Here is a 72,089-nt window from a genome sequence, read left to right as displayed (position 1 = left end):
ATCCATTAACAGCCACGTGTTGAGTTCTGTCTGCAAGAAAGTCGAATCCAGTCGCAAATCTGGTCGGATCGATACTTGGTAAGCTCGTTTTTCTTCTTTTTTTCACTAAATATCATTGAAGGACGGTGTCAAATGCCTTCCTGAAGTCGAGATATATGCTAAGTAAAATTATTTTCCCACGTTTCTTAACATTCCTTGTAAAGCCCGTAGCCTAGATGCTATCACATAGCCTTATGATCACTGATACTCTACTTGATGTTCACTGTCTGCTCGAAGTAATTTTTGGAAAAGACTTTCAGAATAATGTCACACGAATACCCGTCTCTAACATCTGTCATGATAGCATCACTCTCTCAATCTATACCTGGATAGAAGAAGTCGCCACTTATTACAATAGCATGATCGGGAAACTTATTCACGAAATTCTGCAAGTTCTCTGTGAAGCGCTCTACCAATACAGCTTCTTACGCAGGTGGTCTGAAAACGCATCCGACTACCATTTTAGACCGACCTTCTATGCTTAACTTCATCCATATTATTTCACATTCGGAATCCGTGACAACCTCACCAGATATTGTCGAATTCCTTACTGCAATTAATACGCCGCCATCACTGGCAAGTAACATGTCCCTACGATAAATATTCCAATCTGAAATTAGGATTTCGTTGCTTTTTGCTCCCGGTTTCAACCAACTTTCTGTTCCTAATATCATCTGGGCTCTATAGCCTCCAATAAGTGGTAAAATTCTAGGACCTTACCATGAATGCTCCTGCTGTTTACTAATATCATATTAACATTTTCTATTTTCGATCAGATCCGATACTACGGGAAGGGCGTTCTCTGAGACAAATGTGGCAGATGTAGCTTCGATTCAGACACGAAAATTATCTCTGGTGGACGGAATGGTTTGGGGGGGGGGGGGAGGTGTTCCTCCAAATACCACCGATTTTTATAATTTCCTTTTCACTATTTTTAATGTTTGCCGTACTGCGGAAGTGTAAACCGACGACTCGGGTTAGTCATTACTAAGTTATCAGAGTCGTATCATGACATACATTATATGACGCTGATGGGATTTCTTAGTGTTTTATCTGTGAATTATTACGCCACGTGTTTAATGCATCCATTTCCATCGTGACAACTTCTTGAGATAATCAGCTTACGTAATACTTGCAGTGGCTGTCACGTTGTGATGTCAACGCCATCATGTCGGCTTTTTTTCCAGAGCAAACACCATGTAGTAGCCCTCTGCAGCGAAGTAGGTCTTTTAGTGAAAGAATATGAAAGTAAAATACACTACTGGCCATTAAAATTGCTACACCTCGGAGATGACGTGCTACAGACGCGAAATTTAACCAACAGGAAGAAGATGCTGTGATATGCAAATGATTAGCTTTTCAGAGCATTCACACAAGGTTGGCGCCGGTGGCGACACCTACAACGGGCTGGCATGAGGAAAGTTTTCAACCGATTTCTCATACACAAACAGCAGTTGACCGGCGGTGACTGGTGAAACGTTGTTGTGATGCATCGTGTAAGGAGGAGAAATGCGTACCATTACGTTTCCGACTTTGATAGAGGACGGATTGTAGCCTATCGCGATTGCGGTTTATCGTATCGCGACATTACTGCTCGCGTTGGTCGAGATCCAGTGACTGTTAGCAGAATATGGAATCGGTGGGTTCAGGAGGGTAATACGGAACGCCGTGGTGGCTCCCAAAGGCCTCGTATCACTAGCAGTCGAGATGACAGGCATCTTATCCGCATGGCTGTAACGGATTGTGCGACCACGTCTCGATCCCTGAGTCAACAGATGGTGACGTTTGCAAGACAACAACCATCTGCACGAACAGTTCGACGATGTTTTGCAGCAGCATGGACTGTCAGCTCGGAGACCATGGCTGCGGTTACCCTTGACGCTGCATCACAGACAGGAGCGCCTGCAATGGTGTATTCAACGACGGACCTGGGTGCACGAATGGCAAAACGTCATTTTTTCGGATGAATCCAGGTTCTGTTTAGCGCATCATGATGGTCGCATCCGTGTTTGGCGACATCGCGGTGAACGCATATTGAAAGCGTGTATTCGTCATCGCCATACTGGCGTATCACCGGGCGTGATGGTATGGGGTACCATTGGTTACACGTCTCGGTCACCTCTTGTTCGCATTCACGGCACTTTGGACAGTGGACGTTACATTTCAGATGTGTAACGACCCGTGGCTCCACCCTTCATTCGATCCCTGCGAAACCCTACATTTCAGCAGTATAAAGCACGACCGCATGTTGCAGGTCCTGTACGGGCCTTTCTGGATACAGAAAATGTTAGACTGCTGCCCTGGCCAGCACATTCTCCAGATCTCTCACCAATTGAAAACGTCAGGTCAATGGTGGCCGAGCAACTGGCTCGTCACAATACGCCAGTCACTACTCTTGATGAACTGTGGTATCGCGTTGAAGCTGCATGGGCAGCTGTATCTGTATACGCCATCCAAACTCTGTTTGACTCAGTACTCAGGTGTATCACGGCCGTTATTACGGCCAGAGGTGTTTGTTCTGGGTACTGATTTCTCAAGATCTATGCAGCCAAACTGCGTGGAAATGTAATCACATGTCAGTTCTAGTATAATATATTCGTCCACTGAATACCCGTTTATCATCTGCATTTCTTTTTGGTGTAGCAATTTTAATGGCCAGTAGTGTAGCTGAATCATATCTGGCTCCGTAGTCATCTCTGGAGGACGAATAAATTGTTGTGCCACCGCACTGCTCGTGTATTTTTTAGTCCCAGTTACAAAACATTTCTTTATCTACATGTGAGACATCGTTTATTCAGCCATCTCTAGTCTCTGAATGTATGCCGGCGACAATGACCTTCTTTGAAAAAGTTTTACGTGAGTGTGAAACACACTCAAGGAAAGATACGGCTGAAAGCGCCGAAGTTTTACATAGCCCCCATATTCTCACGAACATGGAAAAGTGTATCTGAAAATGCGAAAATCCCTATATGAGAATGATTTACAGGTTGGGGCAATTAAAAGTGGCCCGCACGAAACATTTTGTGGTAGTGTTAACGGAGGAGGATCCAACAGGAAGGAGCAAATGCCCATACAACCAGCCGGACCTTGGAGCATATTTACACTACCTTCATGCCTGACAGTGTTGTTAGAGGAGGTCAGTCTGGTCGCAGCCCTAGCTGGCCACCCAGGTTACCTGAACTGTCAGTGTGCGATTGCTGTGGGTGGGGAGTTCTCAAGTCTAACGTGCATCTTCAAGAACTGCAGCAGAACATTTCGGATGATATTGCAGCAATTCCAGCAGTCCAGCTTCGATTCACCTTCAGAAACTTTCTCAAAAGTTCCAAGAGATGAATGGTGGTCACTTTCTACATCTGATATTGTCAGGTTTGTACTGTATTTCGTTTGCTCTGCTGTGTTTCTTTGTACTCTGGAACTCCGTTCTCCGGGCCAATTTTATTTACCCCACCGTGTATTTCCCAATCACATTCTTGTATAAAATATTCTATTTTCAAGCCGAAAGAATACGAGAAATTTTAAACAAGTGCACTTAGTACGTGTCCATGAGATCGTCTACCTGTTGCTTCGACAGTGAAAATGAAATGATCGTATGGCATTGTTCGCCGAGATGTACCAGTCGGGTTCGGCTGCCAAGTGCAAGTCTTATTTCAGTCGGTGCCATATTGTGAGATTTGCGGGCGATGATGAGGACAACATAACGCCCATTCCCCGAGCAGAGAAAACTTCCAACCGGAGAGGAATCGAACCCGGACCAAGTGCATGGGAGGCAAGCACGTTACCACGCATCTAGGCAGGCGGACCCTTCGACAGTGATAAACTGCTACACACTCAGATAGTAACCTTACTTATTTCTGGCAGATACTGCGTTATCCCACGAACAAAATAAAAGCAGTATTATTGCACCGATTTAGACCAAGAATTTCTGCTGCTTTACCTTGGCTTTTATGCTGCCTTTTATTACTAACTGGCAGCACCTACCTGCCCCATTGAAAGTTCACTGTTATTCGGATCAAGAGATCCGAGCTGTACAACCTGTAACGTCTCCTGGCAAAACACATATTATATGTGGTAAAAAAGGAGAAAAGAATAATTGAACTGGATGATTGTAATTACGTGGACAATGATTGTGTGAACTTTATGTAATAAAGAGAAACCATTATGTGTCATGTTTTATACTTGTATAGAATTAAGTACCGATTTTTTTTAAGATAATATCTGTGCCGGCGAGTACTGAAACCGCCACAGACGATACTTATTAAATTTCAAACAAGGATGAGAATATGTCACAACGAGTATAAATAGTAGTGACCGAGCATTAATTTCTCTGTCGTCGTCTTGGAGTTACGTGAGTAGGAATAGTCTGTGACGCTATGTTGTACGCTTGTGTAGCATTCTTTTGTTAAGATTGAGAGGAGGGCGCCATTAGGTACTGATTTGTAAAGGTGTGTAAGAATTTAATCTGTCTAAATGTTTTGAATAGAGTTACTTAGTTAAAACTTGCACCATAATTTGTAATAAGCTTTCCTGTTATTTTATCCCATCCTTTTAAGACATTTTCGTGGTGCAGAGTTGCGCTACGAACGAACGAGCCGCTGCCGCGGCGGATTCAAACTGCATTAAATGAAACCAATCATACCGCAAAGAAGCGGACAGGCAATAGTGAACTAAAATCAAATCTTTCAGCTTTCGGAATTGCAGGGCAGAGCAGCAGATTTTATGAAGTGTTTTACAGGTGGACGCGGGCTGCGGCTGATATACGTATTATTAACAGTGCAAAAAGATAATTTACCTTCATAACATAAAAGAAATCTTGCTGTGCGTAGTTCTGGTCTGGCAAACATTATTGTAAAAACATCTTTTTCTCTGATAATAGTCTCATGTTCTCGTGTTAGTCGTGGTACTTATTGGTGTTTTACTGTTAACAAAAATCGACTGCAAAATTTTGATGTTGAACAAACATTGCGTACTGTAACATCAGTATTGATAACGATATAATTTTCAGCAACCTTTTCAATAACTATAAAGTAAGGAAGATATGTTGAACTTTATAGCGAGTTACAGTAACGAAACAATGTTCCTTTAATAGAAAGCCAGATCCAGAGTAATAAGAACATAATATATTTTGTTTTGTTGAAAATTAATGATCGAAAGAAAGTTACAGCACAGCATCCCTAAAAAGTATTTCAGGGCTCTTTTCGTAGCAACATATTTTATCTCATATATTAGTTGCTACGCGAGCAATAACAAAGCAGAGAGCCAGCGAAAAACCGTACGGCTTCTCAAACAGCCCGTCTTGCTTATTACGGAAAGGAGTAAACGGTGAAACTAGAATATAAATCTATGTTTGGACTAACCATAACAATAGGTTTACTGATGAAACAAGAATATAAAGCTATGTTTGGACTAACCATGACGGTTGGTTTACTGTGTATGTTAGTAGCCATAGACACCGGAGAATGTGTTGCAGCGTTGAAGTGCAAATCTCTGTAATTGCTGCTAGCCGTCTATCAGCGTGACTACGCAGGAAACGTGCAGTACATGTTATAAGGATGACCTCATCGAAAGTCTATCGCAGGTTATAGCTAACTTCCACCGCACCTTGCAGCTATAGTCCAATCAACGAAGACCAAAACGGTCGAATAGGGGGAAAAATAGCAGAGTCGAAAATTTTTTTATACTGGTAAGAGGGAGTGTTATGAACAACATACAAAAAATCTCCACGAGTAGGGTGTGAGCAGCGGATCTGGGGGGGGGGGGGGGGGGATGAATTTTAAAGTCACTTTTTTATGTTTTTCTTAAATAACTCGAAAACCACGACTTCTAAAGATAATGTTTATCCATACGGAATTAAACTTCAATTATATCTAAAAATATCTCATATATTTTTTTCTTTGATGGTACAAAATTAATGTTTATTGTTAAATGAAGTGGGTTTAGACCAAACGTTAACTAAGTGCAGTAGACCTGTATTAAGGGATTGTGTTCTGGTGGTGTAACAGGGTGGAGGGTAAAAGCGTGAAGAAAGGTAGGTCACTGGATTGTGGTCATGCACGTCTCTCCTTCATAGGTCTGCAAAGTAAAGACCGAGCAGTTGACTCCGCACGTCTACCCCACTAAGCCACGAGAAGCAACTAGAGGATGTTTCACGAAGTGAAACCAACCTTTGTGCCACGAGCACTTCCCACAACGTGCATTAACACTGCATGGATAGCAAAATTAATACTATCAGGAGAAACGCATATGGACAGAATCTACGTAAATCTCTGCACACTGCTCTACAGTGCCATAATAGAAAGAAAATTGATTCTTAGCCGTCCTGTACGGAGTCTGTAGCTTTCTTCCTGGAAAGTCAGCTTCCCTCAGCACGAGCGCTGCGCATTTTTCATTTTGCACACAGACGATCCCACCCTAGCCTTTCCTGTCCAGTTCTTTCATGTGAGTAGACAAAATAAATTTACAGAGCTCGTGTTTATATAGTGGAGCTATTTTCAGTATAGTAAATGAGTATTTATTTGCAGTTGTGAAGTGAGCTATTGTGTAACAATATTCTACAGCAGTAGCTGTCACCCGTCCAACACAGTGAAGAGCCTGCCCCACGTGTAACATGCTGCCAATACGTATTCGACAATGTCGACTTCAGTGTCTCCACTATCACTGACTGGAATGCTTCTCGCAGCATGGTGGGTATCAAATGCATCATCACAGCCTCAGTTCTCCCACCATCTGAAGAGGCTCAAAGGCTTAAACTGTCTCCGTCTGCAACAGCAGTAAATCACCTAGGTGTTATGGAACTTACGATAATACAACCTAAATCGAGCGATGCATTACAGAAGATTAGTGGTCTAGACTGGAACATGATCAGTCCCATTTCATTAGACATTTTCACACCCACCTTGAAAGATATACTGTGGATGTGCACTACGTGACTCCACTTAGTGCAGCCCACACTACAAATGCCAGTAGGTTCCTTAGTGGATGATATTTATGCAGTCTTCCAGTGACACAATTAATGGTTCCTGGTTATTCACTAATTCACCTCCGACTGACTACAGTACAATTGGATGGCTTTACAATATACTGTCAACGATAGACAGCAGCAGTGTGCCACATTACCAGTCATATCCCTTTTCTGCCAACACTACAGACGTTACTGACAGCATCACACATACCAATTGCAAGTGTTTGTGATATTTTACATAAAAGGTCACTTAACAGCTGCAAATAAGTCTCATTTACTACACTGAAAATAACTTTACTATATAAACACAAGCTCAGTGGAGTTATTTTGTCTATGGGCATAAGCGAAATGGACAGGAAAGGGTGGGAATGTCTATTTTGTGTGCAAAATGAAATGCGAACAGCACTCAAGGTGGAGGAATTGCGTTTCCCGGAAGAACATTACAGCTGCCGTACAGGAGAGTGAGAAACTGTTTCCCCTTTAACAGTGCAGAACAATGGGCAGAGATTTATGTAAATTCTGTGCCTTTCTTGTGTTAGTATTATTAACAACTCATATCTGTTTTTCTATGCATTTTTAACGCACTTTGTGGAAAGTGCACTCTGCAGAATGGTTGATTTAACTTTGCGAAATACCGTGCAGTTGCCTCCTGCGACGTAGTGGGGTAGCCAGAGTGGGGAATCAACTGGTCACTCTTCCCTTGGCATATATATGAAGGAGGGAAGTACATGACCACAATCCGGCGACATAACGTTTTTCGTGCTTCTACCACCACCCTCTCCCCACCCCTCCATTCTGTTACAGGCCTAGAACACAATTTGTCCCTTAATACGGCTCTACTACACTGAGGCGTGGTACATGCAGTTAATATTCAGCCATGAACCACTTCGTTTAACAATAAACATTAATTTTATGCTACAGAACATTACTTTTACCTATTACATAAAGTTGATGTTACCGACACATATCGAATCTCACCTTTACCTAAGATAATGATGTAGGCTGAAGCAACGAATTAAAATCCCTGAGCTGTGGTAACTGCAGTGCCAGTGTGGCGTAATTATTAGCGCGTCTGCCTAGTTAGCAGGAGACCCAGGTACGAATCGTGGCGTAGGTACAAATTTCAATTCATTGCTTCAGCCTACATCACTGTTTTTACTGTTTGCGAATTTTTATCTCCTGCAACACGGAAACTAGTAGTCCTAGAAAAAATACATTTGTTCTTTTTGTGGGAAATTTAATGTTTAATTTTGCACGAGGGAAGTAATTTCGCTAGATGTCATTCAAGAAAGTTCATAAGAAAGTAACTTTTAAACACTCCTTCCCTCCACCGCACACAACCGGGAATTTTTGGTATGTTGTTCATGTCGTAATTTTCCTTCGTTGACTGGACTACAGTGCATGATTAAATATTCTTTGTAATTACGTATTTCTACAAGGCAAGGAGGATGAAGTTGACAGAAGTAACAGTCCGTTCTGTCTATAATTAACGTTTTGCTGGTCTGTTGTCAGATGATCAGTGCACGTTAGAGTTTCACTTTACCCCATACAAAGGGCAGACAAATCGAATAAAAATTTATTATTTGTTGTCCCTCGTTAACAACCTGACTTGGGTAAGGCGAAGTGGCGTGAAGTGGCCACTCTGAATTGAAACTGAATTTTCCCCAAACCGTGGTTATCAGCAAATGTTGTCGCTAATACATTTTGCATCTACGTACTATGAGGTATGATAGGAAATAATTTTAAAGGGAAAAGAAAATAATATGTAAGAACTGCATGCATTTTTCTGTAATTTAGTGATCACCTTTCCCTACCTAAGGGGTTAATGTGCCCAGTGCCATCGCAACTGAATGCCATGTTTGTTGCTCTGCTTCCCCTGCGTATTTTCTAAACATCTTCGTGTCCTACTATCTGAAAGAATTCCAGGTAGCTGCAGCAGACAATTTGTAATCGGATTTTTGCATTAGACCAAATCGAACAGAGGCGGTTTGAGATAATATAAAATATTTAATTCGAATCCCGTCACCAGCGAATAGAATGAAAAATATTTTTGTATATAAAACGGTTGATAAGTCACTCTGATCTGCGGTATTACACATGACATACGAAAGCAACTAACTCTTGGCGTAAACAGCTTGGTCACTTTTCCCGACGAATGCTGTGGCCATTTTTCCCGATCTGATGCTATGTTGGCATTAGTGGTTCATAGATGAATCTATCGAATCGAAATAAACAACATTGTAGGCCAAAAGACGTTATTTACACATTGATATTGTAAAAAAGTTTTACTGTTTACGGAAGTAAGATGACAGGAAAATAGAAATGGCTTACCTATATCACACGACAGGAAATCAGAAAAGTTTTACTAAAAAAATAACGGAACAAGCGTCCTCTGTCAGACTCACTGACAACAATGAAGGTGTAAATCAGCGCTAGGCTGACAACTTCTCAGCAGGCAGCGGCACTGTTCAGCACAAATAGTTTACAAAACCACTTCTCCCACACTGACCACAAGTGTTACCATGTCGTCTTTTTAGAGCTAACTCTGGCTTCGTTTAATACCATTTAGGCGGCAAATGAGTGGCTTAGCTGGGATCCGGAAGCTCGGTTTTGGCACAATCACTTCGCTTTTTTCTTTCTTTTTTTTTTTTTTTTTTTTTTTTTTTTTACTGTGGGTAAGGATTGAGATCCATGTTGACTAAAGGAATGTTATTACACTGAACAAGGATTTCAAAACACGTTTTAATATCCCTTGAAAATTTGTCATTAATTGAATGAAAAAGCACAACAAAGAAAACTAAAGTTGTATTGGTGTGCATTCTGGGTTCGGCAGAATACGCATACACAAGAAAAAAAAACAGTTGACAGCGTTACTGGAAAAGCCATTGCAGCCTAGCTGACAGTAGCAAAGTATCGCAACATTACAATAATGAAGAAAGCTGTTCGAAGGAAAGCAGACTTCGATGTATGCAGGATGAGTCAGAAGTCATCCGCTTCGCAGTTGCAATAAATAATGTGTCAGCGAGTGAACTGAGAAGAGGACCAGCGAATTTCTGTCCAGTGCAGTAGTTTTCTAAGCTGTCAACCTCACTATAGTGCACAGAAGGTTTGGATGAAACAGTACTAAATATAGGTTTCATGGATACAAATTAATGTTTAAATTAACACGTATAATGACGCATATAATCCGTTTTGAACTTTTAGGAATTCAGGTCTGTTGTTTCCTTTCTGTCTAAGCTACGTAATTCAAATAATCTTGTTAATTCACAGTTAATTGTTTGTATTAGTATAATATCAAAATTAAATAAATAAATTTAAATTTATGCTGCTGTTACACAGAATAATTACTTCAAAAATAAAACTGCATGTGATGCACTTTGTTTTATTTCAACTTTTTTCTGGTTTCTTTTTGTAGACATATTTAACGTATTTCGTTTTGAAGAGTTTCAACACTGCTGGACACTTTACCTCACTTACTCTTACAGGTTTCAGTTCACCTAAAACCTCACAAAATCGATTACATTATCACCAGCATCGGCAGCCCGTCGTTTATTACTGGATAAAAGCCTCCTGAAGACAGTTCCACACCTTACCGTCTACAGCTATACGCGTTCATCTTGCTTCTGCTTATATTTTAATGTCAACCAATTTCAATGTCACCCTCCATTAGGTCGCTGACTCATGCTTTTCTTACCTCTTGGAATCCATCAACCTGGCCGATTTACCACGCATTCGCCTGCCTTAGTCCTGCCCACTTTCATTTCATTTGCATTATATCAGTAAGTACATCTCTCACTCCAGTCTGCCTCCAAGATCCGTTTGTTTGTTTTTCCAACATGCATCTCAAATTCTCGATGAGCAAACTCTGAGTTTTTGAGTGGTTTTCGTTAAAAGTTTAGAATGAGCACCGTAGAGCTTTACCGCGCTCGGTGTAAGTCACTTGTCTGATCAGACATTAAGTCACGCCTTGGCACGTTCTACTAGAGCAGGGCTTCCCAACCTTTTCAGCCGGCGGACCCCTTCTTCAGTCGAAAATCCATGGCGGATCCGTAGTCAGTCCAGAGCACAGTAACTTTAAATTTCAGAGCGAAACCCATGGGAACTGAAAGCTTCTTAATGCAAGTGCCATGCTCCCAATGAGCCCCCTCCCCCACCCCCCCCCCCCCCCCCTCCGAAGTATCAATAGTCTTTGGTTTAGAGATGAATGAAAACAACTTGAAATTAATGATCCAATTTGAATTCCCACAGTACCCAGACACTTACTAGTGGATTTACTCCCTTTGTTCAACACACTATAGCCTGATTAAAATTACTTCATAATTGAAATTTCACACGTTGGAGCTGCCTTCCTCCAAGATCAATCAACGTCACGTCCAAACTATTCGGTGTTGACAAGCTGCCGCTTATCATCTGTTCACTTCCACTGTTTGGCTACTGTTGTGTAAGGAGCATGCATATTTCGTAACAGTCGTCTGTGTGTGTGTGTGTGTGTGTGTGTGTGGTTTTTCGTGAAATCCGAAGAAAAATTTTAAAATGTATGTAAAGTCTTCCTTTGGTCGTCCTCCCTTCTCATTCATTTCAACTGGAAACTTCCCTAGTTGTGAAAGCGACAGAGAAACTGCACCCTTCTTCAGCCACCGATCCATGATAGAAGTAATAAACTGGTCAAAAATCGACTTATGAATCAGATAGCGCACTGACAAAGCAAGTTTAACATTTAATGATGGCTGGGGTCGCATACGTGCCAGCGAGCGCTGTGATTGGTCGACAAAGCTCGCTCCGCGCATGTGTAAAAGGTTTCAGCGCATCTAGCGCCGTGAGCCGGCGCACAAACGACCCCCGTATTGTTGCGAAACAGTCGATCAGAGAAGCCGCATTCTCCGGCACTAAACTGTGTATGCGTTCTCACTTCGGAACCGCATAGGCTGCTTGGGAATACGACCTGAAGTAAAGTACACATGTTTTTCACACGAAAAAAAAAATGGTGATGAATCAGATGTTCACATTTTTATTCAATAATTTTACTCATTATTTTACACGATTTGGTGAAAGGTGACCGCGGACCCCCTAGAAAGAGCCGGCGGACCTCTAAGGGGTCCGCGGACCACACGTTGGGAAGCCCCGTGCTAGAGCGTGGTATCCTTGCCAAAGCGAGAAAGCGCAAGCCTAAGAGCTTAGAAAGGCTTCGATCAACGAGAACACTAGGCGGCAGGTCTCGTTTCTGTTCTGTCACGTTTTTCTGGACATAGACACTTCTTTCTTGTCCGTCATTGTTAGCACCGTGATGGAGCAAATACTTTTGAAGGCCCTCGTCTATTGTGAATATGAACGCATTGAGTTGGCTACGGTTTTATGGAGAGACCGTAGCAAGCCGCAAACATGTCTTTAGCAGTCATATGATTAGGAACCAGGATGGTAGATTAGGCAAAGTCCTACAGCTTTCGTGTGTCTTTTTTCGTGCAGATTTTACAGGCAGAGTTTTGGGTATGCGGTTACATTTTCAATTTCTCTCTACTACAAAAGTGTAAACGCGAGTGACTTTTCCGCTCACGACGAAATTTTCAGGGAATCAGTAATATTATTATTATTATTTCCATTCCTTCCCCAGATGGGAGAAGGCGGGCACATGGAGAGCACTGGTAAATTATACCGTTTATTTCCTGCGTTACGACTGCGCGAATCACTTGTTCCTTGTATTACCGATTTCATCCACGTGTATCGTCTCCATGTTAGAAATTCTTATGTACTTTCATGGGATGGTGTTCTTCTCGCATTTGTGAAAGTCTTACATCGCACTTGCATTCCCCACTAGAAATTTTTTCTTTGCAAAATATTTTCAACAAACAAGGTTAATTTCCGCTGAGGTAATTACTTCGACTGTTCTTGTTGCTGAGACTACGTAACTGCAAATAACTGCCTTCATTATAAATTCTAAATATCTGTAATTCCATTTTATGTTAATGGAATACTGGACTGCGGCTAGTCGATGACTTGCAGAAAACAGATATCCAACAGCCGTAAATTTCTGGAATAATTTTATCGCGCTACCAGTTTCGGTGCGTCATTGACACCGTTTTCAGGAAAGGATCCAGTTGTTTGTGCTTATAACAAGAACCACTGTATCAAACTGGTTTCCGTAGATATCTTCACAATAGACCTGGACACGTCACACATTTATGTCGTTAGATTTGTGAAGTGCCCATGTCTGTTGTGAAGATATCTAGTGGAGAGATCGTTTTTCATTTTGTCATCTGGGCGCGAAGGTGGATTCGGACGAGAAAGGGGGATGGAGGCGTACTGGTCACCATATTCGAGATTTTTACGTAAATGTGGTAAGCTTTTCGCAGCACCGGCATTAGGAATCTTTACAGTGAATTTCACCACTGCAGCCGGCCCTTATAGCAGCAGCAGTCGCTGTCCGGTATAAGCAGATTGTAGTAGTTTTCGGTGTTAAAGTCAGACTTAGAGTCAGTTTGCCCCTCATCGTGTGTTCATCTTTGTCAACTGTATGTTAGTACAGTTCATTTTATGAAACACAAGCATGAATGTAATCGATGTGCTGTGTTGATGTGTGCTGCATGTTATTCACGTCTTTTGCAAATAAATATGTCGTGATACTGAATGCCATTTGTTGCTCAAATGGATAGCTTTCCTTTGATCACGTTATTAATTTCGTTTATTTATGGACGGTGGAGGGGGGGTAATAGTAGTGTATTGGAATAAATCAAGGAACATGCAAGTAATGTCAGAAATCAGTAAAATCAGTAAATCCGACAACATACTTTAAGCTATATATAGAATGTAACGAAACGAGACATGACATCCAGCCGCAGAACAGGATAACGTCACTACTGGAGTGACTGGAGGCAAATACATTTCATGATAATTTCTTAAATATAGTAGAAAGTATAGGGACGAACAGTTCAAAAGAATAATCACAGCCGTATGCTAAAAAAGTAACGCACACAAAATTTAATCATATTCATGCATTACCAACTTCTCATACTGAAATTAGAACATTCTTCAATTGATAGCAATACACCCTGAGGAAGACGTCTTGCATCCATATTAGGAGCATTTAAACTGGAGAAAAGTACATTTTGGGGCTCCCGAAACAACTTAGTTCAGCTAAATTTGTGGTTACAATTATTGCAGATCTTGGGGATGGGAAAAACTGACGTATTTTGCATGTTTTCGTTCAATAATTTCACACAGAATAATGTTCTGGGGTAACTCATCATTAAAAAAGAAAGTCTTCGGTGCTCAGAAAAGTGCTGTATGAATAATGTGTGGTGCGCACCTACGATCTTCTTGTAGACATCTGTTTAATGAGTTGTGCATCCTGACTACTGCTTCACAACATGTTTATTCCTTCATGAAGTTTTTTGTAAATTATCCACTACAGTTCAAGAGGAACAATGATGTACATAATTACAATATTAGGAGGAAAAATGAGATCCGTTACTCTATATTAACGTTGTCTTCCCCACAAAAAGGGGTGCACAATGCAGCAACAATTTTTTTTAAGACGTACCCCTGATATAAAGTATCTGACACACAGCAAAGTAAAATTTGAAAACAAACTAAAAAAGTTTCTCCTTAGCAATTTCTATTCCGTAGAAGACTTTCTATTGTTATCATGTGTAAAATGTGGTGGGTAGGAATTACTAAGTCATATCAGCCTGTAATTTTTTTTTTAAAGAAAAAAGAACCTTAAAAATGTACACCTTGTACCCATGTTTACAGTTTGCGATGTGAATGTAAAACGACTCGTTCCACATCATTACGATTTATCGTGCGAAATGATTCATGGAACAATTAACTAACTAATACATTATGACAACTTCAGTTTCACTACACGGGGCCAAATCGTTTGACATTTGCGTTTAGGTTCCACTGTGCACAAATTTTACAAACTAGTCAGTGGAGGGTGGTTCTGTGTCTTACAAGGGAACCTCCCCATCGCACCCCCCTCAGATTTAGTTATAAGTTGGCACAGTTGATAGGCCTTGAAAAACTGAACACAGATCAATCGAGAAAACAGGAAGAAGTTGTGTGGAACTAAGAAAAAAATAAGCAAAATATACAAACTGAGTAGTCCATGCGCAAGATAGGCAACATCAATGAGAGTGTGAGCTCAGGAGCGCCGTTGTCCCCTGGTTAGCGTGAGCAGCTGCCGAACGAGAGGTCCTTGGTTCAAGTCGTCCCTCGAGTGAAAAGTTTAATTTATTATTTTCAGACAATTATCAAAGCTCAGGCACTCACAGATAATCTACTTCGCTCTCCAAAATTCCAGGACATGTTCAGATTTGCTTGGACATATGCAGGATTTGACGGTCTACACACGGAAAAATTTGAAAACGTTAAAAACATATGTTTTGACAGAGCACAGGGAAAACTGTGCGACTGTGAAACTGTTGCATTCATTTGTTGCAGTTTATGTGACAAAATCTTATGTTTTCATCACTTTTTTGGGAGTGATTATCACATCCAAAAGAAAACCTAAATCGGGCAAGGTAGAGGAATCTTTTTACCCATTCGCCAAGTGTACGAGTTAGGTGGGTCGACAACATATTCCTGCCATGCGACGCACATGCCGTCACCAGTGTCGTATAGAATATATCAGACATGTTTTCCTGCGGAGGAATCGGTTGACCTATGACCTTGCGATGAAATGTTTTCGGTTCCCATTGGAGATGCACTTCCTTTCGTCTATTAATCGCACGGTTTTGCGGTGCGGTCGCAAAACACAGACACTAAACTTATTACAGTGGACAGAGACGTCAATGAACGAACGATCATAACTTTGCGAAAATAAAGAAACGACCTCTCCTTCCGCAGCTGCTCACGCTAACCACGGGACCACAGCGCTCCTAAGCTCAGATTCTCCTTGATGTTGCCTATCTTGCGCATGGACTACTCAGTTTGTATATTTTGCTTATTTTTTTCGTAGTTCCACACAACTTCTTCCTGTTTTCTTGAGTGATCTGTGTTAAGTTTTTCAAGGCCTATCCACTGTGCCAACTTATAACTAAATCTGACGGGGGTGCGATGGGGAGGTTCCCTTGTTAGAGGTATTCAGGTGCTGAAGTTCATCAGTACCTGGCCCACCTACCGGACTTCTTGTAAGATCCTTAATGACGATCCACGAGCTCTTATAAAACAGAGATAGGACAGTGCAATGGACGTCAGATACGATTCAGTAGAACTGCAGGCTCTAAATCATGACTGTCGGACAAGGATTTGAGCCCACTTCTGCCAAATAAAAGACCAGCGAGAAATGAAGTGCCATCTCGCTTGAAGAGTATTTCATGATGTGTGAACAGCAGATCGATACAAGCGAGTAATTTGTGAAATTGACCGTAGGCGAAAAAACATGGAAGTTATTCGTATTTAGTTTGTAGGCCATTACAAGTTTCGTAATTTCTGCTGAATCAGTTGTATACGAAAATGATATTAAGGAGATCAAAAACGCGTTTCTAACAGGGGAAGAGGTTTTAAGGAGAACAGATAATGATTATAAAGTTTTCAGATGTAGGGAAAAAGCAATTTAGTAAAACAGGCGGATGTCAATGCAGAATTCAGAATATAAGGGCGGCATCACATTTAACGTAGACAGTTGACACAGAAAAACAAACTGAAATAGTGTACAATGTACTGAAATCCGTACAGTTAATCACACATGACGAGCGCGTTTGAAAACTTTTACCTTTACAGAACTACACGAAAGGCTATTGATCTCTTATACTATCATATATGTTGTCCTGTAATAACTCCAGTGTATTTTGGAAGTTTATAACCGGTTAAACAACCACAGAATAAACATACAGTGGACTATAGAGTTATATATCATGCATTCTAAACATTTTACAGTAACAAGAAGTTAGATACATGCGATTTGTTTTGGTTGCGTGGTGGTGATATAATGTTGATGCATATTAAATAGCTACATGGACACGCTCCTCTGACAACTCCACTGTTGTCACACCTCGCTCAGTTATTGATATGTGTGCTCAAACCTCTGTAGTTAATAGCGCCAGCGAATAGTCAGGAGAAGTAACATCGTCTCTCTGGACTTAATAATGTGTTTTATGCATCTTCAAACCAGGTGTTGGTTTCAAGGAGTAACCCGGGCGCCGATGTTACTGTAGGTATTCGCGCAAAATTACTCACGTTTCTACGGGAATGAGGCTTAATTTCGTGATTTACGGCATGGCTTGTAAATTTCTTGGAAGAAAGTCTGTTTTAGTAGGATATTAACTGAACCGTTGCAATACAAAGATGCGTAGCTTGTTCGTTTATGAAAGGGGACAATAAATTAGATTGCCTGTACAGATTTTCATCACATTAATATACTTCCCTTCACATCCCGTATAACGTCACTCACTTGTCAGGAAAGGAGTAGGAGTTGGTGTATATGAAAAAGGGTTAACAGGCCTACACATGGTATCACGATCGTATGGAACCAAAAACATAGATAAATGAATAAGTATCAATTCATCAAAAGTTTGTGTAAAGCAGAAAATAAATTCTCACTGCAGAGTGGTGGAAAATATTTATTAACAAAAATAGGAACAAACGCATCACTTACGGCGATCATTCTTCAGTAAAATATAATAATGAGATAACTTCAGTATTACGAGTGAACAACTTACGAAAATGGTACCTACTACTTCTTATTACTGTTATTCATTTTTCGTTATTTTTTAAAAAATATCTCTTACTTTAGTAGGGGTACCATTTTTCTTATTATATAGTGAAACATGCCACGAAACTGTTCATTTCAGAATTGATTTTTGGTTGTCAAATGGTCATATGGCTCTAAGCACTATGGGACCTAACATCTGAGGCCATCAGTCCCCTAGATTTAGAACTACTTAAACCTAACTAACCTAAGGACATCACACACATCCATGCCCGATGCAGGATTCGAAACTGCGACCGTAGCAGCAGCGCGGTTCCGGACTGAAGCGCCTAGAACCGCTCGGCCACAGCGGACGGCTTGGTTGTCAAAAAGCAACTTTGTAATTTTCATGTTGCAGTTCGTAGCATCTTAAATGAACATTGAGTTGAATCAGCTGCGCAAGCGGAGAAGGCGGAGAAGATGTAGCACAGACAGACGACTGCAGAAGCCAACTTCAGCCAGATCCAGCTAGATCCAACGCTCCTTCAGACGGGGTTTACTTCCTCCTCAGCTGGCATGTGCCCAGGTAGAGGATGGTCACGCCTGCAACAAAGACAGTCACGTGCATTACATAATATCTACTTTTATTCGTTTCGTTGAGTTTACATCTAGTCTAAAAAGGTCCATTACAGACCAGCTCCTCGGGGTCCGCGTTCACCTTGACCTCAGCTCGCTCCCAAAAGAGGTCACCCCCGGTTCGGTCTACCACTCCCGTTTTCTGGAACTTCGTTCGAAGTTCATCGACATGACTTTCATTTATACAGATGGCTCTAAGACCAATGACGGGGTCGGGTGTTCCTTTATTGTCGAGGCACAAAGTTTCAAATACCGGCTCCATGGCCATTGTTCGGTCTTCACAGCTGAGCTCTTTGCCCTCTACCAGGCTGTTCTTTACATCTGCCGCCACCGACATTCTGCTTATGTCATCTGCTCAGATTCCCTGAGTGCCATCCAGAGCCTCAGTGATCCGTACCCGGTTCACCCTTTCGTACACCGGATCCAACGCTCTCTTCAGCAGCTGGTGGACGTCGGTTCTCCAGTTAGCTTTATGTGGGTTCCTGGCCATGTCGGTATCCCTGGGAACGAAGCTGCAGATGCCGCGGCCAAGGCTGCGGTCCTCCAGCCTCGGACAGCTTCTTGTTGCGTCCCTTCGTCCGATTTTAGCAGGGTGATTTGTCGGCGCATCTTATCTCTGTGGCATGCCGATTGGGCTGCACTTACCGACAACAAGCTTCGGGCCTTAAAACCTCTTCCCGTGGCTTGGACGTCCTCCTCACGCCCTTCTCGGCGGGAGGAGGTCGTTTTAGCCCGGTTAAGAATTGGACACTGCCGGTTCAGCCATCGCCATCTGCTGACGGCTGCGCCGGCGCCGTTCTGCCCATGTGGGCACTTGCTGACGGTTAGACACATTTTAATGTCCTGTCCAGATCTTAACAGACTGCGCCTCGATCTTAACCTGCCAAATACTTTCGATGCCATTTTAGCGGATGACCCACGAGCAGCTGCTCGTGTTCTTCGTTTTATCAATTTGACAAACCTCGCTAAGGACATTTGATGATGCTGTTTTTTAATCCTATGCCTGTCAGTCTGTCTTTTATCGTGTTTTCCCTTTTAGTTGTTGTGGTCCACTTGTGCCTCGCGGTGCATTCTTAGAGTAGTCAGGGCGCTAATGACCATTGAAGTTGTGCGCCCTAAAACCACAAAAAAAAAAAAAAAAAAAGCTCCTCGGGAGAGGATCTGGTTGCGGATTCCTTTCAGAATTCGTTATCATATTTTTCTGAGATTGATAGACACTATACCACATATTAAATCGAGTCCAACGCAATTTTAAGAGTGCCGTAGGAAATAGGACTATACAGAATGAAAGGTTACTGGATTCTAATTCCCCTGAATGTTTTGACTTGTCCCACACACCTCCAGTCACATACTTCTACTCTTCTTCCTGATGGCGTCTTAATTTAACAACGAGTAAACTGTCTTGCCTGTGAGGCATTGGTGTTGGCAAAGATAACAGTGATAATAGGGACAATCATTGCACTGCAGTAATGTGATCAATTTTGTAGTGAATCGTAATTTGATTTTCTCTCAATTATCCTCTCAATCTCACTTGATACTAGCCGCTTTCTAGTGCAGAATGATAAAGAAATAGAATGGTTTTCTGGCTCCTCAAATATTTTTTTATATCAGAACCTTGGCAGATTTTACTCCACATCAGTGGACTCCCCTTCCCTCCAGTCACCAGTTATCCATCTCTATCAACCACAGGTGGAAAACCTCCGAAACTTAAGAGGAATGGCCAAGGTGTATCGGCATCGCATGTAGAAACCTATTACTCTTTTAATCCTAATAGCACGAATCTGTGTCAAGTGAAATGATTCATTCTAGACGCGCTTGTAGCAAGTGTCAAAGCAGAAAGGATTTGAAGAAAGTAGCACATTATGCCGCACATTTTCATTCAGATTCGTTTTGTTGCAAGTTAACATATGCTGCACGAACTGATATTTCGTTCTTTTTGATTCAGCTACAAATATACACACATCAAGGAACGTTTTGCATCACCCTGCTTCCCAGGACTCCTGAAGATAGACGTAGACTGTGCATATTGTATCACAGACACAGTCCCTATGACTCTTCAAAGATGTCACTAATCCCGCCCAAAGCTGTAAATAACCACGCATGAGCAGCGCCTATTAGATGGAGGGGGTCCGATAGACGATCAGTTCCAGTCATTCCACCAGGAAGGAGGTACATGGTTCGTGTTGTCTGTAGTTTAACTATGCCTAGGCGGTCAATACCGCGATTCGATCGCGTCCGCATTGTTACTTTGTGCCAGGAAGGGCTCTCAACAAGGGAAGAGTCCAGGCGTCTCTGACTGAACCAAAGCGATGTTGTTCGGACATGGAGGAGATACAGAGAGACAGGAACTGTCGATGAAATGCCTCACTCAGGCCTCCCAAGGGCTACTACTGCAGTGGGTGACCGCTACCAGCGGATTATGGTTCAGAGGAACCTTAACAGCAACTGTTGTTGAATACTGCTTTTAGTGCAGCCACAGGACGTCGTGTTACGACTCAAACCGTGCGCAATTGGCTGCATGATGCGCAACTTCACTCTCGACGTCCATGGCGAGGTCTATCTTTGCAACCACGACACCATGCAGCGCGGTACAGATGGGCCTAACAACACGCCGAATGGACCGCTCACGATTGGCATCACGTTCTCTTCACCGGTGAGTGTCGCAGACAATCATCGGAGACGTGTTTGGAGGCAGCCCAGTCAGGCTGAACGCCTTAGACACACTGTCCAACGAGTGCAGCAAGGTGGAGGTTACCTGCTGTTTTGGGGTGGCATTATGTGTGGCCGACGTACGCCGCTGCTGGTCATGGAAGGCGCCGTAACGGCTGTATGATACGCGAATGCCATCCTCTGACCGATAGTGCAACCATATCGGCAGCATATTGGCGAGGCATTCGTTTTCAAGGACGACAATTTACGCCCCCTTTGTGCACTTCCTTCAGGATAACGACATCACTCGACTAGAGTGGCCAGCATGTTCTCCGGACATGAACGCTATCGAAGATGCCTGGGATAGATTGAAAAGGGCTGTTTATCGCCTACGTGACCCACCAACCACTCTGAGGGATCTACGCCGAATCGCCGTTGAGGAGTGGGACAATCTGGACCAACAGTGCCTTCGTGACCTTGTGGATAGTATGCCACGACGAATACAGGCATGTATCAATGCAAGAGGACGTGCTACTGGGTATTAGAGGTACCAGTGTTTACAGCAATCTGGACCAGCACCTCTGAAGGTGTCGCTGTATGGTTGTTCAACATGCAATGTGTAGTTTTCATGAGCAATAAAAAGTGCGGAAATGATGTTTATGTTGATCTATACTCCAATTTTCTGTACAGGTTCCGGAAGTCACGGAACCGAGGTGATGCAACCCTTTTTTGATGTGTGTATATTTTCTTTAATCATAAAATAAGTAGCACAAATTCTGGAAGATGTGCTCTGTACGTAACCTGAATGTTACGCGTAGATGCGGAGTATGGAGCGTGCGTAGAGTGTTTTACAGATGTGTACGTACTGAACATGTGAGCACGAGTTAACCGACTTTGACGGTTGGATGATAACCAGCGCAAGTCGTAGCTTTTCGAAAATTACTCAAGAATTTCATTTTATTACGTCAGGATGTCCAGGGTGAAAGTACGAGTACAGTGTCTCAGTGACAACGTTTCCACACGCATAAATAGCCGCAGTAGAGGACCAAAAGAGTTTGACGAACGTACGTCAGGCCGTCTCCGCAGAAAAATGCGACGTGATCGACGGTCTGCTGTGCATCAGATCGATGTCGACCGGAGTGTGCTGACTCGGGGAAATCAATTCTGCCAGGATTGTACAGAGACAAATGCAGTGATTAAGCTTGAGCAGTCGATGCCATCTTCTGTCCTTTGCTCGTATATCGACAGGAAGGGTCCGCGAACGACGGCACTAGACCGTGGAATAGTGCGGGCTGTCGTGTGGCCCAGTGAATTTCAGTTTCAGTTTGTGAGGGACCGCTTATATCGGACCTCTTAAATTGCCTTACCCTGAAATCACTCGGTGTAGGCACATCATGATGGGAATTCACATGGTGGAGAGGGCAACTTCTGTCTGGACAAGGGGGCATTTTCCATGAATTGATAAGGGGTGTGTCCAGAAAGTTACGCTATTTTTTAACCAATAGATTTACTGTAGAAACCGTTACAAACGTTTAATGCTATTCAAAATAGTTCCTTTCGGCAGCTACACAATTTTTCGAGCGCCTATGCCAATCATTGTACGCGTCGTGGAAGGCTTCAACGGGGACCTCGCCGAAGGCTCTAGTCACAGCGCCTTAGACGGCTTCAGTGAATCCAAAACTGATTCCTTTCAGGACATTCTGTGTCCTTGGGGAGAGAAAGAAGTGGGCCAGAGCTATGTCTGTATCGTATAGACGGGTTGCGTCAGCGTTGCCATACTGTGGTTCGCCAGGTACTCGGGGATGCAACGAGTGCTGTGGCTTGGAGCGTTGTCATTGTGGAGCTCCCAGGTAGTGACAATTTCATTTCTCACTCGGAAGATCTTAATTTTTTCCAGCACATCAACGTAATATGCAATGTTCAAGATATGGCCTTGAGGAATGAACTATGTGTGGACCACACGTTTGGCGTCGAAAAGGCATTCAACATCGTTTTCACTTTCGACTTGCTCGTTGTTGCTTTTTACAAAGTTCTGGGGATCCAGAGGTGTGCTACTCGCAGCTTTGACGTTTTGTTTCTGGATCGTGCTCGAAACACCAAGTTTCATCCCCGGCAATGCCACTGACCAAGACAGAAGTTCCATTACCACGCATTCGAGAAATTTAGTCGCAACAATCACCCGGTGATTCTTCAGATCGTCCGTGAAAAGCTCTGAACTGCCTTGGCACACTACTTATTCATGTGTAATTTGTCTGCCACCAGTCCCTGTACAACAGTTTTCGGAATGTTGAGACTTCCTGCAATCATCTGGACACTCAACTGGCGGTCGGTATTTATCAGATTGCACAACCGTGTCACATTGTAGTCGGTTGTGCTGGCTGACGGCCGTCCAGCGCAGGGTTCGTCGACCACCTCTTCCCATCCTGCCTCAAATGCCTTCAGCCACAGCGAAACTTGCGAAGACTATAGAACACTGTCCCAGTAAGCTGTCACAGTCAATTGTTGGATGTCTGCAAGTCATTTGTTCAGTTTCGAACAAAATTTTTTTTGACACTACGTTTCTCGAGTGAAGATTCCATAGTGTTTCGTGGCACAGGCGCTAAACAGGAGTCCGTGGACACAACGAACTGATGCCCCAACTGCTCGGAGCAGACTGGCGAAGGCATCGCTTTGAAGCTGTGTCTCCATCTCCACGGAGCGCCGCTGCTGGTAAAACGATCGGTGAACTGAGATGATGGTCGATAACAGCGTGAATTACGCAGTCGCCAAAGAGTACATAACCTTGCCGGCGCACACTGACACTATGAAAATGTTAAAAACAAAGTTATGTCCCGATCTGTTTGTGAGTATGTGATCTCTGTATCGTGCAAACAAAATGTTGCAGTTATTCTTGAAGGCTAGTTAGAGATTCTAAGTGGCTCCTGACTACATGTACAACGACGAAATGCAGTGCTGTGAATTTCAATTTTTGTTGAAAGTGATTTTTAGTTTGACTATTCATCTGTTCAACTGTAGTGATGTCCTACGAGTGGACTGCAGCCTGGATAGAGGACTGAAGGCATTCTTTCGCAAATAACAGTTCATTTATTCTTCGCAAAGTAAGTACTCATAGAAAGTGGAGATTTTTACAAAAGAATCATAATATTTGCCAATTTCTGTGCAGTCAAGCAAACTTATTAATTCAGATCTAAGCTATTATTGTGAGACAGCAGTTATACGCAGATAATTATTTGGTCCTTGGAGTAGACAACATTCCATCAGAACTACTGACAGCCTTGGGAGAGCCAGCCCTGACAAAACTCTACCATCTGGTGAGCAAAATGTATGAGACGGGCGAAATACCCTCAGACTTCAAGAAGAATATAATAATTCCAATACCAAAGAAAGCAGGTGTTGACAGATGTGAAAATTACCGAACTATCAGTTTAGTAAGTCACGGCTGCAAAATACTAACGCGAATTCTTTACAGACGAATGGAACAGCTGGTAGAAGCCGACCTTGGGCAATACTAACCTTACGACTTATCTTAGAAGAAAGATTAAGAAAAGGCAAACCTACATTTCTAGCATTTGTAGACTTAGAGAAAGCTTTTGACAATGTTAACTGGAATACCCTCTTTCACTTTCTGAAGGTGGCAGGTGTACAATATAGGGAGCGAAAGGTTATTTACAATTTGTACAGAAACCAGATGGCAGTTATAAGAGTCGAGGGACATGAAAAGGAAGCAGTGGTTGGGAAGGGAGTGAAACAGGGTTGTAGCCTCTCCCCGATGTTATTCAATCTGTATATTGAGTAGGCAGTAAAGGAAATCATCATCATCATCATCATCATTTAAGACTGATTATGCCTTTCAGCGTTCAGTCTGGAGCAAAGCCCCCTTATAAAATTCCTCCATGATCTCCTATTCAGTGCTAACATTGGTGCCTCTTCTGATGTTAAACCTATTACTTCAAAATCATTCTTAACCGAATCAAGGTACCCTCTCCTAGGTCTGCCCCGACTCCTCCTACCCTCTACTGCTGAACCCATGAGTCTCTTGGGTAACCTTGCTTCTCCCATGCGTGTAACATGACCCCACCATCTAAGCCTGTTCGCCCTGACTGCTACATCTATAGAGTTCATTCCCAGTTTTTCTTTGATTTCCTCATTGTGGACACCCTCCTGCCATTGTTCCCATCTACTAGTACCTGCAATCATCCTAGCTGCTTTCATATCCGTAACCTCAACCTTATTGATAAGGTAACCTGAATCCACCCAGCTTTCGTTCCCATACAACAAAGTTGGTCGAAAGATTGAACGGTGCACAGATAACTTAGTCTTGGTACTGACTTCCTTCTTGCAGAAGAGAGTAGATCGTAGCTGAGCGCTCACTGCATTAGCCTTGCTACACCTCGCTTCCAGTTCTTTCACTATGTTGCCATCCTGTGAGAATATGCATCCTAAGTACTTGAAACCGTCCACCTGTTCTAACTTTGTTCCTCCTATTTGGCACTCAATCCGTTTACATTTCTTTCCCACTGACATTACTTTCGTTTTGGAGATGCTAATCTTTATACTATAGTCCTTACATTTCTGATCTAGCTCTGAAATATTACTCTGCAAACTTTCAATCGAATCTGCCATCACAACTAAGTCATCCGCCTATGCAAGACTGCTTATTTTGTGTTCACATATCTTAATCTCACCCAGCCAGTCTATTGTTTTCAACATATGATCCATAAATAATATGAACAACAGTGGAGACAGGTTGCAGCCTTGTCTTACCCCTGAAACTACTCTGAACCATGAACTCAGTTTACCGTCAACTCTAACTGCTGCCTGACTATCCATGTAAAGACCTTTAATTGCTTGCAAAAGTTTGACTCCTATTCCACAATCTCGTAGAACAGACAATAACTTCCTCCTAGGAACCCGGTCATATTATTCTGTAATAATATTGTTATGATGTATATTCTTTGCACTTTGCGATTATGTCTTCACTTCTGCTATACGAACCTTGCACCCAGCTGATTCCAGACGCCATATTTGTTTACAAATGTGGCAGTATACATGTGATGTGTTACGACAGCAAAAGGAACCTGTGATCACTGAAGGTACTGTAGTTTACTTATTTAATGTTTACCATTAGATATCAGTTTAATTTTTCGTCAAAAGTAATCCTAAACCATATTCTGAAATAGCGTCTCGTTTCTCCACTAGGCAGTGCCACAAGTTCCTCCAAAAATCGTAACACAACACACACACAAATGTAATACTTACTAATGTAAATCCACCCGATGATGGAGGTTTAAACCTTCGAAACTCGTCGTGGAAATAAATAACACGGTGACTGGTAACAGTAAACTTGTTGTTTCATTTAATTACAATCTTTTCTGTTTCCATGGTGTGATTACTGCTTTTGTCCAGTCTGATGGAACCTGTCCCGACTCCCAGGCCATTTCGATTATCCTGTGTAGTCATTTAAGACCTGACATTCCACTGCACTTGATGAGTTCCGACTTAACTTCATCCACCCCAGCTGCTTTATTGCACTGCAATCTATTGACCATTTTCTCCACTTCCTCAAACGTGATCCTATTTCCATCATCATTCCTATCCCATTCTACCTCTAAATCTGAAACATTACTGATCGTATTTTCACCTACATTGAGCAACTCTTCAAAATATTCCCTCCATCTGCCCAAGGCATCCACAGGATTCACCAGCAGTTTTCCTGACCTGTCCAAAATACTTGTCATTTCCTTTTTACCTCCTTTCGAAGACTGCTAATTACACTCCAGAATGGTTTTCCAGCAGCTTGACCCAATGTCTCCAATCTGTTTCCAAAGTCTTCCCAAGATTTCTTCTTGGATGCAGCAATTATCTGTTTGGCTTTGTTTCTTTCTTCAACATAACTTTCTCTGTCTACCTGAGTTCTAGTATGTAGCCATTTTTTATACGCCTTCTTTTTCCTTTTACAGGCTGCCTTGACTGTGTCATTCCACCAAGCTGTTTGCTTCCTCCTACTTTTACACACTACTGTTCCAAGACATTCTTTAGCCACTTCTAGTACTGTGTCCCTGTACCTTGTCCATTCCTTTTCCAATGACTGTAATTGACTACATTCAACTAACTGGTACCTTTCTGAGATCGCTGTTATGTACCTGTGCCTGATTTCCTTATCCTGAAGTTTCTCCACTCTTATCCTCCTACATATGGACCTAACCTCCTGCACTTTCGGCCTCGCAATCCCAATTTCACTGCAGATTAAATAATGATCAGTGTCATCAAGGAATCTCCTGAATACACGTGTGTCCCTCACAGCCTTCCTGAATTCCTGATCTGTTATTATATAGTCAATGACAGATCTGGTTCCCCTGCTTTCCCAAGTATACCGGTGAATGTTCTTATGTTTAAAAAAGGAGTTTGTGATTACTAAGCCCATACTGGCACAAAAATCCAAGAGTTGCTGCCCGTTCCTGTTGGCCTCCATATCCTCTCCAAATTTACCCATAACCTTTTCACACCCTTCTGTTCGATTTCCAATCCTGGCGTTAAAATCACCCATGAGCAGAACACTGTCCTTGTCCTTTACTCTAACAACTACATCACTGAGTGCCTCATAAAAACTATCCATCTTATCTTGATCAGTCCCTTCACAATGCGAATATACTGACACAATCCTAATTTTCTTGCTAGACACTGTCAAATCTATCCACATCAGTCGTTCGTTTACATACCTTATAGCAACTACGCTGGGTTCCATTTCTTTCCTGATGTAAAGCCCTACACCCCATTGTGCTATTCCTGCTTTGACTCCTGACAAGTAGACCTTGTATTCTCCCACTTCTTCTTCTTTCTCACCCCTTACCCGAATGTCACTAACAGCTAAAACGTCCAGCCCCATCTTACTTGCAGCCTCTGCCAGCTCTACCTTCTTCCAAGAGTAGCCCCCATTGATATTAATAGCTCCCCATCTCATTACCATTTGTTTGCCAAGTCGTATCTTAGGAGTCCCTGGTTTGTCAGTTAGAGGTGGGACTCCGTCACCTCCAAAGGTCCGAGACATTTTGCTCTGATTGTTGCCAGCATCATATTTAAAGTACCAGGGAAGCAGGTTGCTAGCCTTACTTGCCCCGAGTCCCATTGGGTTTTACCCCTAACGGCTGAGGGACTAACCGGTGGATCTGGTAGTCTTTGCCGTATGAGCACAAAGGTGACCATGACTCAGAATATGCCCGAGATGCCCAGCCTTATTCCAAAGTAACTGGTATCCCGACTGTCGGGACCACTTACTTGGCCACTCATACGTTGCCCGTGGTTCATGAACTAGGACATGACTACAGGAAACCACACCATGAACCACCGCAGTGAAGGAAACAAAAGAAAAATTCGGAGCAGGTATTAAAATCCATGGAGAAGAAATAAAAACTTTAAGGTTTGCCGATGACATTGTAATTCTGTCAGAGACAGCAAAGGACTTGGAAGAGCAGTTGAACGGAATGGACAGTATCTTGGAAGGAGGGTATAAGATGAACATCAACAAAATCAAAACGAGGATAATGAAATGTAGTCGAGTTAACTCGGGTGATGCTGAGGAAACTAAATTAGGAAATGAGACACTTAAAGTAGTAAAGTAGTTTTGCTATTTGGGGAGCAAAATAACTGATGATGGTCGAAGTAGAGATTATATAAAATGTAGACTGGCAATGGCAAGGAAAGCGTTTCTGAAGAAGAGAAATTTGTTAACATCGAGTACAGATTTAAGTGCCAGGAAGTCGTTTCTGAAAGTATTTGTATGGAGTGTAGCCATGTATGGAAGTGAAACATGGACGATAAATAGTTTGGACAAGAAGAGAAATGAAGTTTTCGAAATGTGGTGCTACAGAAGAATGCTGAAGATTAGATGGGTAGATCACATAACTAATGAGGAGGTATTGAATAGAATTGGGGAGAAGAGGAGTTTGTGGCACAACTTGAATAGAAGAAGGGATCGGTTGGCAGGACACGTTCTGAGGCATCAAGGGATCACCAATTTAGTATTGGAGGGCAGCGTGGAGGATAAAATTCGTAGAGGGAGACCAAGAGATGAATACACTAAGCAGATTCAAAAAGATGTAGGCTGCAGTACGTACTGGGAGGTGAAGCAGCTTGCACAGGATAGAGTAGCATGGAGAGCTGCATCAAACCAGTCTCAGTACTGAAGACCACAACAACAAAAACAACAATCGTGTGGTGTCTCCATCGGCCGATAACCTATATTCCGTGTGCCTAGATCCCAACTGATCGACAAGCCATATCTGCCCATGAATAGAAATCACGTGAAGAATATAAGTCAGCCACAAGTTGTATCGAGGGAATGGCGCATGTAACAATAGTTCCTACGTGTCTTCACTGATCGGCCAGAACATTATGACCACCGAACTACTATCGACATAAACCCGTCCAGGTGACAGCAGCGTCATCTGATGAGGAATGACTCCAGCTCAGACAGACGCGCAGTGCATGAATTTTATCAGCGGGCGCGCTATCCGTGTGCAGAATGGGTAACGCGAGCGATCTATCTGATTTTGACAGAGCGCAGATTGTAATAGTCCGTAAGGAACATTTCGGAAGTTGCACAACTTTCTGCGTGTTCGAGGAGTGATGTAGTGAGTGTCTTCAACACGTGCCGAGACTCAGGTGAAACCACCTCAAGACGTCGTGGGGTTGGGAGGCCACCCCTCATTTCAGATGTCGGACGTCGTAGTCTGGGCAGATTGATAAAACAGGACAGGCGGCGAACTATGGCGGAACCAACATCAGACTTTAATGCTGGGCAGAGTACAAGTGTGTCTGAACTCACAGTGCACCTAAAACTCCTAACGATGGGCCAGTGCAGCCGACGACTCATGCATGTGCCAATGTTAACATCATGGCATCTGCAACTTAGACTTAAGTAGGTACATGACCATCGGCAATGGACGATGGCGCAGTGGCAGAGCGTTGCATGGTCTGATGAATACCAGTACCTACTTCATCATGCCAATGGGAGGGCGCGAATCCGTCGTATTCCATGAAACAGCTTCTGCGGAACGAAGACGAGCTACCAGCGGCTCCATTATGCTCTGGGGAAAATTCATTTGGGCATCCATGGCTACAGTGGAGCACGTGCAAGGCACCGCGACGACCAAGGAGTATCGTGCACTGATTGAGGACCACGTACACCCCTTGATGACGATCATGTTTCCTGATTGCAGTGGCATTTTTCAACAAGATAATGCGCCATATCGCAGAGCCAGGAGTGGGGAAAAGTGGTTCGAAGACGCAGTGGCGAGCCCCAACTGATGTGCTGGCCCCCAGTTTACGAGACCTGAAGCTGGTCGAACACATCTGGGATGTGACTGAACGTAACGTCAGACGTCATCGCTCCCCTATCTGGAATTTACGGGAATTATGTCACTTGTGTATGCAGATGTGGTGTAAAATCCACCCAGAGACCTACCAAGGCCTCATTCCTTCCTTGCCACGACGCGTGGCCGGTGTTATTCGTGCCAAAGGAGGACATACCGGCTATTACATAGGTGGACATAATGTTCTGGCTGATACGTGTGTAAGGTTGTATCCACCGAAGGATGGCTCAGTTAAGGCCTGGGCTTTTTTCATATGATCGCAATTAGACTCCATTATCCGGCAGCAGGAATCAATGACAGGTGCAAATTTTGTATTGGGGGAAGTGTTGTACCTAGACAGTGTACCTAGGAATACATGATGATTTTTGGTTGGTACTACAGTCTCGTGACTGATTTTAGAATCACATGAAGGAATGTGCATTAGAGACTGCCATAGCAGTTTCCACTATGTTCTGCAGATTTTGCTGTTGCTGTACGTGAGGTTTTGTTTTGCGTAGCACTTGTAAATATTTCGAGTTTTACACATTTAAGTGCTTTATAATATATTAAAGCTGTTTGTAATATGTCGTCAGTTCTTCAGCTATAAAATTTTATGGTAAGCAATGTAAATTCTACATATTTCCAAAACTAGTTGGATAACATGTGGACGGTAAAGTTATACTTCGTCGGTCATGGACTGTGTTATATGTTGAAGCAGGGCAAGGCCTTTGCCATGGAACATGTGATATTTGCAAATTAAAGGCCTCAACAATTTTACCTGACCTGAAAATGGAAATTAGTGCTAGTTTCCGCAGCTTTAATTTCAAAAAGCAGTTGCCTTTAACTGTTTTTCTATAGTACTGCTCCTAACTCTGAGGTGACAAAAGTCATGAAATACCTCTTAATATTGCGTCGGACTTCACTTTGCCTGGCGTACTGCATCAGGTCGACGTCGCATGGACACAGCCGTACACAATTGCGTAAGCGTTGCCGGTGCAGGATTTTGTACAAGAACTGACCTCTCGATTATGCCCCATAAATGTTCTATGAAACTCACATCAGACAATCTGATTGGCTAAATCATCGTATTGCCCGGAACGTTCATCTAACCAATTGTGAACAGTTGTGACCCCGTCACATGTTTGGAACATGAAATCCATGAATGGCTGCACATAGTCTCCAAGTAGCCGAACATAACCATTTCCAGTTAATGATCGGATCAGTTGGACCAGAGGACCCAGTCGATTCCATGTAAACACAGCCCACACCATTAAGGATCCACCACCAGTTTGCACAGTGCCTCGTTGACAAGTTGGCGTGCGCCACTGTAACCTACCATCAGCTCTTACTATCTAAAATCGGGACCTATCTGACCAGGATCCGGTTTTCTAATTGTCTAGAGTCTAATGGACGAGGTCAAGAGCCAATGAGAGTGGCTGCAGGCGATGTAGTGCCGTTGGCGAATGCACTCGCTTTGGTCATCTGCTGCCATAGCCAGTTAAAGCCAAATTTCGACTCACTGTCCTAACAGATACGTTCACCATAAGTCCTAAATTGATTATGTGGTACTTTCACGCAATGTTTCTTGTCCGTTAGCACTAACGAGTCTACTTAAACGCTGTTGCTCTCGGTCGATAAACGAAAGCCGTCAGCAACTGCGTTGTCTGTGGCACGAGGTAAGGCCTGAGATAAGGTATTCTCGCCACATTCTTGACACCGTGGTTCTCGGAATAGAGAATTCCCTAACGGTTTCCGAAATGGAATTTCCCATGCGTCTAGCTCCAACTATCATTCCGCATTCAAAGTCTGTTAATTCCGGTCGGGCTGGCATGATCACTTCAGACACCTGTTCCTATGACTTACCTGAGTACAAATGACACCTGCCCTTTGACATCTTGTGTACGTGGTACTACTGGCCTCCGTATATGTGCATATTGCTATCCAGTGACTTCTGTCACTTAAGTGCAATTTGAATTGACTTACTCGCTATCGGTGTCCAGTAGAGTAGTAGTTTAACAGATAGGCTGCTAAATACCATATTAACAAGATTTTCTTGATTCCTACACTTTTTAAATTTCAGTAGAATATTTTTTTAGGTATATGACCATGATGTACCTCGGAACATGTCTTATTGTTTGGAAACAACCTGAAATTTCCGGAGAAATTTTTTTTATTTCATAAAACGTCTACAGCATATAAAAAGTGAATGCCATTATTTAAAAATGGCATAACAAAACTATATTAAATTTCTATAACAGTGAAAGTCTGACAAGTTTCCCAAGTTACAGACAGACCTTCTACATTTTTGTACAACATTTTCTTCCTTTTCTAGTATATGATGCCGTTGACGGAAACACCAAGTTTCATAAGGACGAAGCGACTTGTCACCGCTCTATGGCTGCACGCAGGTAGTTAGACGAATACTCCAATGAATTCAAAACCATGGCTGGCCCCACAGATCGCACGACCTTGAGCAAACCGAGCGTTTTTAGGATGCTGTAGATGCCCGTCTACTCTCGATGAATCCAGCTCCAACTACCCAAGAACAACTGTGTGTTCCACTATTAGATGCATGAATCAATATTTCTCCAAAACGATTCCAACACGTCGTAAAGTTCTCACCTCAATCGGTTACTGCACACCTGAGGGCTCACCGAAAGGCGACTCGCTATCAACATCATATCCAGTGCGTTCCAGTGACTTTTTAAAACAAAAATATGACACCACTTGAAACAACTTATCCTGAATGGTCGCTTGCTCTAATATGGATATATTTCTCGATGCACTCAGTGGCGGAGTATCACGTTTATTGCACATGACAAAGTAGGACAGACTTCTAATGCGAAAAGAGCATGTGTTAAATGTTCGTCAATTAAAAATCATTTCTGTGATCAGACTCCTTTCCCTGCACTGCGGTTGGAGTTTCGCTTGAATGTAATTTCGTATACTACACAGTAAATACATCAGCCGCCAAACGAATGAATCAGAGTAGTGCGTAACATGAGTGGCAAGATAGAAAACAAACACCGGATAAAAATAATTCTTAGCATTACATGCGTCTTGACATGTGTCAGAAGTTATCACGTAAGTAACGAGAAACGTCCAATTGCAACACAGGTAACAGCATCGCATACTGATAACTCAGACACGTATTATTTCCTCAGACGGAGAGTGTTATCTATCACGCCATCACATATTCACTTACGGCTATAAAAACTAAAGTATCAAATGCGCATTACGTTGACTGATGGTCTCACAGACAAATGGAAATGGAATTTAAAACGCAGGATAATTCAAGCAGCAGCTGCTTTTCTATTTTGCACCGTTTTGCTTAACAAGGAATATTCTCCTTGCTTCACGCAGGAACTCAGCTGCAAGACTGATTAAACGTGAGCTTTCTTTTTCTATCTCATTGGCCTCTTAGAGAAAAGGATACACCTCGTTTTCATCTTCCCAGCTCTTGTCAGCTAGATCTGTAACTGTCTTGCGAAATTCTCCACGGAGAAATTTGCAAACACTGGGGTAAGCGCTACTGGCTCATTGACGTGCAAACTGGCAAAACTCGTGGCCCCTCTGCTTCAGCCGAAACTGAAAACCGACCGACACAGACATTAAGGACTCACTGAAAAGTTGAAGAAACTAAAGCTTGACCAAACGACATCCTGGTCAGATGTTATTTCTTCGTTTACCAGTTTGCTACACAAAGACTCTCAGAAGCAAGTCGGTTCCATTTTCTCACTGGACGTTATCAAGCAGCTTCAAACTGTCTTACTAAGAGCTGATATATATGGAATGGGTACTTATACGAAAGTCTGAAAGACATCGCCATGAGTAATCCACTTTGGTGGCTGTCATTTTCTTCATGTTGCATTTTCAAGACAGCCAAAGGGCTTGGAATTTTGTAAACGTAAGGTGTGGTATCATTACACCGATATCTTCGTAGTGCCGAGCTATGTTAGAGAACGGCTCGGTGACTTCTTCAGACGTCTGCACACTCTCCACGTCAGCATTAAATTTATTATGGAAGCAGAAAAGGGTGAAGCCATAATGTGTTATCTATACATCCATAACATAACCTTACTTTGCCCTCTGCAATACGTAGCGACATCTTGCTGAAAAGTGAAGAGGTCCCACCAGCAAACTGAGGCAAGAACATTAGTAATACACAACATGATATTCACGATTACCAGTAGATAACAAATAAGGATTTGAAAACATTAAATAAAACAGAAAAGGATACAAATAGTCTAAATAATATTATGTAAGAAGAGTGGATTAAATACTACAAAAACCTCTGGTATGATGCGAACTTGGCAGATAAACAAGAAAAGTACACAGAAATGGTAGTAAAAGGCCTAGAGGACCTAACAATAAGAGAAGTACTACAAAACCTGAAGAGTAACAGATTTAGATGGAATTAATGCAGAGTTGAGGGTTATCATTACAACTTACAATTGTTGCATATGTTTCATATATGCTGGAAGAAGAACGTGTACCAAGGAATTGGAAGAAAAAGAAAGTAATGTCGATATACAAGAAAAGAGAAAAAAGTATACGTGAAAACTACAGAGGGATAAACTTACCTGAAACGGCGTATAAATTTTATTCAACAATTTTAAACACTAGGCTGAAAAAAATAGCAGGGTCTTTACTTGTGAAAGAACAGGTCGGATTTAGAAAGGTACAATCAACGGCCGATGAAATTTTTATTTTACGATAGCTTACTGAGAAGCAGAGAGAGTTTAAGAAGGAGAGACGCAACGCTTTTACAGATTTTGATGCGGCTACAGATAATGTGGATACAGAAAAATTATGGAGAATAACGGAGGACAGAGATTATCCGATATAGCTTACATCAGCTGTCTAAAGTTGGTATAAAGAACTATCAGTAATCTTACATATAGAAGGTATATGTACGGAACCGATACAAAGGCCTATGCTATGCCCTAAGCAATTCAATATTTACAGTGACGTTGCAGATCGCAAATGACTCTTGGGATAAATACTGGGGTCCATCTCAATAACACGATAAAGCTAAAATCAGTCCTTTATGCTGAAGAATGCTGAAGATTAGATGGGTATATCACATAACTAATGAGGAGGTACTGAATAGGATTGGTGAGAAGAGAAGTTTGTGGCACAACTTGACTAGAAGAAGGGATCGGTTGGTAGGACATGTTCTGAGGCATCAAGGGATCACCAATTTAGTATTGGAGGGCAGCGTGGAGGGTAAAAATCGTAGAGGGAGACCAAGAGATGAATACACTAAGCAGATTCAGAAGGATGTAAGCTGCAGTAGGTACTGGGAGATGAAGAACCTTGCACAGGATAGAGTAGCGTGGAGAGCTACATCAAACCAGTCTCAGGACTGAAGACCACAACAACAACAACATGCTGATGACCTTACACCGATTTTTTTTCAAGAGAAGATTATTTAAAAGACGTGATTTACGAACTAAATACAATATGCACAGAATATAATATCAAAATATCTTCTAGTAAATCTAAGTCAAATGCGTTTTGTGAAAAATATCCGCCAAGAATTCAGAAAGCAGGTAACGAAAAAAACAACTGAACAGGTAAAATATTGGATGTAAAATATCGTATGAATCGAAGAAGATATGCTGATCAGATTGAATAGATTTGGAAGTATCTGTGGAACAATTAATACGTAGAACTTCAAAGCATAAAATACAGGATGAAATGCGAGTTAAATTTTTTAAAAAACCGCATTGTCAACCTATTCTACGAAAAAGAATAGAGGGAGTTGAATAAATGTTAAGAAAAGCAAATACAAAGGATAGAAATTAGATTTCTTAGAGTGGTGAAGGAATGTAAAAGAATACATAAAATACAAAATGAAGGTATTCGAGAGAAGCTGAGATTTTGGAGTGTTAAAGAGAAACTGGATGAATACAAAAAGGAATGTACTGAATATCTACAAAGAAGGAATCCGGAGATGATGAGCTGCAAACCAAATGGGAAAAGAGAGTAAGGTGGAGACCGTAACAGACCGGCCAAAATTGGCCTAATACGAAAATTGCAAAAGAAAAAGATGATGATGTTTGGTTTGTGGGGCGCTCAAGTGCGCAGTTATCAGCGCCTGTACAAATTCCCAACCTTTGCTCATTCCAATCTCGCCACTTTCATGAATGAAGATGAAATGATGAGGACAACACAAACACCCAGTCATCTCGAGGCAGGTGAAAATCCCTGACCCCGCCGTGAATCGAACCCAGGACCCCGTGCTCGGGAAGCGAGAACGCGACCGCGAGACCACAAGCTGCGGACAAAAAGAAGAGGAAGAAGATCTTGCTAATAAGGAATATTCATTAAACAAGATGATCATATGTTTCCTTCGTCTTTTTGCGATTTCGTCCGTTTTATCTGAGATAGTAAACTTTGAACTTGGGCAACCTTTCGGTATTTACACGTTGTTACGAGGCCTCTCGACCGGTATTCTGGTGATACTCACGCTGCCCACAGGTGTTGGCACACTCCACTTTCTGTGGGTTGGTGTACGTCTGGTTATCAGAGCCGCACACGGGGTTGTACTGCGGCGGCGTCGGGCAGTCGCAGGGCACCGGAGACGCCGGCGCACCCGTAGATGTCGGTGGGGGTGGCGTCGGCGGCGTCGGCGGCGGCTGTGGCGGCGTCGTCGTCGTGGTGCTGGTGGTGGCGCTGTCCGGGAGGTCGGGCGGCAGGGTGAGCACCCCGGGCCACCAGCCCTGCCGCCCCTGAGGCAGCGACACTGCCACGCCCACTGTGAACAACACGCGCGCGGTGTCACAGCACTGGAAGTCACGTAGCCCTCCACTCGTCACCGTGATCGGCAACTCGTAATTACATTTTGTGGGCAAACACCTCTGAAATTCTGAGTGGTGTCAGGTTGTGCACGCAAGGTGTTTATCAGGAGACACAATTCGACAACAACATGGACCTATTATTTGTTGAAATTGTAAGTAGCCTGTCTGTATGTTCGCAGCGCTATAGGCTGTGTTAATAGCCCTGACAGCGCTCTGCGCTCTCGGCAAGAGATTCTGTGGTTGGACGGACTAGCAGCTAGCGAGTGGATAGGGAAGTGTATGGACTTGATATTCTTCGTGGAGACTCTGTGTTGGTAGGACACGCATTGTAAAGTGAGATGAAATGTTGTGTTTATAAGAAGATACGCTAGGAAATGTATGATGGATATTTGGTTGATAATGTTTGGGGAGTGGAATTATTGACAACTATACAGGGTTTTACAAAAAGGTACGGCCAAACTTTCAGGAAACATTCCTCACACACAAAAAAAGAAAATATGTTACGTGGACATGTGTCCGGAAACGCTTAATTTCTATGTTAGAGCTCATTTTATTACTTCTCTTCAAATCACATTAATCATGGAATGGAAACACACAGCAACAGAACGTACCAGTGTGACTTAAAACATTTTGTTACAGGAAATGTTCAAAATGTCCTCCGTTAGCGAGGATACATGCATCCACCCTCCGTCGCACGGTATCCCTGATGCGCTGATGCAGCCCTGGAGAATGGCGTATTGTATCACAGCCGTCCACAATACGAGCACGAAGAGCCTCTACATTTGGTACCGGGGTTGCGTAGACAAGAGCTTTCAAATGTCCCCATAAATGAAAGTCAAGAGGGTTGAGGTCAGGAGAGCGTGGAGGCCATTGGAATTGTTCCGCCTCTACCAATCCATCGGTCACCGAATCTGTTGTTGAGAAGCGTGCGAACACTTCGACTGAAATGTCCAGGAGCTCCATCGTGCATGAACCACATGTTGTGTCGTACTTGTAAAGGCACATGTTCTAGCAGCATAGGTAGGGTATCCCGGATGAAATCATGATAACGTACTCCATTGAGCGTAGGTGGACGAAACTAAAATGAGCTCTAACATAGAAATTAAGCGTTTCCGGACACATGTCCACATAACATCTTTTCTTTATTTGTGTGTGAGGAATGTTTCCTGAAAGTTTGGCCGTACCTTTTTGTAACACCCTGTATAATTTTTGGAACTCGATGTCATATGGATAAGGTAAAATTTTCTCTTCGACACAATCTTTCTTTGGCTAACCATATGCTTCCTACTGGTTAGAGTCCATAGTAGTTTATTTAGCCGGCTGCAGTCTCTTGTCATTTTCAGAAACAACACATTGATTCAAAATGAAGATGTTTACACCAATGCTACAGCGTCCATCACACTTTATCAGTATAGTGAAAAAACTGAAAGAAAAGGAAAGGAGAGTCCTCATCATGAAACTTAATATCACCTGCCACAGAGGAGTTTTTCGAAACTTTAAACCGAGAAAACGATGGAAGAATACGCATTAATGGATTCTATCTGAGGCACCCCCGTTTTACAGATATTGTACTGTTTTTCTCAAGTGCTGATAATGTTAAACAATAAATGGGTAACTTAATGGAGCAGCTTTGAATCGAAATTGAAAAAGAATTACAGTAAGACAACATTATTTTTATTACAGTTGAAGTCACGAACGATGGCGGTCGAGTTTAGGCTTGTTCCGTGCACCTACGTCACGTAGGTGCCAGGCACTTAAATGTGATTTGCAGAGTATCCATGTAGATGTAATCTTCGACAGCCAGTGAGCGGTCAGTAGTGTTTTGAACGCTCTGCTGTGAAATCCGTAGCTAATGTGAGCATAAATGTGACCGTAGCGAGCTGTTAAGTGAATTTCGATTCCATTTGTTGCGAAATGTCATCGCTGATTGTGGTGGTAAGTGATAAATTCTGCATAAGCAAGCAAGAGACATAATATGCAGGATATACGCTTTGTTCAAGCGTACCGCAACTGTCGCTTAGAATCGTCAACAATGCAATGCCCGTCCGTGCCTTGACATGCGCAAACCGCCACCGTTCATGGATCGGACTATAGCATATCGAAGAGAAAATAGTTCAAATCATCTATGAAGTCATGGACCCATATGGTGACACAATAGGAAAATAAATGAACGAAAGTGTAGAAGTGCACTGTAGGACTTTAGCTAAACTTTTTCAGAAATAATCTTGAGAATCGTCAAAAAAGTAGAGTTTGCTATCAGGTATATTACCAGCCTTAACTTACGGCGGTGAGAGATGATCTCTGAATGCGAGAACCATTCAAATATTGAGATTTGTTCAGCGAACAATGGAGAGATTTTTGTTGAACCAGCTAGGAGGTACAGGAACTAGATCAGAAACAAATCAGAGTGGGTGTGGTAACTGTGGAGGTAGCCAAGACATGTTACTTCACCAATTAATGGCAGATAGGTTATGGAATATGTTTTCTGGATTCCAGATTAAATTAAACATTGGGAATGATGACCTAATGGAAAGTGGGTAGAGACTTTAGATGGTACACAAGAGTAAAATGGATATGTACTCGTGTGGCTGAAGATAGTAATGCACACAAAAGCTGAAATGGCTGATGGTGATGGTGGCCACAGAGAAATCAAGTATGGTGACCGCCGGATAGAAGTTCCAACGGTCTATAAATCGTCCAGGGGAATGTCAACCGGTTGGCGCCTCCGCAGAAGTGAGCTCCAGTCATCAGTCGGTCGTTTTTGTTGCCCTCGTGAGAAACGGTAGCTGATATAAGGTCGACAGCAGTTTGAAGCCATCCGAGAGAACAGCTTCATTTTCCCGGGGGCGTCAGGGATTTTCTCTGCCTCGTGATGACTGGGTGTTGTGTGCTGTACTTAGGTTAGTTAGGTTTAAGTAGTTCTAAGTTCTAGGGGACTGATGACCATAGATGTTAAGTCCTATAGTGCACAGAGCCAACAGCTTCATAAAACTGACTGACCATGTACAGTCTGGCTCCAGTTTAGTTCCTCACCACTGAACTGCTGATTGCCATACAAGTGTGGGTCCCTACAGATCTCAGAGAACTCCAGGCTTATCACTACTGCAATGTTCGTTCTGGTGGTCTAATTGTAAAAGACTGGACTTGAAAAACAGATGTACGGTATCAAATTCTGACCTTACGAAGGAATTTTTTCTGTCTGCCTCTAACTGGTATAGGCTGGAGACGAGCAAGTCGCCGAAGTGGCGTCCAATTGAAAGACGTACATCAGGGTGTCAGTCCACGCGAAATTATTATTATTATTATTATTATTATTATTATTATTATTTTAAAACTATTACAACAAACTAACATACTATTCACTGGCGTAGAATATAGATAATTACTGGCGTAATAAGTATGAATGTCAAAATTCCAAGTAATGAAATGGTGGCAGTAATATTCGCATAGGAAAAATTATGTAGTCAGAAGTAACACGGCCTACATTCCTGGCGGCACGACACAGAACTTCGACAGCGATCGTTTATACAGGGTGCCTCAAACCATTGGTGTTACCGCTAGATTATCCCCTACAATAAGTAATTTGAGATAAGAAACTAATGGTCGGAATGAATGGTTCAGGCGGTACGAGGTCCTCAATGACCAGTGCTTGTGAGGAATGCTGTGTTTCGTAGCAAGCGAACGTCTGTTGCATCGTCGTTGGTGACGCTATCTTAAGAAAGATTGACGTGTCCAAGACGAAGTCTCCCACCGCATACAATCAACGACGCTAGTCGAAGATGTAGCGTTACTCGTCACATGAACCTGCAAGCATGTACTTGGAATATATATAGTAGGATGCAGAACACGGGAAATCAGACGACTGCACAGAGAATAGTTCTCAACAGGCGCGATTCTGTTTAGGAGAAATTATTCGTCGTGAACCGTGAACAGAAACGTACCGGAAACTGTATCATTAAAGTCGCAGGGGTCCCCATAAAGAATTGTTCGTTCTGCACTACTGAAGAGGTGGTATTGGATAGAATTCATGAATCACAATTAATAAAATATTCCGGGCTGTTATGCCGTGGTCGAATTGATATCGCATTAGAGCCCAACGTTTCGTCCCCGGCTGCGGAGGACATTTTCACGGGGGATCTTCGATCCTTTTAATGTTATGAAAACTAAAGGAGGAGTAAGTGGAAGGAAACGAAAGGGAAGGTACTATGTACTATTGATATCAGCTGCATCAGGACTTCCTGCAGTATTTGCAGCGACTAGTGAAAAGGATCTCCTGCTTATTATGCAGTTGCGCCATCCGGACACGGTATTTATCGCAAATGCGCGGACGATCTCGGAGGGCCTCCAGGCCGACACACATTCTTTCCTAGTGCCACCTATCCACAGTCCTTTTCCACGTCCTCCATCCCCGCTACTTAGAGATTCCCGCAGGAGGTCGGACGTAACTGTGCACCCTCACTGAAGGTGGTGGATTCATTGCCCATTGGAGGGATTCTGTGTCAGTGTTTCGGACAGACACCATGCATTCATATAATTATTTGAATGTCCAATTCACGTCCTGGCTCGCTACTGGGTGACGTCAGTCAGTAGAGAGCCAAGGTATCAATCGGACAGTCAAAGCATCTACGATCACCCTTGAAAATGTCCTTCGCAGATGGGGACGAAACGTTGGGTTTAAATGTGAAATCCATTCGACCAAGACATAATAGCACGGAACATTTTATTAATTGTGATATTGCCGGCCGCGGAAGTTTGGAAGTTTACTCTTTACAAAACTCATGAATACATACCCACCAACAGGCCCATGAAAAACACACATTGAAAGAAACAGTGTGGAGAAGATTCTTGGGGCCGAACGAGTATTAACACAGATTGCAGTTAAGAAATGGATTATGTTGTTAGTTTCTTGCATTTAGACTGCTTGCTTGTATTTAGACTGGCAGTCATAGCTTTGAACAATTGTTACGAACTCAACGTGTTGTTATTAGATGTGAGTTGTCTTCTTCAAGAAAAGACTGCTCATTTCCGATTATTAATATATTATCTCCTACTAGCTATTATCACTAAGGATTTCGAATATTGAGTATGAATTTATTATCAGTCTTAGGATAATTACATTACAGGACCTATTACTTTAGGATATGAATTAATGTCTCATTTTGCTCAAATCTACCATAACAATGTATCATTTCGTGCTTCGGAACAGCTGCTCTAAATAAGTCACCAACCTCAAAATAACTGTGAAGCATTTGACACTGGATTTTAACGTTCAGTACACCGTATGTGTACGTATCTACACTCCTGGAAATTGAAATAAGAACACCGTGAATTCATTGTCCCAGGAAGGGGAAACTTTATTGACACATTCCTGGGGTCAGATACATCACATGATCACACTGACAGAACCACAGGCACATAGACACAGGCAACAGAGCATGCACAATGTCGGCACTAGTACAGTGTATATCCACCTTTCGCAGCAATGCAGGCTGCTATTCTCCCATGGAGACGATCGTAGAGATGCTGGATGTAGTCCTGTGGAACGGCTTGCCATGCCATTTCCACCTGGCGCCTCAGTTGGACCAGCGTTCGTGCTGGATGTGCAGACCGCGTGAGACGACGCTTCATCCAGTCCCAAACATGCTCAATGGGGGACAGATCCGGAGATCTTGCTGGCCAGGGTAGTTGACTTACACCTTCTAGAGCACGTTGGGTGGCACGGGATACATGCGGACGTGCATTGTCCTGTTGGAACAGCAAGTTCCCTTGCCGGTCTAGGAATGGTAGAACGATGGGTTCGATGACGGTTTGGATGTACCGTGCACTATTCAGTGTCCCCTCGACGATCACCAGTGGTGTACGGCCAGTGTAGGAGATCGCTCCCCACACCATGATGCCAGGTGTTGGCCCTGTGTGCCTCGGTCGTATGCAGTCCTGATTGTGGCGCTCACCTGCACGGCGCCAAACACGCATACGACCATCATTGGCACCAAGGCAGAAGCGACTCTCATCGCTGAAGACGACACGTCTCCATTCGTCCCTCCATTCACGCCTGTCGCGACACCACTGGAGGCGGGCTGCACGATGTTGGGGCGTGAGCGGAAGACGGCCCAACGGTGTGCAGGACCGTAGCCCAGCTTCATGGAGACGGTTGCGAATGGTCCTCGCCGATACCCCAGGAGCAACAGTGTCCCTAATTTGCTGGGAAGTGGCGGTGCGGTCCCCTACGGCACTGCGTTGGATCCTACGGTCTTGGCGTGCATCCGTGCGTCGCTGCGGTCCGGTCCCAGGTCGACGGGCACGTGCACCTTCCGCCGACCACTGGCGACAACATCGATGTACTGTGGAGACCTCACGCCCCACGTGTTGAGCAATTCGGCGGTACGTCCACCCGGCCTCCCGCATGCCCACTATACGCCCTCGCTCAAAGTCCGTCAACTTCACATACGGTTCACGTCCACGCTGTCGCGGCATGCTACCAGTGTTAAAGACTGCGATGGAACTCCGTATGCCACGGCAAACTGGCTGACACTGACGGCGGCGGTGCACAAATGCTGCGCAGCTAGCGCCATTCGACGGCCAACACCGCGGTTCCTGGTGTGTCCGCTGTGCCGTGCGTGTGATCATTGCTTGTACAGCCCTCTCGCAGTGTCCGGAGCAAGTATGGTGGGTCTGACACACCGGTGTCAATGTGTTCTTTTTTCCATTTCCAGGAGTGTATATTATATGGAAATTATTTTTGTATGTCACGTCACGTGGAGTAGCCAACATTGTACTGCGAAGTATAGTAACGAAGTTCAGAACTATATTTCCATTTTATTATTTTTGTTGAGTGTTCTACGATCCTCGATGGTTTTGATATTAATTTATGACATTACTTACAAATACATCAACACTTTTGTGTACAGATCTATGCAAGTCGTAGAAACTGCACTGTGCTGCACTCATTGCATACTTCTGCATGGCATGTAAATATCTTTGTGATGACAATAAACTTTTATGTAGTGTTTTTATTCCGCTTATGTGTCTAGATAACGTAGTAGAGCTTGCTGCGAACGCAAACAAATTCGATTGTGTTTCTTGTTACTTCAGACCTTCATGCTCTCATATTGTAACGTAAATTCCAGAATGAGATTTTCACTCTGCAGCGGAGTGTGCGCTGATATGAAACTTCCTGACAGATTAAAACTGTGTGCCCGACCGAGACTCGAACTCGGGACCTTTGCCTTTCGCGGGCAAGTGCTCTACCAACTGAGCTACCGAAGCACGACTCACGCCCGCTACTCACAGCTGTACTTCTGCCAGTATCTCGTCTCCTACCTTCCAAACTTTACAGAAGCTCTCCTGCGAACCTTGCAGAACTAGCACTCCTGAAAGAAAGGATACAGCGGAGACATGGCTTAGCCACAGCCTGGGGGATGTTTCCAGAATGAGATTTTCACTCTGCAGCGGAGTGTGCGCTGATATGAAACTTCCTGACAGATTAAAACTGTGTGCCCGACCGAGACTCGAACTCGGGACCTTTGCCTTTCGCGGGCAAGTGCTCTACGAGATACTGGCAGAAGTAAAGCTGTGAGAACCAGGCGTGAGTCGTGCTTCGGTAGCTCAGTTGGTAGAGCACTTGCCCGCACTTGCCCGCGAAAGGCAAAGGTCCCGAGTTCGAGTCTCGGTCGGGCACACAGTTTTATTCTGCCAGGAAATGTAACGTAAATTATACACGAAACTACAGTGAAGAGCCAAAGAAACTGGTAAACATACCTAATATCGTGTAGAGCCTCCGCGAGAACGCACAAGTGCCTCAACACGACCTGGCATGCACTCGGCTAATGCCTGAAGTGTGGCTGAAAGGAACTAACACCATGAATCCTGGAAGGCTGTCAATAAATCAGTAAGATTACGAGTGGCTGGAGATCTCTTCTGAACAGCAAGTTGCAAGCCATCCAAGATATGTTCAGAAGTGTTCATGTCTGCAGAGTTTGGTGGCCAGCGGAAATGTTTACACTCAGAAGAGTGTTCCTGGAGCCACTCTGTAGCAATTGTGGACGTGTGGGGTGTCGCATTGTCCTGCTGGAATTGCCCAAGCCTGTCGGAATGTACGATGGACATGAACGGATGCAGGTGATCACAGAGGACACTTACGTACGTGTCACCTCTCAGAGTCGTATCTAGACTTATTAGGAGTCACATATCTCTCCAACTACACACGCCCCATACCATTACAGAGCCTCCGCCAGTTTGAACAGTCCCCTGCTGACATGCAGGGTCCATGGTTTCATGATGTTGTCTCCATACCCGTACACGTCCATCCTCTCGATACAATTTGAAACGAGACCCGTCCGACCAGGCAACACGTTTCCAGTCATCAACAGTCCAGTGCCGGTGTTGACGGGCCCATGCGAGGCGTAAAGCTCTGTGTCGTGCAGTCATCAATGGTACACGAGCGGCCTTCGGCTCCGAAGGCCCATATCGATGATGTTTCGTTGAATGATTCGCATGCTGACACCTGTTGATGGCACAGCACTGAAATCTGCAGCAATTTGTGGAAGTGTTGCACTTACGTCACGTTAAATGATTCTCTTCAGTCGCCATTGGTCCCGTTCTTGCAGGAACTTCTTCCGGCCGCAGCGAAGGCGGATGAAATTGTCGTACGGGAAAATCCACCTTGGAGAGGCTTCACACAGCTCGTGCGCCGACTATAACGCCCCGTTCAAACTCATTTAAAATCTTGATAACCTGCCATTGTAGCAGCAATAACCGATGTAACAACTGCGCCAGACACTTGCTGCCTTACATAGGCGTTGCCGACCTCAGCGCCATATTCTGCCTGTTTACATATCTCTGTATCTGAATACGCAGATCAGTTGCTTTGGCACTTCAGTGTGAAAATATCCTTCTAGGCGTACGTGTAACTGCATTTTGGCGAAACATTGTGCCAACACTGTGTTTGCTTTTTGTCGGCGAATCTTACCAGCCCCGGACAACGTTATCAAGATTACATACATTTACGTAACAAAACTGCCGCGTTTCTGCAAGTACCGGCCACCAAAATATCGCCGGATCCGGCTCTACAGTCTTCCGGCACTAAGCGACGCCACATGCGGCCTTGAAGCTTTGATTTCATCAGACTAGCTTCTGCAAACATTACGCTACATGCTGGCCCTGCCCAAATAAAAAATAACTTGCGACACGCTCAAGGTGGGCGAGCGCAAGGATAACGATTTTGCCGCAGCTGGAATCTCACATGAACATTCCCCTAGGCGAAAATACAAGAGCGAGATTATGGTCGGCAGCGGCATTTCTACACCGGACCTACTTCTGGCTTCGTTGATGTTTGTTAGTAATTTCTTTTGTGTTACGTCTACTGATACTGCATAAAATAACCCAACGATTACAGCTTCTTTCCTTGTTTCCCGATAATCATTAACCAACTTCCATTTCTTCCCATCAGCTTTTTATCCATTAATAAAAACAGCTAGAACTTCCTTTCAGTGAGTCATTGTTCTTTATCACTTCTATCTTAAGTGTCTTGCTGTCATTTTTCATGCGATTGTCCGAATTCCCCCCCACCACAACTGAGACCGTCTGTTTTCATTCAGTGTCATTTCCTTGACCCTCATGGAAAACGATCCCACGAAACAATGACAGCGTTCTGAAGGACTGAGGTCTTTATTGTCTTGTTGACCTGCGATATGTTGTACATGAACAAACGGATACAGATGTTCCGACAGTATGTCTTAGAATCGTTTGTCGATGATAGACTATGACAAAAGTGTCAGTGGCACTGCTTTACGACATAAGAACTCACACGAATACCTACTGTCTGATCGAAGGTGTCTGGACACCCCTACGGAATACGATATTGACCGCTAGATATGACAAGAACTGACCAGTCAGTATAAAAGGAGGCAGACAGAGCTTTCTTGTCAGTACAGTATCAGAAACAGCAGAATGGATTGCCCAGTAGAGCTCGGTCACTTCGAAAGTGGACATTACATTGTATCTCACCTGAGTAACAACAACCATCAGGGACATTTCAACCCTCCCGTAGCTGCATAAGACGGACGTTGGTGATATCATTGTGAAGTGGAAACCAGAAGGAACAACTACAGCTAACACCCAGGCCTCCAGATCGCAGACACTCAGATCAGTAATAAACGTTGAGTGTCCATAGAGTATCAACCAAAACACCGATTTAGTTCGTGCTGTATGCTGTCGTCCAATAGAACATGCGTAAAAGGTAATTAACATAGGTTGCAAGGGCTACTCTGAGACGAAGAGGTTGGCGTAGAGGGCGATTTCACGGAGGGCTGCATCAAATAATTCAGAAAATGCAATGATGTCTTGTATGAGTAAACATCAAACAAGCTTGCTTGCGTCTTTGATGTTTGATCTTTACATGACTATCAGACATACGCAGTTGTATTAAGAAAGGAATATTTTAAGTTTCATTGGGCATTGCAGTTGTACAGCGCATAGCTGAATGCCTTTTAGGGAACCGAAGATGATCAGATTCATGACCGAAATCGATCACCTTTAATAAAAAAAATTGTACAGCTGTGTATTATGCAATGCAGCTCTTAACCTTTTTCCTTTGTTTGACTGTAGTAGTGCTACACAAGTTTTCCACACATTATACGATTAGCTGATTCCAGCCTCAGTATATTCGCACTGTGTGCGGGCATCTCACAAATTTGCGTAGAGATGCAGATGTTACTTGGATATTAAGTGTATATTTATGTGTGATCTGCTAATATTGACCATTTAAACCAGGCAGAAATCAGTAGACTATGTAAGACTGACATATTTTTGTCTAAATATTAGAGCTACAAAATGACTTACCTTAATAACTTAACGAAGGTTGTAAACCTCATTTACAAGTAGAAGAAAGTACCGCTTGAATACCTTCAGCAATATCAAAAATATTTCTGATTAACAGCTTTAGTGTAATGGTGGAAAAGACAATGAAACCATTACGTTTTACTCCAGATAAACAAGATCATCACTTTCCAAAAATTAATACTCTATGATGAAAGTGGAAATTAACACAAACTGTTGCACTTTCAGGCCTAACTTGTAGGCATACATTTTCCATGATATAAACAAACAAAAAAATAATTTGGAAAACGGGTATATGACCAAACACCGAGTGTGTACTGCAAAATTCGACTTTTACTCTCTGACATATGTTGCAAACAATAATTGTAGCCAATGAATCAGATAAAATAAAATATTTGCGAGCTCAAGTTTAACATAAGGACATGCGATCTAAATCGATTCTTTTCTATTTTGTAAGGAAAACAAAATTGACGCATTTTAATCCTCACGAAGATACAGTTTTTGCCTCACTAATATCAAACAAGGTGAAAATATGGTAAAGGTCTCTAAAACTAAATGTAAAATTTCAGTCTATTGGCAGAATTTTTCAGTTATTGTATCATGTAAAAAGGAAAAGGAATTTTTGAAGGCAGTACTAGAATGCCACTAATATACAGTAGCATTTTGGCTGGAATTTGAATAGTACGATATCAACACGTCACAAAGAAGAGACTATATGGCCGCCTATAACACATCGAAACTACATCCATTGTTGAAATTCTGTATAACTTTAGATAAGTGTAGGAAATACAAGGGAGTTTTGCGGGAACCATTAGTCTCGTATAAAGTAAACCGACTGGAAGAACGATATGTCGAGCTTATTCGGTAGTAATGCTTGCGAACGAGCAAGTTCAAATGGTTAATATTGCTCTAAGCACTATGGGACTTAACATCTGAGGTCATCAGTCCCCTAGACTTAGAACTACTTAAACCTAACTAACCTAAGGACATCACACACATCCATGCCCGAGGCAGGGTTCGAACCTGCGACCGTAGCAGCCGCGTGGTTCCGGACTGAAGCGCCTAGAACCACGGCCGGCGAACGAGCAAGTATAATTGGACGCAGTGTGAAGTAAGTTGGACGTAGATTCTGAAATCCACTTTCCACTTGTGAGAAAAAAATTGTTATTACTCATAGGCAACATATATATATATATATATATATATATATATATATATATATATATATATATATATATATATATATATATATATATATATAAAAGGTCGTTTTCAATCTGAAGACGATTTCGCAATGTTTTACTAGGGATGGCCCTTGCCTTTCTCCGACCTATGAACTGGCTTACCCACTCTATTACAGGCGGACGTACAGTTTGCTGTGGACTTTACATCATGGCGAAATTCAACATTGCTAGAGGAGAAAGATGCGATTAAGAAAAATAGAAAATAAATAAATCCTGGGACCGACTGGAGACTGAAACGCAGACCTTTCGATTTGTGGTCTGGCACTTGCCCACTGTGCTAACGAGCCAGACATATTGATACTTAATGAAACTTGTTACCAGTTTCAACCATCTTGACGTACTGCAGATTTTTGGTTTGTCAGAAATTGAGGGAAATTTCAACGCACCGCTCGAACTTTGTATCAGTCATAAATATGACACAAAAATGTTTCCACAAATGTGTAGCGGTGCAGGGAAACCTATTTGGACACGATTTTCAAGCGGAGATTTCTGTAACAAGTAAATTTTGTTTGTAAGGAAGTATATGAAGACTATTACACCAATAATTTGTGGGAATGCAGCCGGGTGACGTCTTCGACAACCAATGGTATTACTACGGGTAAGCACCCTGTAATTTTCAGGGAACAAAGGCATTTGTATCCTGAAAATGATGGGGTCTTCTTCAGTCAAAATATCAGCGGTTGTCGATGACGTCACCCGGCTGAATTCCCGTCTGTTGTTTGCATATTTCATACGCCGGGAGAAACTCAAGTTTCACATGAAGAATATTGCTGGCTATGTGCTGGTCGACTACTTAAACCGTTTGCATGAAATGATAGTGGGGGTTATGCACTTGGGATGTGAATGAGAGCAAATGAACAGAAAGAGTACTTGAGATGTGTGTTGCAATACAAATGATGACTGCAGACAAGTTTATGAATTAGGTACGAGAAGTGATACATTTTGCACAGTCGGATCTATAACAGTAAGTTGTAAACGCACAGGATATTGCTATTCTTATTGGAAAACTCTGCACTGGTTCAGAGACGGGCACACAACAACAGGTGTGGCGCCTGCAGTACTCACGAGCGCACAGCAGGAGTAGCCAGGCGGTCGTCATGGCGGCGGAGGCGAGACTAAGGACCGAGAGCGCGGCCGGTGCGAGAAGTAGCGGAGCTGGGCGTGCGCGGGGCAGTCCCTGGACCCTGAAGCGCGGGATTCCAGGCAGATGACCTCGCGGCCCGCTGCCAGCCACCGGCCCGCACCTGATGCTCTGACGTCAGAGCCCGGCGCAGGATGCGTCAGCTTCGTAACAGGTACCTTGCGTACATACAGCAATAGTGGCCAACTCGTCTCGTAGCCTCTACCGTGCTGATCTTCAACTGGACTGCACTGCCTAAGGATTCTCTAAATGAATCTCATTCTACACTACTGGCCATTAAAACTGCTACACCACGAAGATGACGAGCTACAGACGCGAAATTTAACCGACAGGAACAAGATGCTGTGATATGCAAATGATAAGCTTTTCAGAGCATTCACACGAGGTTGGCGACACTTACAACGTGCTGACATGAGGAAAGTTTCCAACCGATTTCTCATACACAAACAGCAGTTGACCGACGTTGCCTGGTGAAACGTTGTTGTGATGCCTCGTGTAAGGAGGAGAAATGCGTACCATCACCTTTCCGACTTTGATAAAGGTCGGATTGTAGCCTATCGCGATTGCGGTTTATCGTATCGCGACATTGCTGCTCGCGTTGGTCGAGATCCAATGACTGTTAGCAGAGTATGGAATCGGTGGGTTCAGGAGGGTAATACGGAACGCCGTGCTGGATCCCAACGGCCTCGTATCACTAGCAGTCGATATGACAGCATCTTATTCGCATGGCTGTAACGGATCGTGCAACCACGTCTCGATCCCTGAGTCAACAGACGGGGACGTTTGCAAGACAACAACCATCTGCACGAACAGTTCGACGACGTTTGCAGCAGCATGGACTATCAGCTCGGAGACCGTGGCTGCGGTTAGACGCTGCATCACAGACTGGAGCGTCTGCGATGGTGTATTCAACGACGGACCTGGGTGCACGAATGGCAAAACGTCATTTTTTCGGATGAATCCAGATTGTGTTTACAGCATCATGATGGTCTCATTCGAGTTTGGCGACATTGCGGTGAACGCACATTGGAAGCGTGTATTCGTCATCACCATACTGGCGTATCACCCGTCGTGATGGTATGGGGTGCCATTGGGTACATGTCTCGGTCACCTCTTGTTCGTATTGACAGCACTTTGAACAGTGGACGTTACATTTCAGATGTGTTACGACCCGTGGCTCTACCCTTCATTCGATCCCCGCGAAACCCTACATTTCAGCGGGATAATGCACGACCGCATGTTGCAGGTCCTGTACGGGCCTTTCTGGATACAGAAAATGTTAGACCGCTGCCCTGGCCAGCACATTCTCCAGATCTCTCACCAAATGAAAACATCTGGTCAATGGTGGCCGAGCAACTGGCTCGTCACAATACGCCAGTCACTACTCTTGATTAACTGTGCTATCGTACTGAAGCTGCATGGGCAGCTGTACATGTACACGCCATCCAAGCTCTGTTTGACTCAATGCCAAGGCGTATCGAGGCCGTTATTACGGCCAGAGGTGGTTGTTCTGGGTACTGATTTCTCAGGATCTATGCACCCAAATTGCGTTAAAATGTAATCACATGTCCGTTCTAGTATAATATAATTGTCCAATGAATACTCGTTTATCATCTGCATTTCTTCGTGGTGTACCAATTTTAATGGCCTGTAGTGTAGTTGAAACAAGTGTCAAGGTAAGTAATTCTACACAGGAAAGTTTTCAAAAAATATCTTGCTAACTTGTCTAGGTGCGACAATTTTGTGAAATGTTTGTTGTTGCTATACACTGAAGAACCAATGAAACTGGTACACCTGTCCAATATCTTGTTGGTCCCCAGCGAGCACGCAGAAGTGCCGCAGCACGACATGGCATGGACTCGACTAATGTCTCAAGTAGTGGTGGAGGAATTTGACACCATGAACCCTGCAGGGTTGTCCATAAATCCGTAATAGTAAGAGGGGGTGGAGATCTTTCCTGAACAGCAAGTTGCAAGGCACCCCAGATATGGTCAATAATGCTCATATCTGGGGAGTTTGGTGGCCATCGCAAATGTTTACACTCAGAAGAGTGTTCCTATAGCCACTCTGTAGCAATTCTGGACGCGTAGCGTGTCGTATTGTCATGCTGGGGTTGCCCAAGTCCGTCGGAATGCACAATGGACATGAATGGAAGCAGGTGATCAGACAGATGCTGAAGTACGTGTTACCTGCCAGAGTCGTAGCTAGACTCCAATTGCACACACCCCAAACCATCACAGAGCCTCCACCAGCTTGAACAGTCACCCGTTGACATCCAGGGTCCATAGATTCAAGAGGTTGTCTCCATACCCGTACAAGTCCGTCGATACAATTTGAAACGAGACTCGTCCGACCAGACAACATGTTTCTTGTCACCAACAGTCCACTGTCTGTGTCGACGGTCTCAGGTAAGGCTTAAAACTTTGTGTCGTGCAGTCATCAAGGGTACACGAGTGGGCCTTCGGCTCCGAAAGCCCATAGCGATGTTGTTTCATTCAATGGTTCTCACGGTGACTCTTGTTGATGGCCCAGCGTTGAAATGCGTAGTAATTTGCGGAAAGGATGCACTTCTGTCCCGTTTAACATTTCTCCTCAGTCATCGTTGGTCTCGTTCTTGCAGAATCTTTTTCCGGCCGCAGCGATGTCGGGGATTTGATGTTTTACAGGATTCCTGACATTCACGATACACTCAAGAAATAGCCGTACGGGAAAATCCTCTCTTCATCGCTGCTTCTACATCTACATCTACTTAGATATTCTGTGTATCAGATTCAAGTGCCTGGCAGAGGCTTCATCGAACTACCTTCACAATTTTCTGTTATTCCAATCTCGTATAGCGCGCGGAAAGAACGAACACCTATATCTTTCCAGAGTGAGATTTTCACTCAGCAGCGGAGTGTGCGCTGATATGAAACTTCCTGGCAGATTAAAACTGTGTGCCCGACCGAGACTCGAACTCGGGACCTTTGTCTCCGCAATATCCTTTCTTTCAGGAGTGCTAGTTCTGCAAGGTTCGCAGGAGAGCTTCTGTAAAGTTTGGAAGATAGGAGGCGAGATACTGGCAGAAGTAAAGCTGTGAGTACCGGGCGTGAGGCGTGCTTCGGTAGCTCAAATGGTATAGCACTTGCCCGCGAAAGGCAAAGGTCCCGAGTTCGAATCTCGGTCGGGCACACAGTTTTAATCTGCCAGGAAGTTACCTATATCTTTCTCTACGAGCTCTGATTTCCCTTATTTTATCGTGGTGATCGTTTCTCCCTAAGTAGGTCGGTGTCAACAAAATACTTTCCGATTCGAAAGAGAAAGTTGGTGATTAGAAAGTTGGTGAGAAGATTCCTTCGCAACGAAAAACGCCTTTCTTTTAATGTTTTCCAGCCCAAATCCTGTATCATTTCTGTGACACTCTCTCCCATATTTCGCGATAATACAAAACGTGCTGCCCTTCTTCGAACTTTTTCGATGTACTCCGTCAGTCCTATCTGGTGAGGCTCCCACACCGCGCAGCAGTATTCTAAAAGAGGACGGACAAGCGTAGTGTAGGTAGTCTCCTTAGTAGATCTGTTAAATTTTCTGAGTGTCCTGCCAATAAAACTCAGTCTTTGGTTAGCTTTCCCCACAACATTTTCTATGTGTTCCTTCCAATTTAAGTTGTTCGTAGTTGTAATACCTAGGTATTTAGTTGAATTTAAGGCTTTCAGATTACACTGATTTATCGTGTAACCGAAGTTATCGAATTCCTTTTAGCACTCACGTGGATGACCTCATGGTTTTCACACTTTTAGGGTCAACTGGCAATTTTCGCATCATTTAGATATCTTTTATGAATCGTTTTGCAATTTGTTTTGATCTTCTGATGACTTTATTAGTTGATAAACGACAGCGTCGTCTGCAAACAACCTAAGACGGCTGCTCAGATTGTCTCGCATATCGTTTATATAGATAAGGAACAGCAAAGGACCTATAACACTGCTTGGGGGAACGCCAGAAATGACTTCTGTTTTACTCGATGCCTTTCCGTCAAATACTACGAACTGTGACCTCTCTGACAGGAAATCACAGATCCAGTCTCATAACTGAGACGATATTCCATAAGCACGCAATTTCACTACAAGCCGCTTGTGTGGTACAGTGTCAAAAGCCTTCCGGAGATCCACAAATATGGAATGTATCTGAAATCCCTAGTCAATAGCACTCAGCACTTCATGTGAATAAAGAGCTAGTTGTGTTTGACAGAAACGATTTTTTCTAAACCCATGTTGACTGTGTGTCAATAGACAGTTTTCTTCTAGGCAATTCATAATGTTTGAACACAATATATGTTCCAAAATCCTGCTGCATTTCGACGTTAACGATATGGGCCTATAATTTTGTGGATTACTCCTACTACCTTTCTTGAACATTTGTATGGCCTGTGCAACTTTCCAGTCTTTGGTTGGGTACGGATCTTTCGTCGAGCGAACGGTTGATATGACTTTTAAGTATGGAGCTAATGCATCAGCATACTCTGAAAGGAACCTAACACTTGCTTTTATTAAGTGATTTAAGTTGCTTCACTACTCCGAGGATATTTACTTCTACGTTACTCATGTTGGCAGCTGTTCTGGATTCGAATTCTGGAATATTTACTTCGTCTTCTTTTGTGAAGGCATTTCGGAAGGCTGTGTTTAGTTACTGTGCTTTGGCAGCACTGTCTTCGATGGTGTCTCCATTGCTATCGCGCAGAGAAGGCACTGTTTCTTGGCGCTAACATACTTCACGTACGACCATAATCTCTCGGGATTTTGTGCCAGGTTTCGAGACAAAGTTTCGTTGTGGAAACTGTTATAAGCATCTCGCATTGAAGGCCGTGCTAAATTTCGAGATTCTGTGAATGATAGCCAGTCTTGGGGATTTTGCGTCTGTTTAAATTTTGCATGTTTGTTCCGTTGTTTCTGCAACAGTGTTCTAATCCGTTTTGTCCACCAAGGGGGATCAGCTCCGTCGTTTGTTAATTCATTTGGTATAAATCTCTCAATTGCTGCCGATACTATTTCTTTGAATTCAAGCCACATCTGGTCTGCTCTTATACACTCCTGGAAATGGAAAAAAGAACACATTGACACCAGTGTGTCAGACCCACCATACTTGCTCCGGACACTGCGAGAGGGCTGTACAAGCAATGATCACACGCACGGCACAGCGGACACACCAGGAACCGCGGTGTTGGCCGTCGAATGGCGCTAGCTGCGCAGCATTTGTGCACCGCCGCCGTCAGTGTCAGCCAGTTTGCCGTGGCATACGGAGCTCCATCGCAGTCTTTAACACTGCTAGCATGCCGCGACAGCGTGGACGTGAACCGTATGTGCAGTTGACGGACTTTGAGCGAGGGCGTATAGTGGGCATGCGGGAGGCCGGGTGGACGTACCGCCGAATTGCTCAACACGTGGGGCGTGAGGTCTCCACAGTACATCGATGTTGTCGCCAGTGGTCGGCGGAAGGTGCACGTGCCCGTCGACCTGGGACCGGACCGCAGCGACGCACGGATGCACGCCAAGACCGTAGGATCCTACGCAGTGCCGTAGGGGACCGCACCGCCACTTCCCAGCAAATTAGGGACACTGTTGCTCCTGGGGTATCGGCGAGCACCATTCGCAACCGTCTCCATGAAGCTGGGCTACGGTCCCGCACACCGTTAGGCCGTCTTCCGCTCACACCCCAACATCGTGCAGCCCGCCTCCAGTGGTGCCGCGACAGGCGTGAATGGAGGGACGAATGGAGACGTGTCGTCTTCAGCGATGAGAGTCGCTTCTGCCTTGGTGCCAATGATGGTCGTATGCGTGTTTGGCGCCGTGCAGGTGAGCGCCACAATCAGGACTGCATACGACCGGGGCACACAGGGCTAACACCCGGCATCATGGTGTGGGGAGCGATCTCCTACACTGGCCGTACACCACTGGTGATCGTCGAGGGGACACTGAATAGTGCACGGTACATCCAAACCGTCACGAACCCATCGTTCTACCATTCCTAGACCGGCAAGGGAACTTGCTGTTCCAACAGGACAATGCACGTCCGCATGTATCACGTGCCACCCAACGTGCTCTAGAAGGTGTAAGTCAACTACCCTGGCCAGCAAGATCTCCGGATCTGTCCCCCATTGAGCATGTTTGGGACTGGATGAAGCGTCGTCTCACGCGGTCTGCACGTCCAGCACGAACGCTGGTCCAACTGAGGCGCCAGGTGGAAATGACATGGCAAGCCGTTCCACAGGACTACATCCAGCATCTCTACGATCGTCTCCATGGGAGAATAGCAGCCTGCATTGCTGCAAAAGGTGGATACACACTGTACTAGTGCCGACATTGTGCATGCTCTGTTGCCTGTGTCTATGTGCCTGTGGTTCTGTCAGTGTGATCATGTGATGTATCTGACCCCAGGAATGTGTCAATAAAGTTTCCCCTTCCTGGGACAATGAATTCACGGTGTTCTTATTTCAAATTCCAGGAGTGTATTATTAATGTGGAATGAGTGGAGATTGTCTCTCAGGAAGGCGACAAGCGATTTGTTATCTGCTTTTTGAATAGGTATATTTTTCGCTTATTTTTGGAGGATTTGGGGATTACAATATTCAATCTCGCTACGACAACCCTGTGTTCACTAATCCCTGAATCGGTTTTTATGCTCGTTACTAACTCAGTATTATTTGTTGCTAAGAGGTCAAGTGCGTTTTCACAACCGTTTACTATTCGCATTGGCTCATGAACTAATTGCTCGAAATAATTTTCAGAGTACGCCTTTAGCACAATTTCGGATGATATTTTATGCTGATCTCCGGAACTGAACGTGTATTTTCGCCAGCATATCGACGGGCCTTCAGTTAACTGTTTATGTCGGTCGGTTGGTTGGTTGGTTGGTTGGTTGGTTGATTGATTAGTCCGAGGGATCCAAACAGCGAGGTTATCAGTACCATGTTGGTTGGTTGGTTGATTAGGCCGAGGGATCCAAACAGCGAGGTTATCAGTACCAACGGGTTGGGAAAGGATGGGGAAGGAAGTCGGCCGTGTCCTTTCACACGAACCATCCGGGCATTTGTCTGAAGCGATTCAGGAAAATCACGGAAAACCTAAATCAGGATGACCGGACGCGGGTTAAAACCGTCGTCCTTCCGAATGCACCACCTCGTTAGGTGTCGGCCAGTTGACTTAATCATGTACGCTAGTGTAATGTTTTCGAACCGCATATGCACAGAAATACGATGTGCACCTGTCCACATGTTCCAGCGTGGTGTTAGAATGTGAAATGAAGTCTGAAACTTAAAATATGTATTTGAAAACGACCCGCGGTTGAAACTGACCAATTGCACAGATCAGATAATAAAAGGAATACAGCCCACTTGGACTATGTTTTCATTTTCAAAACACGACGAGGATCTAGACGCCCACAGAATAAAATTTTTAAAATAAATCTCGAGTCTAACGTTCTAAATTACGGTATGGGCCTAAAGCGCTCCGAAACTTCCCGAAACCCCTCCACTTTGCTCCGCTATAGACAAACAGTGGCCTAAAATCCGGCCTCCCTCCCCCCTGCGGGTGCAACATCATCATTTCGTTATCTGCCTTGCTGCAGGTTTAGATTTCATGGCCCATCCTCTGCTTTCCTCTTCATCATTTGGTACGTCTACTGACGTTATCCAGCATCGAGTGTGTTTTCTGCTCTTCCTTCTCTTCCGTGGAATAAACCTTGTAATTGTTTCTGCAAGAAGGCTATCTCTGCTAAAATTGTGTCCTATCCAGTTTATCCTCCATTTCTTCACCTTTAATAACATCTTCCGATCTTCTTCGATACTTTCCGGTACCTTCTCAGTCCCGGCTTTATCAATCTAGCTGATCGTCTCCATTCTAAGCCATATCCATATTTCACTAGCTTAAATTCTCCTGTCGCCTTGCTAGGTGCAGCAAGTGTAATGACTTTAGTGCATTAACTTACTTTAGTGTTCGGCGAAATCGCTCCCAGTGACTGACACTGACTGACCATTGTTGCGGCTCCCCTTGATGCGACAACAGGCGACGACAGAGAGGTGCGCTTGCAGTGGTACGACCAACGTCAACACTAGATACACGAGTGACACATCGTGGTCGTTTTAGATTGCAGATAGCGCTATTGCTACCTACATACGTTGTGCTACAATGTCAGTGCATTGCATATCCAAGCTTGTAGCACACAGCACGCAAGTTTGACATTTGTTGCATGTTACCATCATGATACTGTAATTTTAAAGGCCAGCAATGATCATTCCAGATGTCTGTGCAGATCCGACGAACCTGACGAGGAGAACACGGTATGTGCCATCACCCAATTTCACACGAATTCCGCTCAGTGGAAGAGGAGTCAAAATAAGCGACCACGTCTCTCGGCTTATTCGTAGATACTTGAACGTTTCTCAAAAAATTACGGTCAAAATTTTCGAGGTTTTCTTCCCCAAGTGCTTTATTTGTCTTTTACCTCCAGATACGCTGAGACGAAATGGTGGCTCAGTGGTTGGAGTCTCAGCTTCTTAATTTTGTGCCCAGTGTTCGAAACCCGATTAATATTTTTTATTTAATTTTATTTTATTCTTATCGTTTTAATTTATCTATCCACGTCCCAAAAGATACTACACGAATGTTTCTCATCAAATTAGAAAACACAACGGCGTTAAAATAATTGTGAAATTACAACTGGGTTTCAGAATAATCATTACACATTTCCTGTATAATATATATGCGTATAGTATGTTGAGACGTTACAATCTTTTTAAATTCTCATGTTCTGATATTTCAATCTCATATCATATCGTATATTTTATTCAATATGTTTATTTTCCAGGTGGATTTGGTGCATTCCCTTAGACAGTAGCCGGCCGAAGTGGCCTGCGGTTCTAGGCGCTTCAGTCTGGAACCGCGGGGCCGCTGCGGTCGCAGGTTCGAATCCTGCCTCGGGCATGGATGTGTGTGATGTCCTTAGGTTAGTTAGGTTTAACTAGTTCTAAGTTCTAGGGGACTAATGACCTCAGAAGTGGAGTCCCATAGTGCTCAGAGCCATTTTGAACCTTAGATAGTACCGATCGTAAACACGTTCGAAACACAGATACACCAACAATTACGAGCGTCGCGTGAAGGCTGGTTCGCCACAGTAATATTTATTCGTACGTATCTCACTCGGGATAGAAACGTCGTTAACAATGGTGAAGATTTCGGGCGTTGGTTGCCAGTTAGCTGCAAACCATAAGTAACGGCTCACTTTCCCGAAAAATGGCCGCTGCAATTGATTATGAATCAAGATACCCTATAAAAAATTCACCGAAATCCATTTCAAAATCATTATCTCAGTCTTCTGTTTTTAGTTCATTCGTCTGACACCCAGTTGGTAGACAAATGAGGACAAAGTTACATCAATATACACGGGAAAAGATTCGTGTAGTTGTCTTCTATAAGCGTCACTATATAAAATAAAAACAAAAATAACGCAATAAACGGCTTTCGAAGACGGGCAGCAAAATTAAGCAGCGGCGACACTAGTATTTTGCCACCTTTCCTCTGAGTATATCAGGAGGTAAAAGGCACATAAAATAACTGGAAAATATCCCGAAATCTTTGACCATCATTTTTTTTTTTCAGGAACGGTCGAGCAACTACGGATAAGCCGAGACACGTGTACGCTTATTTTAACCCTCTTCCACTGGGCGAAGTTTCCGGGAAATCGGGTTATGGCATTTTCCGTGTTCTCCTCGTGTGGGAAAGGCCACGGAGAAGACATTAATTTTGATGTGTTTTTACGCTAGCAGTCAATGGCCAACAACACTCGCTGTTCACATCATCTACTAGTAGCATGCAAGCCAAGGTAATGAACACTCGCTGATAGGATTAAAAAACCTAATCAGGCAGGTAAGCCGCACTCATAACTGTAACAGCAATAAAATACGTTTAACCGTCGGGTTATATTGAAACAGGGCACGAACGAAGAGACCACCGGTCTTCATTTAGCGTAAACCATCATCTGCAGTGTAGTGATATCACAACGAACTAAAGCTTGCATCGACGTCCTATTTCGCGATAGAAAATTCGGTCATTCGACTACTTTGTCTTCCCGAATATGTTAGTATCAAACATTCATTCAAAAGCGAGTGGCTAGCCACATCTCAGTATGTGGCTATAAATACACACATCAAAAAAGTTTTGCATCACCACGGTTCCGACAGTTCCGGAACCTGTACAGAAAATTAGAAAAGAGATCAACATAAACATTGCTCATGAAAATCACACATCGCATGTTGTACCACCATACAGCGAGACCTTGAGAAGTCGTGGTTCACATTGTTGTACACACCAGTACCTCTAATACACAGTAACACGTCCTCTTGCATTCATGCATGCCTGTATTCGTCGTGTCATACTATCCACAAGTTCATCAAGGCATTTTACTCCAGATTGTCCCAGTCCTCAATGGGATTCAGGTTGATCCCTCAGAGTGGTTGGTGGGTTACGTCGTCCATAAACAGCCCTTTTCTATATATCACAGATATGTTCGATAGGGTTCATGTCTGGAGAACATGCTGGCGACTCTAGTAGAGCGATGTCGTTATGCTGAAGAAAGTCATTCACAAGAAGTGCACGATGGAGGCGCGATTTGTCGTCCATGAAGACGAATGCCTCGTCAATATGCTGCCGATATGGTTGCACTATCGGTCGGAGGATGCCATTCAGTATCGTACAGCCGTTACGGCGCTTTCCATGACCACCAGCAGCGTACGTCGGCCCCACATAATGCCACCCCAAAACAGCAGGCGACCTCCACTTTGCTGCGCTTGCTGGGAAGTTTGTCTAAGGCGTTCAGCCTGACCGGGTTGCCACCAATCACGTCTCCGACAATTGTCTGGTTGAACACATATGCGACACTCATCGGTTAGGACAACGTGATGCCAATCCTGAGCGATCCAAAACGCATGTTTTTGGGCCCATCTGTACCGCGCTGCGTGGTGTCGTGGTTGCAAAGATGGACCTCACTATGGACGTCGGGAGTGAAGTTTCGCATCAAACAGCCTATTGCGCGCAGTTTGAGTCGTAACATGACATCCTGTGGCTCTACGAAAAGCATTATTCAACATAGTGGCGTTGCTGTCAGGGTTCAATCGAGCCTTAATGCGTAGGTAGCTCTTGGGAGGCCTGAGCGAGGCACGTCATCGACATTTCCTGCCTCTCTGTATCTCCGCCACGTCCGAACAACATCGCTTTGGTTCACTCCGAGACGCCCGAACACTTTCCTTGTTGAGAGCCCTTCCTGGCACAAAGTAACAATGCGGACGCGATCGAACAGCGGTAATGACCGTCTAGGCATGGTTGAACTACAGAGAACACGAGCCGTGTACCTCCTTCCTGGTGGAATGACTGGAACTGATCGGATGTCGGACCCCCTCCGTCTAATAGGTGGTTCTGAGGCTTGGTTGTTCAAATCTTGGGGCGGTTTTAGTGACGTCTCTGAACATTCAAAGGGACTGTGTCTCTGATACAGTATCCACAGTCAACGTCTGTCTTCAGGAGTTCTGTGAACCGGGGTAATGCAAAACTTTTTTTGATATGTGTATAAGGCTCTGGAACACAATTAATGCAACCCAGTGTTGTGCTGCAGCCATTCCATTCTCTCAATATGTGGCGAAACATGGGCGGGCGGTACTCTAAACTGATTTCTTATCTGACATGATTATCTCGTCGAGAAACTGAGTGACACGTAGTGATTTATCAAGAGTCACACGAGAGGTGACAAACAAGATTTCTTGTAATACAGTTATACAACATATTCGTAGTACTCTTCAATCTCTTTTCGACTCTATTGCATCCTCCCGATTGGATGACAGAAAAACTTTATTTTACAGCCAGCATGATCTGGGGTCAACTCTTTGTAGTGCGATAAATAATGATGTCTCACGAGTGATAACTGCGCAATGACTGAAAACAAGTTTTTAATTAAGTATCTGAGAGTCTGTCCAGTTGCAAGTCTGATGCTTAAAGACAAGAAAAAACATAGTTGTTTTAGGCCTTACGTTTACAGTCATAGGTTATACGAATGACATGTGAATTCAATCAAGGAAAAGGGAACTACAGTAACAGACGATGGTCGAGATAAAGAAGAAGCAAAATTCAAACTACCAATAGAAAAGAAAGAGCTTCTAAAACAGATTAATTTGTTGCTATAGAATATACGAACGTTGTTTCATAAAGAATTGTCATAGATATTTTCGGTCATAATTTCTTGCACTTGCATTTAATTCTACGATATTGTGTTAGCTTAACCCTTGCTCGGTGTCTGTGGTCTTCTTAGACTACAAAGAAACTGTTTTAACTGGGATGTAAGGTTCTGATCCTCCTCATCTGCTTTTTATGGACTTTTTATAATAACTGGGCAAAATATTTATAGTTATATCACGATTCTTAGTACAATAATTTTTAATTTTTGCAGTGGGGTCTGGAAATGTCCGAGGTGGCCAATATGTGATTTTCAATGTTATATTTCAACTTTATTACGAAAATAAAAACTTCGCACAATCTACCTTCTCAGATGGCTATTATAAGTCCATTACTGTAACCAGTTCGTAGAAAGTACATAGATATGCATTGCTGGACAAATTCACTGTTAGCAATTACGTGTAGTTTCAGTATTACGTGGTATTACAATTTATTCATAATGGATGATAATATACGCTTTGAAGGGGCTACAGTCTCGAGCAGGCTTTAGTAAATAATCACAAGAGTGATTGTGCTAATGAATCACTTTTTCAAAATCTGGATCAGAGCGATGATGCTGATGTGAGTACGATAGAGGAAGACATACATGTCGGCGATAAGGTGAATCTGAAGAAAAAGATGATAATTGTGTGGGCCGATGTGACCGAGCGGTTCTAGGCGCTTCAGTCTGAATCCACGCGACCGCTACGGTCGCAGGTTCGAATCCTGCCTCGGGCATGGATGTGTGTGATGTCATTAGGCTAGTTAGGTTTAAGTAGTTCTAAGTTCTAGCGGACTGATGACCTCAGATGTTAAGTCCGATAGTGCTCAGAGCCATTTCAATCAAGATGATACTTACACTACTGGACATTAAAATTGCTACACCAAGAAGAAATGCAGATGATAAACGGGTATTCATTGGACAAATATATTATACTAGAACTGATATGTGATTACATTTTCACGCAACTTGGGTACATAGATCCTGAGAAATCAGTACCCAAAACAACCACCTCTGGCCGTAATAACGGGCTTGCTACGCCTGGGCATTGAGTCAAACAGAGCTTGGGTGGCGTGTACAGGTACAGCTGCCCATGCAGCTTCAACACGATACCGCAATTCATCAAGAGTAGTGACTGGCGTATTGTGACGAGCCAGTTTCTCGGCCACCATTGACCAGACGTTTTCATTTGGTGAGACATCTGGAGAATGTGCTGGCGAGGACAGTAGTCGAACATTTTCTGTATCCAGTAAGGCCCGTACAGGACCTCCAACATGCGGTCGTGCTCTATCCTGCTGAAATGTAGGGTTTCGCAGGGATCGAATGAAGGGTAGAGCCACAGGTCGTAACACATCTGAAATCTAACGTCCACTGTTCAAAGTGCTGTCAATGCGAACAAGAGGTGACCGAGACGTGTACCCAATGGCACCCCATACCATCACGCCGGGTGATACGCCAGTATGGCGATGACGAATACACGGTTCCAATGTGCGTTCACCGCGATGTTGCCAAACACGGATGCGAGCATCATAATGCTGTAAACATAACCTGGAGTCATCAGAAAAAATGACGTTTCGCCATTCTTGCACCCAGGTTCGTCGTTGAATACACCATCGCAGGCGCTCCTGTCTGTGATGCAGCGTCAAGGGTAACTGCAGCCATGGTCTCCGAGTTGATAGTCCATCCTGCCGCAAACGTCGTCGAACTGTTCGTGCAGATGGTTGTTCTCTTGCAAACGTCACCATCTGTTGACTCAGGGATCGAGACGTGGCTGCACAATCCGTTACAACCATGCGGATAAGATGCTGTCATTTCGACTGCTAGTGATACGAGGCCATTGGGATCCAGCACGGCGTTCCCTATTACCCTCCTGAACCCATCGATTCTATATTCTGCTAACAGTCATTGGATCTCGACCAACGCGAGCAGCAATGTCGTGATACGATAAACCGCAATCGCAATAGGCTACAATCCGACCTTTATCAAAGTCGGAAAGGTGATGGTACGCATTTCTCCTCCTTACACGAGACATCGCAACAACGTTTCACCAGGCAACGCCGGTCAATTGCTGTTTGTGTATGAGAAATCGGTTGTAAACTTTCCTCATGTCAGCACGTTGTAGGTGTCGCCACCGGCGTCAACCTTGTGTGAATTCTCTGAAAAGCTAATCATTTGCATATCACAGCATCTTCTTCCTGTCGCTTAAATTTCGCGTCTGTAGCACGTCATCTTCGTGGTGTAGCAGTTTTAATGGCCAGCAGCGTATGTTCAATACACCTACTCTTGTATCTAGAAGTGGGCAGTGCTGATTTCCAAGCAGGCTCCCTGGAAATATAATTCGGAAACTGTACATTCTCCACGTCACCTTTCACCACATTTATAGACGGGGACATACAGCCTCAGACTTTTTATCAAGATCACATGCTTACCGTAATAGTAATATACATCAGTAATAGTGCAAAGACAGTAAAATTCTGCACCAATATCTCGAATGCTGGATTGAACTTGACTCTATAGAACTACAGTCATTCTTTGGTCCACTGATTATATCTGTTTTCATACAAGGCATGTGGGAAACCCTTGAATGAATTCTGGTTAGATGAGTATGGCTTACCTATTTTCCGAGCCACAACGAGCTTTCCAAGTCTTTGATATCAGTTCGATGACAAACTTACAAGGCAAGAAAGAAAAGCTGTTTCTGTATCAAAAGCAGAACCTATGTGGACTGTGTTTGAAATGTTCGGTGATACATGCATTTCGTTTTATATTCCGTATACTAAAGTGGATGACCACCTGTTTACTTTGAGGGAACGGTGCCCATTCAAAGTGTACATTTCTTCAAGAACTGGAAAGCATACGATAAAGACTGTGAGACCAATTATCTCATAAATGCACAACTGTATACAGGAAAATCTGCTGAAGAAAAGATAAATAAGCCAAGGGAAACGACTGTTACATTATTTAGTTGCTCACCTCAGGGGAGGTGGTAGGATCATTACCAATGATAATGTTTTTACAAGTTTGCAACTTAATTGCACCATGCAACAATGGAGGTTTGATATCAACAATGTGAATGGGTGTCACAATAAGTCATTATCATTTTTTTTTAATTTTTACATTTTATTGCCATATAGTTGCTAAGATCTCTTTGGAGCCAAAAAAGACACCATGCATATAGTATGGGAGGGTTAATGTGTAACAAACACGCCGTAGTACCTTCATTTTTGGCATTCCTCGGTTTCCGCCTGTGAGAGGCAGCCAAGCTGAGACGTGTTCAGGGTCGCCTAACGCAACTGTGGAGTGACGAGTGATGGACTACGTGCAGCTTCGAAATTCTGCTTTCGTCTCAACAAACCTTCAGTTGAGTCCTCTGCAATGTTACAGAGACATATGGTGAGAGTCTGTTGTTCCCTTCAGCACAGCTCGTAGATAGTTTAAATTTCTTAAAGAGAGGAGCCGATAAATTTCAAAGGAAGGTAGACCCGGCGTTCGAGTTACTGCTCTTACTGAAGAAAACATCAACGTCATTCCTGTCATTAAGGGGACATTGTACTTGAAATTAGTTGAAATTTGACATTTTCTGTTTTCTACTCCATAATGTACTTTGGACTTTTCTGGACATTTTGATGTATAATCAGACAATTGTGAGACTTTCAAATAATATTTTGAATGTTAACGTGTGACTGCAAATTTCGCGACTAGTGGAACTACACAGTCTATAACGCTGTGAATTGCTTTGTTTCGTGCCTACTGCTACGTCTCAGAAGTTGGCATTACTAATAAACAAATCAATCCTTTCTTTCTGGTACTAGTTTTCGTTGAAAGTAGTGTGATTAACGGGTATTTCTGCCGTGTGCCTAAAAAGGTATTTGTTGGGCTTATGACTCTAAAGTTAGCAGTGTCTGATGCTGTAATAACTTTTAATGGTTGGAACTATGAAAGACTTAAGGTTCTGGAGAAGTTAGGGTAAGATTTGGACAGAACACAGATAAAGGACTGCGGGAATTGGATGAGCTTCGTGTACGTGAAGCAGAGTTAGCTGCTCAGCAAATGACAAAAGAAGCAAGAAAGAAGAGGAGGAGGCAAGCACTGGGTTGTTGTGACAGAGATGCATGAAACTAGTCTTAGGACTGAAGACCACGACAACATGAACACAAAGTCACGAAAATAATCGTTTTCCTTCTCACATTGATGTACAGTTTGATTCCTTGGTGATGTTAGGCCTACGTACTTTCAGAGATGATGGAGAAGGGTAAATGTATCAGTCTGAGGTGAGCAGCCCAAGTCAGAAAACGGTGGCGTCCAAAGTTACTAGCAAAAATCGTTTTGATACCTCTGATAGCAGATCTCTTCCACTATAAGTTCTTTGCTTCCCTTTTTTGCGAGGAGGTAGTATGGAACAAAACAAGAAAAACGTCCAGTAAACATGGGCTCTAAAGTGCATACCTTAATGGTTATGAGCATTTGTTCATCTTTGGCACACTGAAACACGTCTCTTCTACTAAACTAGTGCTCACACCTCTTAATGTATGGCCGCGAGGGGTAGTTGTGCGGTCTAGGGCGCCTTGTCACGGTTCGCGCGGCTCCCCCCGTCGGAGGTTCAAATGGTTCAAATGGCTCTGAGCACTATGGGACTTAACTTCTGAGGTCATCAGTCCCATAGAACTTAGAACTACTTAAACCTAACTAATATCTCACCAATGCCCGAGGCAGGATTCGAATCTGTGACCGTAGCGGCCGCGCGGTTCCAGACTGTAGTGCCTAGAACAGCTCGGCCACCATGACCATGCCCTCCCTCGGGCATGGTTGTGTGCGTCGTCATTAGCGTAAGTTAGTTTAAGTTAGATTAAGTAGTGTGTAAGCGCAGGGACCGATGACCTCAGCAGTTTGGTCCCATAGGAACTTACAACAAATTTCCAATTTCTTAATGTATGCTTTTTAGAGCCTACGTTACCTGACAAATTCTCTTGTTTTGTTCCATGTTACCTCCTCCCAAAATACGGAAAGCAAAGGGCTTGCAGTAGAAGTGGTCCACTGTCAGAGGTATCAGAACGATTTTCGCTCATAACGTAGGACCCCATCGTTTCTGGACCCGGGTCCCTTATCTCAAATTGACACATCGTCCCTGAAAGACTGCAACATCATCACGGAATCACACTGTATATTGCAGAGTATATATTCAAGGCAACAATGCCCGCTTTCATCAACAGAAAAGAAGGCTTATAAATTAGTCTAGCACTTGACACTCTCAACAAAGTCGATGCCTGGAGTGCTATTCTTTACTGAACAGAAGGACTGGTATCAGTGACGTCACCACTGGTAGCACGGATATGAGGAACAGTGACCTAATGGCCTCACCTGCATATCGACTCGTGTATGTCATCCACCCATGTTTCACTGACAGAGCTCGCAAAACTAACAGTTCGGGCCATCAATCGACAACACATTTTATACAGGTTGGCTAGGGTCCCTACTGTTTAATGTCCACATTAATCATCTTCCAACACACTGGGCCTGGTGGTCTAGGGCCAAAGCCCATGCCTGGAAACAGAGAGGGCCTGGTCGGACAATAGAAGCTTTCTGTCTGTCTTTAACCTAACCTCCACCTCTCAACGACGTGAGGAGGCGCCAGGAACTACATCATTCCGATGAACCATTCCCCAGTTGGATGACTGGTGTAGGTTAGGGCAAGCAAGTCGCCAAAGGGGCGCCCAGTCGAAAGAACTTGCATTCGGCCCTCGAGCAAGACGTGTTTCTCAATGATACATAGCAGGAAGGTCTACAGAAACGGCATAAAAATTCTGATACAGGACTGCAAATGATAATACACAGGAAATTTTCCATCGCCCATTCTTGGCTAGGGGAAAGATTGATTAGGATACGTGTAAGGCAGTTATGTTAATTCACACCCACTACTCAAACGCCTACATTGCACATAAAGCACACTACACGTACATCCAACATGATTTTCTGATAAAGTCGAATATTTCGATGAAAGTTCCTGACTGATTAAAACTGTATACCAGACTGAGACTCCAAATCGAAACTTTTGCCTTTTGGGTGTAAACGCTCTAGTGACTGAAATATCTGATCCCTGGATAGCTCAGTATCCAAGAATGAAAAACAAAGTTTTTCTCTGGCTGCTCACTAGCTATAGCAACTACTCAATCAGCCAGAAAACCAAAATGAGTCATGCAGATTACTGGCATTACCTAACAGCAGAGCACAATAAACTACTACATTGCAAAAAAATTGTTCAAATGGCTCTGAGCACTATGGGACTTAACATCTGTGGTCATCAGTCCTCTAGAACTTAAAACTACTTAAACCTAACTAACCTAAGGACATCACACACATCCATGCCCGAGGCAGGATTCGAACCTGCGACCGTAGCAGTCGCGCGGTTCCGGACTGAGCGCCTACAACCGCCAGACCACCGCGGCCGGCTACTACATTGCACCAAATACAAAGATACTGACCCATGAAAGTAGTATTTATAAGTTTTTGCGGTTCCTGCGGAATAAAAATTTCGATTTTCTGTTTTCTTTGCTGAAAAGCAGATTCACAGTGGCAGGGATAGATTTATTTGTTCATAAGAAACGAATTTTAATTTCAATGAGAACATTTTTCTTACGAGCAGAAATCGTATCTCTGTCTTAAGAAAGTAAGTTTCACATTTATTTAAAAAATGTAAAAAGTCTGTTGAATACCGGTAGCCTAGCCGGCCGGAGTGACCGAGCGGTTCTAGGCGCTACAGTCTGTAACCGCGCGACCGCTACGGTCGCAGGTTCGAATCCTGCCTCGGGCATGGATGTGTGTGATGTCCTTAGGTTAGTTAGGTTTAAGTAGTTCTCAGTTCTAGGGGACTGATGACCTCAGACGTTAAGTTCCATTGTGCTCAGAGCCATTTGAACCATTTTGAACCGGTAGCCTAAACATAAAAGTTCCGGGTTCGAGGCCCGGTTCGCCAACAATTTTAATCTGCCAGGAAGTTTCCCATCAGCGCACACTCAGCTACAAAGAGAAAATTCGTTCTGGAAATGTCTAATAGTTGGTTGGATAAAAAACTGCCTATGGCAGCTGTACTCCCATGATAAACACAGGTTCCATCAGGGAACATAACAACACCAAATGCAAATGTAGCCCGGACGCTAAATAAACTATGAAGCTGGTTTTACAACAAAAGTGATTTATCTCATAACGACTTCGGTGCATTACATGGATGAAACCGCTTCACTTTCCCAAGGAGACAGCGACGCACTACAAAGATGGAAGCATTCCCATTAATGACAGTTCCCTTCGTATTTCCATCATGGCGGTCAAGAAGTTCAGCTTCCCATGACTTCCCATGCAAACTTTTTCTCCTGCCCTAGCCTCGGCTTTTCCATAAATTTTCTGGATACAGCACTTTTCTAAGATGCGACCATATTATTTAGTGGACAATATCGCAGTTCCTTAGCTCAGTAAACTACACTACTGGCCATTAAAATTGTTACACCACGAATATGACGTGCTACAGTCGCGAAATTTAACCGACAAGAAGAAGATGCTGTTATATGCAAATGATTAGCGTTTCAGAGCATTCACACAGTGTTGGCGCCGGTGCCGATACCTACAACGAGCTGACATGAGGAAAATTTTCAACCGATTTCTCATACACAAACAGCAGTTGACGGGCGTTGCCCGGTGAAACGTTGTTGTGGTGCCTCGTGTAAGGAGGAGAAATGCGTACCATCACGTTTCCGACTTTGATAAAGATCGGATTGTAGCCTATCGCGATTACGGTTTATCGTATTGGTCGAGATCCAATGACTGTTAGCAGAATATTGAATTGGTGGGTTCAGGAGGGCAATACGGAACGCAGTGCTGGATTCCAACGGCCTCGTATCACTAGCAGTCGAGATGACAGGCATCTTATCCGCATGGCTGTAACGGATCGTGCAGCCACGTTTCGTTCCCTGAGTGAACAGATGGGGACGTTTACAAGACAACAAATATCTGCACGAATAGTTCGATGACGTTTGCAGCAGTATGGACTATCAGCTCGGAGACCATGCCTGCGGTTACCCTTGACGCTGCATCACAGACAGGAGCGTCTGCGATGGTGTACTCAACGATGAACCTGGGTGCACGAATGGCAATACGTCATTTTTTTCGGATGAATCCAGGTTCTGTATACAGCATCATGATGGTCGCATCCGTGTTTGGCGACATCGCGGAGAACGCACATTGGAAGCGTTTATTCGTCATCGGCATACTGACGTATCACCCGGCGTGATGGTATGGGGTGCCATTGGTTACATGTCGCGGTCACCTCTTGTTCGTATTGACGGCACTTTGAACAGTGCACATTACATTTCAGATTTGTTACGACCCGTGGCTCAACCATTCATTCGTTCCCTGCGAAACGCTACATTTCAGCAGGATAATGCACGACCGCATGTTGCAGGTCCCGTACGGGCCTTTCTGGATGCAGAAAATGTTAGACTGCTGCCCTAGCCAGCACATTCACCAGATCTCTCACCAATTGAAAAAGTCTGGTCAATGATGGCCGAGCAACTGGCTCGTCACAATACGCCAGTCACTACTCTTGATGAACTGTGGTATCGTGTTGAAGCTGCATGGGCAGCTGTACCTGTACTGGCCACCCAAGCTCTGTTTGACTCAATGCCCAGGCGTATCAAGGCCGTTATTACGGCCAGAGGTGGTTGTTGTGGGTACCGATTTCTCAGGATCTATGCACCCAAATTGCATGAAAATGTAATCACATGTCAGTTCTACTATAACATATTTGTTCAATGAATACCCGTTATCATCTGCATTACTTCTTGGTGTAGCAACTTTTATGGCCAGTAGTTTGTATACTAATCTGTGTGTGACAGAGATGACAGAAGAGAATTCTATAGTGATCACTGTACAAGTTCCAAAGTGGAAGAGCGCCACAGTTAAATGAAACATGGGTTCAAATGGTTCAAATGGCTTTAAGCACTATGGGACTTAACTTCTAAGGTCATTAGTCCCCTAGAACTTAGAACCACTTAAACCTAACTAACCTAAGGACATCACACACTTCCATGCCCTACGCAGGATTCGAACCTGCGACCGCAGCGGTCGCGCGGTTCCAGACTGTAGCACCTAGAACCGCTCGGCCACTGAAACATGGGAGATAGTGCCACGTCAGTATATTGTCCGAACCGAACCGATGTTTTGTAGAGCCCAGGATCGAGTACATGGATAGTGATTCTTGGATCATCATCCCATTTCTTCAACGTGTCGGCAAGTTGTCTGGTTTTGGCAATGTTAGTGGCAGAGGGTAGCAGGATGCCCTTCCTGTCGCCACCTTTTCCCCATCCCTTTTTCTCTCCCTCCCCCTCCCTCAGAACCGCATTTGTGTACTCCAAATGTCTACGTAGATGTTTGAGAATCTTGTAACCGAAGCGGGACGTGCCTATCATCCAGGTATTCACCTAGTGAGACGTGGTAAACCGCCTAAAACCACATCCAGGTTGAAACTTCCTGTCAGATTAAAACTGTGTGCTGGATCAAGATTCGAAATCGAGACCTTTGCCTTT

At 43.7% G+C, this 72,089-nt stretch overlaps 1 protein-coding gene across 1 annotated transcript; it reads right to left on the bottom strand.

The window, feature by feature from the left end:
- Positions 1-17,533: 17,533 nt before the first annotated feature.
- On the bottom strand, positions 17,534-50,315 carry LOC126414035 (uncharacterized). The gene is made up of 3 exons (XM_050083313.1): positions 50,208-50,315; positions 36,732-37,019; positions 17,534-18,224 (listed from the first exon to the last, which is right to left on the bottom strand). The coding sequence occupies exons 1-3, from the start codon at positions 50,239-50,241 to the stop codon at positions 18,178-18,180; spliced, it is 369 nt and encodes a 122-aa protein (XP_049939270.1). The 5' UTR covers positions 50,242-50,315; the 3' UTR covers positions 17,534-18,177.
- Positions 50,316-72,089: the final 21,774 nt, after the last annotated feature.

Source organism: Schistocerca serialis, chromosome 1, assembly GCF_023864345.2.
Source record: "Schistocerca serialis cubense isolate TAMUIC-IGC-003099 chromosome 1, iqSchSeri2.2, whole genome shotgun sequence".
In the NCBI taxonomy this organism is placed as follows: Eukaryota; Metazoa; Arthropoda; class Insecta; order Orthoptera; family Acrididae; genus Schistocerca; species Schistocerca serialis.
Note: the sequence above shows the minus strand (reverse complement) of the source record. Positions and strands in the feature narration are given on the sequence as shown.

Coding starts and splice junctions, on each gene's coding strand:
- LOC126414035 (XM_050083313.1), bottom strand. CDS start 50,241: ATGACGACCGCCTGGCTACTCCTGCTGTGCGCTC. Junction 37,020..50,207: donor GCTACTCCTGCTGTGCGCTC/GTGAGTACTGCA, acceptor TGTTGTTCACAG/TGGGCGTGGCAGTGTCGCTG. Junction 18,225..36,731: donor TGCCAACACCTGTGGGCAGC/GTGAGTATCACC, acceptor TCTTTGTTGCAG/GCGTGACCATCCTCTACCTG.